At 46.7% G+C, this 71,490-nt stretch overlaps 1 protein-coding gene across 3 annotated transcripts; it reads right to left on the minus strand.

The window, feature by feature from the left end:
* Window positions 1–21,897: 21,897 nt before the first annotated feature.
* On the minus strand, window positions 21,898–31,644 carry BARHL2 (BarH like homeobox 2). 3 transcript variants are annotated; one of them, XM_083511208.1, is made up of 4 exons: window positions 31,470–31,644; window positions 27,835–28,379; window positions 25,673–25,898; window positions 21,898–23,143 (listed from the first exon to the last, which is right to left on the minus strand). In XM_083511208.1, the coding sequence occupies exons 2-4, from the start codon at window positions 28,361–28,363 to the stop codon at window positions 22,831–22,833; spliced, it is 1,068 nt and encodes a 355-aa protein (XP_083367334.1). In that variant the 5' UTR covers window positions 28,364–28,379; window positions 31,470–31,644; the 3' UTR covers window positions 21,898–22,830. The 3 variants fall into 3 exon arrangements, with proteins under 3 accessions (XP_083367334.1, XP_083367333.1, XP_083367332.1); XM_083511207.1 differs by lacking the exon at window positions 31,470–31,644 and adding an exon at window positions 28,937–29,337; XM_083511206.1 differs by lacking the exon at window positions 31,470–31,644 and having other exon boundaries at window positions 27,835–28,876.
* Between the last annotated feature and the right edge of the window lie 39,846 nt (window positions 31,645–71,490).

Raw genomic sequence — 71,490 nt, forward strand, 5'->3', positions numbered from 1 at the left:
CCAGGGATGGATTTTATTTATATCTATAAGATTTTGCAGACTTTGGCTGTGAACTGGGGCCCTACAAAAAAAAATTCAAGTTGCGCCCCACTGCTTCGAATTGGGCCCCACCTGAGTCTCATAGTTGCCCTGTCCTTGCATGAAGTCTTGGGTTTGCAATTTTGGGAGAGGGGAGACTGCAGCACTGGGGAGAGGGCAGGCTGGGGAGGCACCCTAGATTTAGAGGCCTGAGTTGCCCTGCCCTTAGGTTTCAACTTTGGGAATGGGGAGACTGCCAGCTGGGGAGCGGGAGGCTGGCGAGGCCCCCTAGATTTAGAGGCCCTAGGCTTCAGCCTACTTAGCCTATACAGTGGTACCTCGGGTTAAGTACTTAATTCATTCCGGAGGTCCGTACATAACCTGAAACTGTTCTTAACCTGAAGCACCACTTTAGCTAATGGGGCCTCCTGCTGCTGCCACGCCACCGGAGCACGATTTCTGTTCTCATCCTGAAGCAAAGTTATTAACCTGAAGCACTATTTCTGGGTTAGCGGAGTCTGTAACCTGAAACGTATGTAACCCGAGGTACCACTGTACATAAATCTGGCACTGTTGGGCAGAAAAGATGACTGCATTGCAAGGGGCTGGGCTGGGTGGCCCTGGCAGTCCCTTCCAACTCTATAATTCTATGCTTTAATATAAGAAAATTCACCTGTGATTTAGAATCTTTAAACTAGAAAGCTTGAAACCTTCCCTGATGTGGTTCTCGGGTTTGTGGCACTTCCTTTTATTGAATGGTTCGACATAAATATTGCACATATATCTGCTGCAGAAGATACATCAGTAATTAATAACAGTTAGTAGTATTATTAGTAATTAGCTTAAAAATTATTTAATGTAGGGTTGCCATATTTCAAAAAAGGGAAAACCTGGACACAACAGTTCTTGAGCTTTTATTAAATTGCGCCCATACAGTACACGATTTCCGACGGACAAATCCCAAATATGTCGGGACATATGCCAGCCTTAATTTATGGTTCGTTTCTGCATTGTTCTCTAGCCAAGAAAGCAACAAAATCTTCTATTGGTGAGAAACTATAAAGGGCACAATCCACTGGGAACTTCCGCATAAACTCCACTGTAACAAATGGGAGTAGTACACACCTCCTGTTCATTGCAGTGGGTGAAGCACAATATATTGTGCCCTATTTCTATTGCGCGGCTACCATTTGTTTCAGATCTGTTTCGCACTGGAGAACCAGCTGGTGCCCTGTGTCTCGTACCCTTGCCATGGGTGTGTGGTTGAACTATAAACCAGGGACAGCGTACAAATGAGTGGCTGGGTGCAAGGGAGCTTCGGACTGAGATCCTATGAATGCTTACCTGGGAGAGTAAGCCCCTCCAAACTCATGGGGCTTCACTTCTCAATAGGCATGTACATGATCGCACTGCAAGCAGGTGTATTCATGGAGCTGCCATTCTTTTCTGAATGAGGTCTACCCCCATGCCACATAAGCATAAATAAGATGTAAGGGGTCATTCAGTGGATCTTCTGTGAGATATTTGTGTATGTCATCCCTGAGCAGAAAGAGATTTCTTTAGCGCCTTTAAAGATTTTCTCCTGTAGCAGCTCTCCAATTAATTGGGTTTTAGAACAGAGACAGGATTTGTATTTATGTAGGAAGAAAGCATGTTCTCATTATACTTTTATTCTCATGTTAGATTTATTACATCTCTCCATTATAATTTATTGTACTGCCTCAGTCTTATCTAATTCTTCATATTTATGCGTCTCATCTAACAAGAATAATAATACATAAATAATACCAGACAACGGTGTGTTTTGGGGGGCGGGGGGGGTTGCAGATCTTTTCTATTTGTATGCTTTAATTCTCCAAACATCTCGGAGTGGAAGCTTAGTGAACTACAAAGGAAAATCTCCACGTGATCTCTGCAACATGAAAAATTATCATTTGAGTTTCTCTCCGCCATCCTCATTCCAGATTCGAAGCACAATAAAAGACAAGAAGGAACAGGCTCCACGCCAAAGATGATTCTCTAAGGTTGCTTGAAAAGCATTTTGTTCCGGGGCAATAGGATTGCAGCATTTCAAAATGGTGCAAATCTCAAAGCTGGGGCTCTGGCACTTTAGCAATGCCTCTGTAGAGGTTTGCCAGTAGACAGAGCTCATACAGCTGCTGCCACTGCCTCATGTTTTCATCAGCTGCTCTTGGGCGCCACCAGCACTGGTGGCCAGAAGGAGGTACTGCAGGCAGGCAGCAGTTGGCATGCTCAAGTGACTTTCCCAGCACCGGGAACTGGCTGGGGCCTGTAAAGTGACCTCCTATTTTTCGGATGATAGGGGCACCGACTGGTAGCAGAGGGAGAGGTGAAATGAGCCACCACAGAGAGTCTTCTGTAATGTGAGAGAGGTATCCTGAAGATGTTTTTGCCCAGTGGAGGGGGAAGAGAAGTTCCTCTTCCTCTTCTCCAGCACCATCATGAGAGCCAGTGTGGTGTAGTGGTTAAGAGCGGTGGACTCGTAATCTGGTGAACCGGGTTCGATTCCCCGCTCCTCCACATGCAGCTGCTGGGTGACCTTGGGCCAGTCACACTTCTCTGAAGTCTCTCAGCCCCACTCACCTCACAGAGTGTTTGTTGTGGGGGAGGAAGGGAAAGGAGAATGTTAGCCACTTTGAGACTCCCTAGGGTAGTGATAAAGTGGGATATCAAATCCAAACTCTTCTTCTTCCTCTCTTCTTCATCATAGGAAGGGGGAAATACTACTGCTCCTGGCCACCTAGACCAGCCTTCCTCTTGGGACCAACAGAGTTGTGCTGTTCTTCCCCTTTCCCCAGCCATGAAGGGCTAAGAGGAGAGCTTTCTCTTCTTCTGCCCCTGTGCTGCTTTGTGGGTGAGAGATGAAGAACCAGTTCTTTTTCTGGTAGGCAGAAGAATAGGTGGGGTCTGCCTTGGGGGGGCACTTCTGAAGTGTGTTCCTTGGCAGCCAGATGAACCAGCAATGTGGCACTCAGGCTGCAACAGTTTAAAGTCCTGCTTTAAAGAATGGAAGCACCATTTTTCATCTCTCTCTCATCCTGCCTAGGAGTATGTGCAGTGTGTCCTAAAGGCTGAAGCAATCTTCCCATCCTCTCTCCCAGGAATGATGCCCAACCACCCTGAATCCCCGGATTTTACCCTAACGTAACCTTCCCTCTTCTTAGCCCTACGACACAAATCTCGAGGTCATCAGCAATATTATGCCTAGGACGAGCCAATACGAGAGCAGAATAAGGTACCGTATTAGCAGGTGCGCGACCAGTCTTGGCTTTCACCCAAACATTCCTGCTGCTTTTTGTTTTTTTTAAAAAAATGATTTCATGTTATATATCAGAACTAATTATTCCTGTTGGGCCAACCTCGGGAAATGTCAACAGTACATTGTAAGTGCTAATTGGGGTGTCCATGCTCTTCGGCAGATTTGGGATCCGGCGCTGCTCTGGATTGGTGAGGTTAGGCATGTTTTAGAAGACTGCAAGATAATGAGCTTAGTCTCCATGGAAGAAGCATAGATTTGCTGCTCACACTTTGCATTGCATTCGCACCAGCGCATTTGCCAGATACAAAGGAAGCCTCCCAAGTAGGCCAACAGCCCAAGGCAAAAGGCAGGCAGGCAGGCAGGCTACAAGGAAATCCAAAGGCAGAACTCTAGGCTACTGTGAGTAGAGGCAAAACACAAAGATATTTGCATGGCGTCGGTTTGTTTGCATGTCTTGAGTCAGGATAGTTTATGCAAATATTATCTTCTGAATTTCTAAGCACCTGTTGGGGGAGGAAGCGTGCCATTTGTATCGGAAAGGCGACTTTAGGAGAAAACCTGCTCTCTTACTGATGATTATAATAATAATAATAAATAACAATTTATTATTTATATGACGCCCATCTGACTGGCTTGCCCCAGCCTCTCTGGGCAGCTTCCAACCAATTAAAACATTAAGCACAGTAAAACATCCCTAAACAGGGCTGCCTTCAGATTTCTTCTAAAAGTCAGATAGTTGTTTATTTCCTTGACATCTGATGGGAGGGCGTCCCACAGGGCGGGCGCCACTACCAAGAAGGCCCTCTGCCTGGTTCCCTGTAGCCTCACTTCTCGCAATGAGGGAACCGCCAGAAGGCTCTCAGAGCTGGATCTCAGTGTCCAGGTTGAACGATGGGAGTGGAGACCCTCCTCCAGGTATACAGGGCTGAAGACATTTAGGGCTTTAAAGATCAGCACTAACCAATTTTATTATTATTTTAGTTATATTTGAATTCACCCTACCCCCAAGGAACTCAGGATAATGTGCTTGAAATTGTCTCATTTCATCTTCACCACAACCCTGTGAGGTATGCGAGGCTGAGGGTGAGTTCTGGCCTAAGGTAATCCAGCAACAATTGTAATCTTGGGCTCTCCGAGTCCAGCTCATGGTTCGCTGTAAATATTTAATGGAACAGATTCCCCAGTAAAACAATAAATGCGAATCAAATGGGCAGACAGCTATCCTTCACCATGCAAAGATATGAGATTTGCACTCAGAGTTGTTTAAATGAATGAATTGACACAGTTGTCCACTGGAACCCCCAAGTCTGCATTATGGGTAAGATAATGCCTATGCCCTTTTCCTCCATTGCTGCTCATGAAGAAGGATTATCTTGACCACGTAGATCAGTTTATCATCAGTTACCAAATACAGTGCTTTCATATCGTGTTAATGCATCTATCCTGCGATGGAAAGGAGACTATCAGTAGATAAGCCGATAAAAAGTCACCTTGGCCAATTGTTTGAATTGACCTTGGTGTTGATGGGTTGCAATTGCATAATGTCCAAATATTCCCAGTGGAGGCTCTACAGATAAATAATGACAGACTTATGGGGCTCATGTGTAGGTATTTATTATACAGAATACAGGAAGGTCTTCTTGAGCCCTGATCAAAATTAGTGGCTTTAACTTTCTGGTGGTTAGACCTCTGCATTGAGACCTGAGTAAATTGCAGCTTCTCTGTGATCACATTGTTAGGCCAATAATAATGCAAAAGCAATTGGGAATCAAATGTGATTCATCTTCTAATAATACTGTGCTCCTCTGCAGTCAATGGGATAAGCTCCTTCCATCTGGGTAGGCACTAAAATGCTCAGAATTCCATCTCTGTCGAGTATCTCATCACCTTTCTTGTATATAGGGGGGGGGAGTATTTACATGTTAGTTTATCCCACCAAATGTATCACCATATTTTGTGATTATTAACACCAAAAAGAGCCAGTCTTTCACATGTTTTTCTGCTACCAACAAAGAAGAAAAAAGAAGTTGGGTTCTAAGAAGGAAGTGCTGAAGAAATACTCCAAAAATATACAATCAGGTCTAAGGTCTACCATGTAGACATTTCTCATTGTCCTGTGTAGAACAGCCAGCCTATATCTCCTGGGCAGGGATCCACACAAGCAAATAATGTTTTGGAGAAGAACAGAGAAGGTATTCGGCAAGGTTCAATGGATGTACTCTGGGATATATTCAACCTTGCAAAAGTGTGATGCACTTTTTTAAAAAGCAAAAGGATTTGTGCCTCTGGCATGCAAGTCTCATAGACAGGCCCATTTCCTTGTTTATAATTATGCTCCCACCCAGAGGGCACAATCCAGTCCGTGCCCTTTTGAGCCCTATTGAGTCAGTACAGAAAAAATGTACAGTTCAATTCTATACTTGACTACTGAGAAGTAAGCTGTAATAGGCGTAGGCCTCTCTTGCCCATGGAATTCAAACAGACTGGAAAGTGCTTCACTTTAAGCCAATTGGGCCCACAGTCCTTAAAATGACTATTAAGTTTGCAGCTGGGTGCTATATAATGCCATAATGAGCATAGGTGCTAACTTCCTGGGGCCCTAGGTGCCCAAGCACCCACAAAATTCCCCATGAATTTGCTGGGCACCCACAAATTTCAGTGCCAGGGCCATGCACGCTGCATGGCACCCATGGTCACAGGGCCAAGTTGACACTCCTGATAACTCGAACTATTGTTATATCGGATTCTCTCTTCGTTTATACACACAGTGTTATTCTTCATTGGATCTTCTCTTCCCAGAGTGTCTCCTCACCCTTCAGAGCAGATTTTGGGGTGGTACGAGACGGGTGTGAAGGGAAGGGGGGAATTAATCTACCTATGAGGATTGCCATAGGTAGAATCCCAGTCAAATAGATTTTGGATCCAAGCCTGTGTACCATCTCACTCAAATTGGTTCTTGGTTGTGATTTCATGAAATAATTGAGGTGTCATGTGGGTGCTGAGATTTCCCCCTCCCCACTCAAAAAAAAAATTAATTTGGATGTGTGTGGTTTCAATCACTTAGGCACAGCGTCATCTATAATTTATTAAGCATATTATATGATATAAATAAGGGACGTCCTCTCATGAAAGACTCTCTCAACTGCAGAGGCAGAAAATGAATTTGTCATGCAGTTCTGAGCGGTGGCATCCTGAGGCTGGTTGGCTGGGGACTCTCCTTGTCCATGATGGGATCCTGAGGGACTCATCCCGCTTCCTTTTTTGCCTTGCTGTGCATATTCATAAAAAATTAGGGTAGGTTATCTGATTGAATCGTAAACGGTGATAAGTAGTGCTTCAACATGCCCATGTGCAAAATAAGTGATAAATGCATGCTAAGCAGACAACCTGCCCCAGATTGCTCGCTCTCTTCCCCCCTCCCTCCCTCCTTCTCTCTGTGATGGATACAGAGATAGATATAAACACATAATGGCCTGGAGATATTCGGCAGATCAATGAACTCTTGCAGCTCTGTGGAATTCTATTACTATCCAAAATCTACATGCAAATAAATGCAATGAGTGAAAAGGTCCCCGATATTTAGCGAGACGTGTGCCATCGTTTTTGTGCAAATCGGCAGGTAGCGGAGCACATTCAATAACTTGTTCTTGGAGACACGGACAGAGCCTAAGTGCAATGAAGGATAGCCACAAGTGAGAGACTGGCAATTCCCAAATTGTAGCACTCAGGGTGCCATGAGAAAATGTTAAACTAAATAACCCAAGGCCTTTCGCAGAGAAGGGGCCCCTACTGCATTTCTGCGAGATTTAATGCTTTGGTTTTGCCGCCTTCCAGTTGCTTTCTGCTGGAGAACAAGCAGTTCTGACCCTCACAACCCCCAAAGTTTACCATTAGAAGTGTAAAGAAGAGCAGTGCCTCCATTTTTAATAGAGTGGAGGGAGTGTGTTGTCAGATATTTGTGTTGTCAGATATTATGCTTGGTTGGCGAGATAGATTGACAGACGTCTATATTCCGACTTGAGAAAGGGTGGTAAGTTGGTAATAAAAATTAAAGGCTAACTCAATATTTAATCTAGGGTTGCTTACCATTTAGTTTCAAAGCACTCCTACTATCAACTTACCTACCGCTCCTCTTCAACAGCAGCCAACTTCATTAAAGAACAAAAGTAAAGTAATAAGTCATTTCACACCCTGTCTGACCATTCTCCGGTAATAGCAAGATTTCATGGAAGGGTACAACATTACGCCCATCTGCAATCACAGTCTCTTTGCAAAAATCTTAATTCACACTTCACATGCCGCTAACCTTGTTACCATCCCTTCGTAAATCCATCAGTGTTGCAGCTGCGCGTCTTCACAGCCCAACATCTTAAAATTCATCACTTTGGCACCTTAGCATCACTACAGGTCAGACTAAGGAAGCCAACCACGAATAATTAAGGGTGCCCAGATGTTTAGGTTTACTCCTTTCAAACATTTCTTTGATTCGATGGGGGTGGGTGTCCCTTTCCCCTTCCTCACTTCACATTGGAAAGATATATGCAATTAGATTAAGAGGGGGGAGGCCAAAACCAAGTTTCAAACTCTTCCCCCCCACCACCACCCTCCAAATCGTCGTCTTCTCTTTTTCTCCCCCTTACAAGTATAGCTCTTTGTAGCTGGAATCTGAACAAGAAGCGCGATAATGAGTAGGTTGAGGGAAGGAAAGGTGTTATCTCATTAAGGTAATTACCAAGACATCCCTACCATTATATCGGTTTGAAAATGTGGCAATTAAAGAGCCCTACATGGGTTCCTGGAGACAAGGGAACAAGACAATTCTCTTGGAACTCCTGTGTTGCGGTTAATGTGTGTCATGTAAATGAAAAGGCAGGAGATTGCTTGCAAAATGACTCTCTCTCCCTCTCTCTCCCTCTCTCTCCAACTCTTCATATACATACACATATCAGAATTTCAGCCCTCCTTTCATTCATGCCATATACCTAAATAACAGGTGTCATCCACCTGCTTTCGTTGAAAGGCTCCCAAACACTCAGGCTGTGGCCACAGAAGGTTGTTTGAAGGGTCCAGGACCACAGCTCATTGTCATCAAGTTTCATGAACCAGACGTCGTTCCCAAAACTCAGAACTCAAATCCAGTCTTCTTCTTCTTCTCCATCCTCATCCCGCAGCTTCTGCCTACCCAGGAAACGTCAGAACAGCCAAGCCAATGGCAGCCCCAGGAGCCATGACTTCCAGATTTATGGAAGATCATTGTGATAATATCAGATCAGTCCTGTCCTGACTCCAGGTTTCGGGGAATCTGAAAAGGAGACCCAGCCACTGCACTGGCTCCTATGCAGCCACCTCTGCCACTCAACTGTATGGTGGGCTGGCTGTAGCACCAAACAGAGCTCCCAGCCTGTGCTCACATGCTGGTCAGCAACACTGCGCCAATACAGGTAGGCCAAGTAGGCCTGAAGCCTCACTATTCCAGATGCTGGTGCCAGACCAAGATTATATCCGCAGCAAACCCATAGGATTTGATTATGCTGATCCACAGGTGCCTGAGCATATGTCCCTCCAAACCATCAAGGGTGTCACAAAGCATTTTCTTTAGGCTACAGTAAAGAGGCTACCTGAATTCTCTGCTGGAGATTCAAATAAGCCCTGTGTGTGGAGGAGTGAGCAAGGCCATATGGTATTACTCCTTCCCCAATGCCCCATTCCATCACGGGCTCCACCCCCCCCCCCCGATCTTTACACACACACCCAAGTGGAGAAGCTATGCACCTTTTGCTGATCACCCAAGCTCAAAGGCAGCACTCCCAACCCCATGGAGGACATCTCCAAGACATCTTCCACAAGATGTGCATAGATTCTTAATTCAGACCTTCTGTCCGGTGGTCTGGAGGTGAAGCTGGCAGGAACAGGGATGGTTTTTTGGAATGAATGGAGGATAACTGCTGAATAGGGCTATAGTCATTTTCTTATGTCCTCATAGACGAGAACAGGACCAGTTTGCCACTTCAAAACCTCTTAGAAAGGAAAGCACATGATTACAGATGAAACTATAGAAGAGTTGAGAGAATTCTCAAGGGGGGGGGGGAATCTTAACTTCAATCGCTTGCCCAAGAAATTGAAATCTGTATTCTAACTTATTTCTTTTTTAATCTTTTGAACTATGGCTACTTTTGAATTTAGAAGAAGGTATAAATATATTGAAACCAGCAAGTTGATATTTCAGAATCTTGTTTACAAATCACAACATCTTGCTGTTCTAGCTTTTAACTGTGTATTTCAAAACTTAACTTCCAAAGCAAATGCTGAAGATTCAAATACTTAATTTTAATCTTGACGATTTGAAAAGTTTGAATAAATGTGATTTATCACAAAGAAATGGCTATGTGAACCAACCTGGCACTTCCAATGAATATGATTCACAGTTGTCACACAGAACTACAACCAGAAAAGTGCAACTCTGGTATAGAAACTTTCCACATGGTGTGGAGGAACTAACTGGTTAGTAGTTACATACTTTAGAGCAGTGTGTGAGAACATTTCAAATGAGTTTCATGTGATAAAAAATAACATTTAGACAGCTCTAATGATCTCATGACCTGAGACAAAGCAAACTCTAAATCAGGCATAGGCAAACTCAGCCCTCCGGAGGTTTTGGGACTACAACTCCCATCATCCCTAGCTAGCAGGACCAGTGGTCAGGGATGATGCGACTTGTAGTCCCAAAACATCTGGAGGGCTGAGTTTGCCTATGCCTGCTCTAAATCATGAATGCCACTATAACAGAATAAAGTGTTAAATAGCCTCTTGACCTCCGTTAGCCAGAAGTAATCTTGAGTAGAACGAAGAGCCAACGGCTCAATGTATTAAACTTGAGTGTATTGTATAGATGGGATGATTGTAAATTCTTCAACAAGAATCTGGAAACAATCAAACACTTACAGCCTCCAAACCATTCAGAGCAATGCTGTAGAGAACAGGGTGGCCTGAGGGTTTACGCCTTGTTGGCACTTTTTAGATGGTAAGCTGTTTCTTTTCTCTCTCTTAGGCAGGCATCCCTAGTCTTCTTACTAAGTAATCTTGATGCAATATCTTGAATGCATTTTTGATGCAATTCATACAATCCAAGCATGCCTTCTAGCCATGCACAACCTAGGCCAGTGATTTAACTTTGAATGCACCATGTTTCTCTGTTCTCAGCTTGAGTCCTTGAAAATGCTTCTTTGAATCTGTTCTCTATTCTCAGTCTTATTCAAGGTACCAGAGGTATGTACACCACTGCTTATTATATATGTCATGCATTCCGTATGATACATAAATAATAATTATGAAAAATGAAAGAAAGCCACCTGATATTCAGGAGTTAACAGATTTGTATTCCCCACCCCTCTTTGCTTATAAAGAACTATCCCATGGACATATTTTTAAAAATTTCCAAAATCTCAATGTCTCTTTTAGAGCCAGATCATTATATTTTAGAGATAGCTATCCCTTGAACCTTACTAAACAAAACAAAAACCTTGATCATGCTTATGAGAATGGATCTAGAATCTCTATTGAGGTGGTATTTTGAATTCATGTTAACAAATCAATTGTGATTTTTTTTAATCTGGAAAGCTGTGAACTAAGTCACCCTTTTCTAATATTTCCATTCTTCTTTTTCATAACATTCTCCTGAATCTTGAAAGATAATAACAGTTTCAGTTAAGTGTTGTATCAAAACCTATTCATCCATCTTTGGTGTGTCTTAGGAATTGCCAAACAAACAGTCGGAAGAGTCAATAACTTGTCAAAGGAACAAGGCCAAAGATTTGACTCCACTGCAATATTCACACATCTGGACACTTTTTTCAGGGAGATGATATCTTCTACTAATGCCCCTATACTAACATAATTTCTTATGCTAACATAATCCTTTTCTTATTGAGAGAGAGTACCCCCCGGTTAATATCCTGAGCTTTGTCTTAATTAGCTGTAGCCTACAATTCTGCCTTAAGATTTAATGTGCTTGTTTTAAAAATGTTTGGCAGTAAATGAAAGAATCGTGAAGGAGAAGCCAGGAGGGATTGCAGAATGATTGCTTTTTGAACTCTGCAAATGGCTGCAAGTGTCCTAGCAACACCCTTCCAGAAATAGTTTGCACTTTTTGCATGTCCTTCCTTTGATAATCAAGAAATCCAGGCCCATCGGCTCTGTAAGCAAAGCAAAAGAAGGCAGACCTTCACTTGGGATTGATTTTAGTTTAAACTCAGCAGCTGGTCACTAATAGGGTTGCTCATAATCATCACTGTAATGTTAGGGGATGCAATTAGTACCTAAGCCATTTCTGTGTGTCTCTTTGAAATCACTCCTAATTTGGGCAGGGGGAGGATGTGTTGGTAAGCTTCCATTAACAGGCGGGCTGGTGGGAAAATAGGGCATATTAATATGAAAATCAATGGCACTGGTATGCGATAAAAGTTGCCAGCTGGTAATTGGAGTCCTGTTAATGCCCCAGTCCAGACTTTAAAAAACCAATCAAACCTCAGGCTGTCTATCCAGTCAGAAAGTGTGGTGCCTGGAATAAAAGTTCAGCGGGCATGGATCTGAAAAGAAACACCCAAGAATTCCTCCTTAATATGTAATCTTGCCAGATCATAGACTGATCCCTACCTCTCTGCAAAGAGCCCCAGGTATGATGTGAATAAGACCTGAGGTTTAATCCCCTACATAAAAAGAGAGGAAAAACTTGGAGGACCCTTGAATGCTTCAGTCAGTACTTCTTCTCCCTTATCAGAAATGAAAAATATGAAATATTGCCTGCCTAATGGAATAACACAATGGTACGGTTTGAGTAGCGGGCGTGTTGCAAGGAGGAAGAAGGAGAAGCGTCGTATTTAATTCTGGTCAGCTTGTTTAAATACGAGTTGGAATCGGAAAACAAGAAAGATCTAGAAGCTCCCAGTACATTTCTGAGCACAATTCAAAGGATTGGTGTTAGAAGACATCTGAAGGCAGTCCCGTTCAGGGAAGTTTTTAATGGATGATGTTTTACTGTGTTTTTAATATTTTGTTGGGAGCTGTCCAGAGTGGCTGGAGCAAACCATTCAGATGGGGAGCATATAAATAATAATGATAATGATAATGATTATTAGGATGATTGAAAAGGCATCAGAACCTGCTAGATGAGACTAAAGGTAAAAGTAAAGGGACCCCTGACCATTAGGTCCAGTCGTGACCGACTCTGGGGTTGCGCGCTCATCTCGCTCTATAGGCCAAGGGAGCTGACGTTTGTCTGCAGACAGCTTCCAGGTCATGTGGCCAGCATGACTAAGCCGCTTCTGGCGAACCAGAACAGTGCACGGAAATGCCGTATACCTTCCCACCGGAGCGGTCCCTATTTATCTACTTGCACTTTGACATGCTTTCGAACTGCTAGGTTGGCAGGAGCAGGGACCGAGCAATGGTAGCTCATCCCGTCAAAGGGATTCGAACCGCCGACCTTCTGATCAGCAAGTCCTAGGCTCTGTGGTTTAACCCACAGCACCACCCTAGGTCCTAGATGACCTAGATGAGACTAGAGTCCATTTAATTCAGGGAAGCCAGCTAGACAGATGCCCCTGGAAACACATAAGCAGAGACTGGAGATGATGGCTTCTCCTTCTTCATTTCATTCCAGCATCTAGTGTCCTGAGGTAGAGTATCTCTTCATTAAACTATTATGATTAACAATCTTTGAGATACCATCTTCTGTAAATCTGTCTAATTTATTTCTAAGCCATCAAGCCAGAGGCAAGCACCATGAGGTTGTATTCAGCATAGTGCTAAGCAGAATGTTCCGTCAGCACAAGGATTTCTCCTGCACAACAGAATGTTCTCCACCTCTCCTCCCCACTGTGTGCCCCTAAATCTTTTTGGGGGGTTCCCTCAAACCTCTGCAGCAGATTTGGGGATGGTGCAGGGTATGTGCAAGGAAAGGAGAGGAAGGGAAAATCCTACTGTGCTGGCGCTATCCTTGCAGAAGCACAACTATTTACCGTATTTTTCACTCTATAAGATGCGCCAGACCACAAGACGCCCCTAGGTTTTGGAGGAGGAAAACAAGGGAAAAAATATTCTGAATCTCAGAAGCCAGAACAGCAAGAGGGATTGCTGCACAGCGAAAGCAGCAATCCCTCTTGCTGTTCTGGCTTCTGGGATAGCTGTGCAGCCTGCATTCGCTCCATAAGACGCACACACATTTCCCCTTACATTTTAGGAGGGGAAAAGTGACTCTTATAGAGCAAAAAATACGGTAATTGAATACTGCCCCATAGCTTGCAGTAGCGACTTCCAGGAATTCTTGATCTTTTGCTGGTGTAATAGCTTGACAGTAACTTTTTGAAAAGGCCTTTTCACATACGACGCTAAGAAGCTTGTTTAAGCAACTTTCATACAAATGCAGCTGATGGCTGCTTGTCAGTAGTGTGGGACACATCTGTTCTCAAATAACTAGACAGTCTAGTGTGGGTGTACATTACAGAATGTGAAAAAGAGGAAGAAGAAGAAAAAGCTCTATAGTATCAGGTGTGGAAATGCCTCAAGCCTTTTCAGTTAGGCTAAAAGTACCTTTTGACCACCGGGGACACTCTTTGTGTACATGTATGAATATTACTGATGTGGGTTGAAGAGGCAGGAAAGAGCCTTTTAAAAAATGAAATGTACATCCATCCATCACAAGCAAGTTTGGCGCTGTGTTTCAAGCATCGCTGAAAGTGCCTTTGAGCCACTGTCCTCCTCTTTTGTATGAACTGTTGTCCATTCTGCATAAAGCATATTCTAGCCAACATAGGTGTTATATTTCTTTAGCAGGCAAGGAAAATGAAAGAACCCCACTTTAACATGGGTGCCCTCTTTGATTTAATGGGAGCTTTGGCACCAAAGATGGGATCTGTTGCTTTCTAGGGCTGCACAATCATGAGGAATGGAGACTAGGATAGAAACAAAGTCTGGTCATTTTTTTAAAAAAACAGCTTATCTCAAGTTCTGCCTCTGCGGCAAAATAAACAAAACAAATGGCTCCTCACTTCTTAGTTCAGAACAGGGGTCAGCAACTAAACTTTCCTCAGATAAACTTGACCCCCTAGCAGATAAAACCCAATGGATATTTTTTTTCCAGTTGGAACTCAGTTCTGGCACCTCTCAGGTGGGCACCATTGCCATTCTAAGAGAACAAGGGAGACATTCATGGCGAGTTCTGGCAACCTCATTTTCTAGGAAAATAGCACTGCATACCCCCCAACTGTTGCACTAATGGAAGAGGACAGAATGACACAATACAGAAGGGTTGTTTGAGAGAGGTGCAGCTAAACACTTATTCCGTATTATGCATTCCCTTATACAACAGTCCACCTTTAAAAAAATGCACACAACTAACAAGGACCCAACTCTCACTGAGGTAGGAGACAGGTCTAGGCTGTACCACTTCAGGTGGTGAAGGAGGGTAGGTCACATGATTTAATGCAAAGCATCCCCTCTGCATAGAAAACTAGCTTGTCAGTGCAGAGGGAATCTAGCCTAGCTTCTGCCTTATATTCTAGCTTTATATGCGCAGACATAGCTTTGCCACATCAGTCAGGCTGAGAATCTAATCTACAACATGCACCACCCCAGTAATTTCAGCCACCGTGAGATTGTATCAGATTTATGACATTTCTCTACCACCACCTCATACCAGCTTTTTCATGGGTGTAATTTCAAAAAAAGTAGAATTTCCCCTATTAAACCTTTAACATTGTGCGGGAGAAGGGGGCATTGGCTGCTCCAATTATTGCAATGCTTTACAGTTTCTCCAGCCATTGTTTCTGAACGCCTACGACCTTTTCAATCTTATGTGTTTCCCTAAAGATGTAACTTTGAAAAGCACCTAGTCCGACTGCCTTTTCTGTTCAGAATCTGGATACTGCGGGGGGAAGGAGATGGGGAGACAAAGAGTTTGTCATTAAAAACAAAGACACAGAAATACACCAGAAATAAATATCTGTGTGAACCGCCATTTGTTAGCTAACATGAATCTGAGATCAAAGGAAGATGCCTTATACCAAACCCATCTAGTTCAGTGTTGACTACACTGGCAGTAGTTCTCCAGGGATTGAGACAGGAGTCATTCTCAGCCTTGCCTGGAGATGCCAGGCATTGATACTGTGACCTTCTGAATGCAAAGTGTGTCTTCTTCTTCCACCTCACTGTTTCCACCAACTGAACTGAATCTACCATTTCCTACTAATGCACAGCATATGTCCAGTGTCAACCCACAAAGTTCCTCAGGTACTCAGCAGGCCCTTTGGGGGCAAATATACCACAGTCCTTCTGACCGGACATCCCAGATTAATTTTCCCGAAGCAAAAACTAGACCAGTTTGAAGAACACAGGTCTCCACTGGTGGCAGCAGAAATGTTGATCCACTGCATTAACCCTTCACCGGCAATATCTTGCTTTGAAAGGAGCATTTGTTACAGGAAGGGGAATTATGTGGGGGAATTATGACCCCTTACAGAGGGCGTACCTACACATATGGAAAGAAAGAAGAAGAGAAGATATGGGGTGGGGTGCAACTGGTGTTTACCGCTTTGTGGTTTTCTACAATCAAGCAGTATGTATACACACACACACACACACACACCGCTTTTGAGATATATATATATATATATATATATATATATATATATATATATATATATATATATATGCTTTCGTAGATTTTCACGGGTACAGGAATGTAGGTTTTGGTGTCTTCGGGTGTCTTCCCGAGCTCTGTTCCAGTAACAAGAAGCCGAAAGCACCAGCCTGAAGATGACGAGTGAGACCTCGTCGAAACGTCGCCTAGACACCCCAACTCTTACACGGGAAGACACCCGAAGACACCAAAACCTACATATATATATATATATATATATCTCAAAAGCAGAGTGTTTACTTCTTCTTTTTCCAAGGCAAAAGGAGGAAGTTAAATGCAGGTGCATACCGAAGAAGCAGCAGGCGTGATCTGAAATTTTGCTCTGTTCAAGCAACACTTCACACCCGCTCTCTTTTCTCCCTTAGATTCACTGGTGTCAATCCGCATCCCGGAGTGACTCCATTTAGTGAGGCTGCGGATTGGTTTTGCGCTTTCCTAAAACAAAACAAAAAAAAAAAAACCAAAAAGGTGCTCCTGCGTTTTTAAATTAAATAAAGAAATCCCTACTACCTTTCTTACCTGTTGTCTAAATTGCAAGAGGAGCGTGCGTCTCCAGTTTGTGGCAATAAAACATGTAACTTACCCCTCCTTAGCCTGATTAGGTAAGGTAAGGGCGTTTCGGGTTTTTTTTCTGCTTTAAAGGCCAAAATCTCCCTTGGGCCAAAAGGATACTTTTCACCATCTGTATTTCTTCGGAATAACAGCCCGCGGAGAACGGCGCCTCTAACAGGTAGAGTCTCGTGTGTGTGTGGTTTAAATTTGGGTTGGATAACGCGTTAAGAAACCTCCCGTTTGATCATGAAGAGGAAGGCGAATTAAAGCACTCATCGGAAATCTTTTCCTCTCTCTTTCAAACTGAGCCTCTGCCCGCCTTATCCTCATATCTTCATAATCGTTCGCCACTAAAGTCGCCGGGAAATCGTCTTTCGCCTTAAGAGCATTAAACAGCGTCGGTTTAGCTTGATTTATGGTTGGGAACTCCTCGCTCTCAGGCTCTTGTCTCTTGGCTTTCCCTCCCCAGGACTATATTGATCCTGTTTGGGACTTAGCGACTAATCAGCAAGAGCTGTGAGAGAGCACTTTTGTAATGCACCTTCCGCGCCTACTTTCTTTCTCCCTTGCAGAGAGAAAGAGCCAAGCAGGAAGAGGCTAGGGAGACTTCGGAACTGTCCAGAAGTCGCTTAGCGCGGCAGCCCTTGGAGCTGTCCGTGGTTCTGCAGGGATTCTTGCGCCTTCGCACGCTCCCGTCTCCCGCAAAACTCTGGGGACGGTCGTATTCCGTGTTAACTGATCCGGGGGAAGTGCCATCTCATGACTAATGCGGAGTAGACGCAATAGACTAAGATGGCTCCTAAAAGTGGATGTGTGTGTTGGATCCACGTGGCGGAAGAGGCGTTAACCCACTCTTTGTCATAACCACACGCTGTTTGTGAACACGACAGGGTGCCGACGGGTGAGTAATGGCCACTCGTCGACCTTGGGTTACCTTTGAGTATGGGTCCCTTGGCAGACCGATTCCGGGCTTGACTGCTGGGAAGAAAGTAGTTTTGTTAAGTGGGACTTCCTTCCAAGTGTACCCAGCGACGTGTGCAGTTAAGCCCCGGTGGTCCCTCAAAATGGGGGTTCCTTAGCAAAGAGTCCAGTGGCAACAGACCTACATCAGTAGAAAGAATTCCAGGTGTAGGTGCAAAAGGAACAGCGAGCTACTTCTCCACCTTCCCCACCCCAACAGCTGCAGAGATCTTGGACACACATCCGAGCACCTTACTCCTCTCTCCCTCCCTCTTCGGTAGATTTCTTTGGGGTGCGGGAGAAGGGTCCTGCTTCTCCTCGTACACTTCTGCGACAGTTCCTCTGCCTTGCCCTACTAATCGGGCATCTATCTTCCGGGTTGACGTTAGCACAGATAATGGGGCAAGAGAGAGATGAAGATGTTTTTAAGAAGCAACGGGCTGGCACCGTCCGGAGGCCACAGGAAGTGCTGACCCCAGGCCTCCTCACCAGGACAAAAAGGAGTCTGGCGCAGGAGCTGAGCCTCAGCAGGCTACTCCATCGCTCTCTCCAGGCCGCCTTCCCTAGCTAGCGGTGGCCTCTTCCACGCACTGGGTGTCTCTGACCGAAGGGAGTCATCCTAATAGGTGAACTGATAATCCTAGTACGTACAGTAATAGTATTATTGAAAAGCAGACATGGAGCTGTCCAGCCGGAGGGAGACCTCCTTGACTTCCTCCACCCGGGGAGTGTTAATGTGCTAAGGAAGAAAGCCCATCCCATATTAGCAAGCGAGTCCCCTTGAATTTCCACCGATGGCCATGAAAGGCAGCGGTGTATCCCCGACGAACCCGGGGAGGAGCAGGGAATGGGAGGTTCTGAAATATCCAACTGCTGAGGCTGTGGAAAAGGCAGGAAGTTTTTAACTTGGGGGCTGAAGGGAAACGCTGTGATCAAGGGAAACCCGGCCGAGCAGCAAGGCTCGCTAGCAGAATCCAGCGCCTCGTGGCCCCAGTAGAAGTGCAGAGATGGCATCGAAGGGGAGGGGGAGAGTGATTTGAACGTCTGTCCTGGGAGAATGGAAGGGGAAATCTCTCTCTCTTCTCTGAACTAGAGGAAGGGCGTGTTTGGGGAAGTCTGTTTAACGGCAAAGCAGCCTCGATTCCTTTCCTGGCTCTTTTGATAATGTTCACTTGCGAGGGAGAAATTGTTACCCAGGAAGAAAGAAAACAACTTGCAGGATCTGCGCGCGCGTGTTTGTTCCTTGAGTGCGTTTAAATGAGCGCGCATCTGTAGCTTTTTAAACTTCAAGCCCACCCCTTTCTTCCAAGGAAAGCCTCTTTTAATTAGCTTTCGAAACCAGCAAACGCGTCTAATGAAGTAGGTTTATTTAATCTTGCTCATGATTTAAGTGAGAAGCAATCAAAATTGTTTATCAGCAAAAGTGAAGAGCTCAAATTGCACCGCAGGCAGGGAAAGAGCTAAAGACAGAGAGGATAGGAAAGCCCTGTTTGGTTTTCCCAGAAAAATTCCTGCACTGTTAAAAGAGGACGCTTTGAAAAGGAAAGAAGTGGGAAGGGGAGGTTGAAAAATAAATATTTGGGGAAAATTGATCGTTATTCTCAAGCTGCCGCCCCCTCCCCCCCCTCCCAGCACCACTAAAAAAAAAAGTTTGAGAAAAATCCTTTTGGTATAAAAATATATCTTACCACCACCTAATTCTTCTTCATGGTGTTAGGGGAAATGTTCTGGAGGAAAATACTAAAATTCTTCTTTTTAAAAAAGGAGGGTTAAATGCTGTGCGATTTCCAACACTATCTGAAGAAGCATAAAGGAAGAGATTGCAGCGTTATTCAGTGATTTTGACCAAAATATCAGCCGTTCTAAGATACCTCCCCCTTCTGTTCTATTTATTATTATTGGGGGGGGGGGAAATATAGTCATAGATCCTGCTTCGGTGCCTCAAGGTGTTGATGAGGACGACGGTTTTAGAAAAGAGGATCCTTATTTTAGCAACTTTCCTCCTTCCTAATAATAATTGTAATAATAATAACCAGAACTCATCTAAGATCCAGATTTATAATAGGCTTTCAAAACAAAGCCAGCCGAATTATTCCCGGCCCATGTGGCTCATCTCAAAAACGTAACCCGAATAACTTGGCAACCATTTGAAAGCACTCTGAGGCCTCCTCCCGCTATCCACCATTCATTTTATGACATTTAATACCAGGGAGTATTAAAAAAAATAATAATTCTAAAAAAACTTTAATTTAAAAAATCGCTATGCGCGCTACTCAGTCAGCTTAGTTAGATCTCTGACACGGAGATTTAAAAGTTGGGGCCTTTCTCTGGGACTGGCTGGCTAGTCAATGTCTCTCCCTCGCTGGCTTGTCGATTTCCTTGGCCACAGGCGCATCTTAGCGCATACCCGCAGAAGGGCTTCTTTTTGGCTGGCTGTTGGGGGGCGGGACACGACTCCGCAGACCCAGAGCCATGTGGGTCATTAACAGTTTGATCCAGTGGGGGGGCGTGGGTAGGTGGGTGGGTCCCCCGACTCATTGTTATTATTTATTCCCAAGCCCTAATTAACACGGGAACCGGGGAATCGCGGGGCTGGGCAAAGGGTTGGGTAGGTTTGGCTGCGCTCTGTGTATAATTTCGTCGCCCGCAGCTCGGTGGCCGCGTAATTGTCCGCTGTGACATGAGCCGAAAATGAGGTGGGCGTTTCCGGGCCCTTTTGTGAGGACGCGGCCAAGGTCAAGATGGTTTTGAACGCGAATTTATTAGCAGGAGAGGTGAGGGAGAGAGGGAGGGAGGGAGGGAGAGAATCAGCAAACCATTCTCTAATTAGCAAAGCCCAAATAAAATGTGCCCGCAGGCTTTTCTAGCTGCTTCTCTCTTTCTCCTCCTCTCCCCGCTCCCCATCACCTCACACTCGCTTTCTCCCCCCCCCGCACCCTCCCCTCCTTTAGAAAATCAAAAAGAAAAGCCACACAAGCAAAGAGAATCAACCACAAACCTCAGAGGAGGTGATAATATTGGACGGGCGTTATGAATGTTTTATAGGTAATTGCTGTATATCTTTCTAATTTTAAAGAGGAGGAGGGGAGGGAGAGATGCGCGCTCGTTCTTCCAAGGTTGGGGCTTTCTGATGGCTTGAAGGGCTGATCCGGATTGGCAGAACGGACGGGGGGGGAGGTAGGCAGCCCCCCCCCAACTCAGGCCAAAGAGGCCAGAGGGAGGGAAGGAGCCGCTCCGCTCGCCTCTCCTTTTGCATCACTTTCAGGCGGTTATCCCCCCCCTCCAGTTCCGTCGCAAAGCCAGCCACAGTTTCTCCTTTTCACACACACACACCCCGTTTTATTTTTTATTTTTTGTTCCCCATTTCCCCCGCCTTCCCTCTTGCTCCTTCTCAACCCAGACCCCGCAAAGTCTTCCAGTCCGCACACGCACACACACACACACACAACCGCACCACCGAATTTGCCTGCCCCTTTTAAGAAGGGGAGGTTTAAGAAGAATTAAAAATAAAAAGCTGAACAAAAAAGATTTGTAGAGGGAGAAAAGGAGAAGCGGGGTCTTTGGAGGGAAAGGGAGAAAAAAGACCCCTGGGGCTGGGGAGAGATCAAAGATCTCCAGGTCTCTCGCCCGCCCCCCTTCCCGCCGCCCCCTCCACGCAAACATCCCCTTCGGCTGTGAACCCGGGGTGGGTTTTCTCTTGCCTGGGGTCCACGCTCCTAATTGCCCCCCTCGAGCGTCTCCCGCTTCCTGTCTGTCCTCCGCGTTTCTCCCCAACGCTTCTGCGGCCTCGGAACAGCTGCCAGGCCGGGAGACCACATTTTGGTTTCCCAGACATCCGGCCACCTTTAGCAAACCATTCAAGTCCTCTCTCTCTCTTTCTCTCCCCGCCCCCCACTTTTAAATATTCAACAACGGGAGCCAAAAAACAAGAGAGAGAATTGTACACAGCAGCGAAGGAGGAAAAGCAGCCCCAACATTTCCAGGTTATAACGGCCTATTTAGAACCAAATCCACCCTCCTCAATTTTTTTTTTAAAAAGCAAAACAATATTGCTTATCATGGATCTTTCACCGCACAAGCTTGAAGTAGCAAGCCCCCCCTTCCCTTCCCCTCTCCCCTCGCCCAAAGAAAACACTTGATTCTCCCTTCCAATCTGTTGCTTCGAAAAGTCACAAACTCCTATCAACTTTTCAAAAACGGAACGCCAGCAGCACACGTTTTGGTGGGGTGAATTTGAGCATTGCACACAGACGCAGGCACGCTCTGCGCATTTCTTCGCAGAGTTCCCCCCCCCCCCCCGCGGCCAAGCGCGTTTGGCTTAAGAAAATTAGCTAGTTTGGACCTACGCATTTGTTTAAAAAAAGATAAAAGTTTATTTCCTTTTTCCCCCCTTCGTTTTGTCATTTTTCAGTCATCAAAAATCTATATAATTTTTGTCGTCGTCATCTAAGCATTTATTTTTTATTTTTTACTGAATCAAAAAAAAGCATGGAAAAGGAGAGAGTAGAGGGGGAAGATTTGTTTTGTTTTGTTTTGCTTCGTTGCCGTTCCCCCACCACCACCACCACTAATGTATATGTGACTTTTCTTTTTTTCTTTTTCTTTTCTTTCTTTTTTTCTTTTCTTTTTTGGAACAACATATAATAAATATGATATATCACTTCGCACACCAGCCTGTTCAAAATGTACATTTTACATATCTCGTATATATCTATATATGGATATAGATACAGATATAGATATATATATAGCATACGGAGCATGCTACTTTTCGGTAAGAAAAAAAGGTCATGAGAAATTCAGTGCAAACTTCTCCGTCTCCCCAAGACCGCCGCCGTCTCCTCATCTTCTGGGATCAGTGTTGGGGGGGAGGGGCGTCCTCTCTCTCTCTCTTTCTCTCTGTGTGTCACTCAAAAGTCTTTGCTGCGACTGGCTGGATCTCAGTCTCTTTCTTGCACCCCCTCCCCAACTCTCTCCTAGAGACGATCGCAAGCAAACCCCCCCTCCCCCCGCAGTTCTCTTCCCCCCTCCTCCTCCGGCCAAGGGACGGACTGACGCGGGTCTGGCTGGATGTGAAGATTCACTTACGGGTTCCAGAGTCCCCGCTCTCGCTCGGAGCCGGTCGCCTCTCTCGCTGCTTGGAGAACCTCTCGCATCCACCGCCCCCCTTCCTCCTCCTCCTCCTCACTCGGCTGGGCTCCATCCTTGGCTGATTAGCAGTTGTCTTAAGTGAGGGGGAGTGAAGCGGGGGAGTCTGTTAGCGGAATGCGCGGGGGCGGGGAGCTGGGGGAGGGCGAAGCTCCCCTCCCCCCCAGGGGGAGCGCTTTCACCGCGGGTGGGGGGTCCCCGGGAGAGGGTTGGACAAAGGGTTGAGGGCCGGCTGCCCTCCGGGTCCAAGGCCGTGGATCAGCACCCGGGGGACCAGAGGCCTCTGCAGCTGGGGGTGAGGCGCCGGAGGAGTCCGGTACATGCTACTGTACATAGCTGCGGCCGCCGCGGCCGCCGTGGTGCTGTCCATGCTGCCTAGCAGGCTCGGGTGGTAGAAGTAGGGCGACGGGAACATCCGCTGCAGAGCCGAGTAATTCCCCGCTTCAGCTAGGAGCTCCAAGCCCACGGCCGTCTGCCGCTTCCACTTGGTCCTGCGGGAGAAGGGGAGAAAGAGACGCCGCTAGGCCGGGGCCACAAATTGCGGGGGGGGGGGAGAGTCGGTGGGAGCAGGAGGATCAGATCGGAAGGACAACTCCTCACCCTCTTTTTAAAAAGCAAAATAAGAGGGGAGCCCTTCTTGTAGGAGCAGAATCAAGGGCGCCACTTGGGTAGATCTCTGATTTATTTCCCTCCTTTGAATGATTGCGATGATCCTTTCTTCCTTAAAGGTAATAGCGACTCTAAAATTATTGCATCCACCGTCTGGATTGCATTGGCGGAAAGGGCAATGGTTAATGAGGAATAACCGCTTCAAAATAATAGAACGTACGAAGCAGTGAGTTACGCACAGATAGAGCCATCCATCCTCCATTTCTTCCTTCCTCTGGTTCTAACTCGTCCTGTCTCTGAAGCTGGAGGCTGGTGACTTGAAAACTACCCACCTGAAAGTCTGCTAAAAGGCAGATTTCCAAGCATACAACAAAACTTGAAACCTCTTTTTTTTTTTTTTCATTATCAGCTCCTCAAACCAAACAGTCACTCTCTTTCTCCCGCCAGCCTCCCCTCTGTTCATTTTCTGCGCTTTAAAACCGGGAAGCCACAGCTCAGTCCGACTTACTAAAACACCCATTTAAAAGGGACACCTAAAATACCTCTAACATTTCCATTCCTGAGGCAATTACTTCGGGGGGGGGCAGGGGGTAAGCGCCTCCTCCCTTATATATATAAAAAGAGAACCGACACAGAAGCTCCAACTTTTACCGACAATTCAGATCAAGAGAATTTGATTCTGCAAATAATCTCACCCAATACCAAAAAGACGACAAAAACGCTTTGCGTCTTTATTTTGACCGTTTTAGAAGACTTATTGGGATGGGAAGTGTCAGCCTGGGTCATTGGGTCCTCCTGCCACTGAAGTTGATTTTAGACTAAATGGGTTTTAGACTAAATTCTGAGAGGATAATTTAGAACGAAGAACTGAGAATTCTGTTCTTCCAAAATCCTAGCCTGGTGTGTGTGTGTGTCTGTAATTCATAGCAAGCATCACCCAACCGAAAGCAAATTAAGTCGTTTGTTCGAATATTTCAACATACACACACCCAACTCCTGCCAGCCGACTTAAAGGAACGCTGATAAATAATCAGAGTATATAGCGAGTCAATTATTCCAGAACCTTAGTGCAGTTTCCGTGTGTGTGTGTGTGTGTGTGTGTGTGTGTGTGTGTGTGCTACACACACATACACACATACACAGGTTCCCATTCTGAGTCTCCATGCATCTCTCTCAGCCCCAGTAAGCTGCCGGAGCTGGTGCATCCTGCACACATTCGCTCTCTCGCTCTCCTCCTCTCTCTCTCTCACACACACACAAAATCACGACCCAGCAATTGCAGCCAAATTAATAAACATGGCGCTGCTGTTTAGATTGGCGATAAATGACACTAATGTTTTCCGACAGAATTAGGGTGGCTGCGACCGTATGTAATGAGACAGAAAATTATGGCAAAGACGACAACTGGACGCGCTTTTCCAACGCAGCCGTCATCGACGAGAAGCTAGAAATCTCCGCTTTCTGCTCTTGCAGCGCCTTTGTTGTTGTTGATTTCTTGAGGGGAGGGGTGGGGAGACATACTCATTTAAGACTTGGTTTCTTCATCCAGCCCCCCACCCCAGTTTCTTATCCACAGGCGCCAAGAGCGAGGAAACGCTTGGAAAAAGGGCAGCGCTTTCCAAGTGGGTTGGAGAGGCGCGCCAAGAACCGAATTTTTAAAGGGGGGAAAGAAACATGGGGCGAAGGAAGATGGGGGGGGAGCTAGGAGAGCGACCAAGAGGAGGCTGGGGCCTTAGGGAAAGGGGCCAGACCCTAGACTGGAACTCTAAGGTCACCCGTCCAGGCAGGATCCCTCCACGTCGAGATTCCTGCCATGTTAATTAGCTTTCTCAAGAAGCCACGCCACTGATTGACACGTTAACTCTCCACCACTTTCCATCCTTTGTTTTGCTGTGGGGGAGAGGGGGTTGGTTCCTGTCTTTTACTTACTACCACGGTACACGTGTAGGAAAGGAGTGGGGCAAACTGGCGGGGGTTTGCGGGGCCCACAGGAAGAGAAGGCAACCGTCCCCAGCTCGATTTGGCGTCCTGGTTGGAGAAACCCAAACACAGAGCACGCGTTCCTTATCTGCGCTCTCTTGGATTGGGGCGATGGAGTGAAGCGGTTTGGAAACCGCAGACTTTATTTGGCTTCCCTGCTCCCCAAAAAGCAGACTTACGCTCAGGAAAGTCGTTTTTAGAGTTGCAGCCAAATCTGCAGACTTTCCTGGGAGTAAAACCAAGGGAATTGGAAGCGGGACAGCAACTCCCCAGGCTGCGGGTTGCTTTCCTGTTGAGTTCCCCCTTCCTTCCTAAATTACGGTTTAATTCAAACATAAGAGAGTCGGTGCGTTGGGAAAACTGGGGAGGGAATGCCAAGGAGAACCAGGGGAAAGGCCTTCGCCCCCTCCACGTGCTTCTGCCTGCCCTACCTTCGGTTTTGATACCAGGTTTTGACCTGCGTGTCGGTCAGGTTGAGGGCCGCCGCCAAATCCATGCGGTCTTGGACGCTGAGATACTTTTGCCTCTCGAAGCTCCTCTCCAGCTGGTTGAGCTGATGATCCGAGAAGGCCGTCCGCGCCTTGCGGGGCTTCTTGGCTCGCACCGGAGGGCTGTCTCGGCTGCTGGAGATCTCACGGTCGCCTTCTTCCTTTGTCCCTACGAAAGAACAAGACGCAGAGGTCGGGTTTTAGTGCCGGAGGAAAGCGCGGAGACAGTGCACTGGGGCAGCGCAAACCCAAACACAATATCTCCCCAGCCTGGTCTGGAGACCTTCCTTGTTTTGGATCTTGGTTGGATTCAACCGATTTGCTCAGTAGAACTAATTATGGTTTATTTATTTATTTTGCTGGGGAGCGGTTGTATTTTTTCCCCGCAGTCCACAACACCTCAATTTAGTTGGCCGCAGTAGGGTCCCATGGATTAAGAACTGAATCTCAGGGAGGAGGCTGTGACTCAAAGAAGGATTTCCCAGGAGTGGTGATTCCTCCCGTCGCGCACAAATAACACCCGTCTTTCTGGAGGGGCTTGATTTCCCTCTCCGTCCGGCAAATCCCTATTTCTTTTCCCCGCTTTCGAAGTGCACTTGGGGAAACGGTTATTATAAAACCAAGCCGTGGACTGCTACGTCACGGGGGAAAGAAGCAAAGTTGGACTTCGCCTGCCCAGGTGACGACGGCGCAAGGGTTGCCGGGTTCTCTTTGGCAACTAGGAGTTCTGTTCTGGGTTGGGTTTTCTGGTGCTGAAATGTTAGGAAATCGATATGTCAATCCATCTGTGTTCGTACTGGGGTGTTTCTCTCCCTCCCCCCTTCTCTCTCCCTCTCTCTCTCTCTTTCTCGGCGCTCCTTGATCTTCCCTGCAGGAAGAACAATAATCTCTCTAATTGACCCACTGGGGAGGTTGGTGCACCAACTAACCAACAAAAAAAAATTGCTAGACGAGGCTGTACATCTGTTTTTGGACACTCTTATGCTAATGCTAAAATGGCAAAATGAATAGCATACTGGAGCGCCCATCTATTAGCCACTGCAAAATATCTGAAGGCTGTAAAATTAGCAAAATGTGTCTGCTCTTACCTCCGCGTTTCAAATTCTCCTGCCCTGATAAGTGGGATTCCCTTGGCAGCAGCTTTTTATTATTATTATTTTCCCCAGCGATTGGCAGAATGTTACAGGGTTGCACACGCGCGCCCTTATATATTTGGATTTTAGAAAATGCACATTTCTTGCACACTCCTTAAGATAACCCACGGAACCAGCAATACAGTATAAAATCAGCTGGCGAGGCTGCTTCACGAGGGTTATGAAATAAAAATGAAAAGGGGGTTCCAATCTGATCAACCATCTTTAAAAAACTTTTTTTAAAAGATCACTTTCTTTGAACGCTCTTGGAAATGAGTCTTATTAATTAATAGTTCCTAAACTTCTGCGAGCTGTGTTTTTAAAATAGTGTAAACAGGAGTAATAATAATAATAATAATAATAATAATAATAATAATAATAATAATACATATATGCATTTTAAAATATCTAATCACACCCAGCTATTTATTATATTAGTGTTGTTGAAGAGCACACTTTCAGAACACAAATTTCTTGCACCACTACCAACTTTTTAATGGGAGGTAAAGGAAAAGATGCACAACCTTACGGACAGAGAATAAATATTCCCAGCTATATAAATATTCTTTAAATATTTAATTCTTTAAAATGCAAAAAGAAAAGTTTGAGAACTCTATTTCTTTGCAAAATAAATAAATAAACTGAAAGTGCTTTTCAATTTCCTGACCGGGCTTGGGTTTATTTTCCCGGTGCTTTTTTTTTCTAAAACGTCTCAGTTCTTCGCTTATGGCCAAATCATCTCAATGTTCCAAGTCGACGTCCAAAGTTCCGAGAGGAATTTCGTGCAACAGAAACATTCGAGGACGGCTTGATTGGACGCGAAACTCGGGGGAGCGCCGCGAGAATGTACCGAACGTTCGAAACATAAACAATGGAACGCCGGGAACGTTCGAAGCCTCCTCGCGCGTAAAAAAAAAAAAAAGGAAGGCGAAGGAAGAAGGACGGAAAAGGCGCACGCTGCCTTTTACTCACCGTGACATTTGAGCTCGTTCTGGGAGTCGTCGCGTTTGTCCAGTTTGGTTTTGCTGTCGTCCTGCTCCAGCTTTGGCCGGAAGCTTTCGCTGGCCGCGTTGCTCTCTTGTTTGGGGGTGTGATGCGGGGACGAGACGCTGGTGCTGTAAGGTGCACAAGCCGCCAGCGGTTTGCTGTCTCCCAAAATGTCTTTGATGAGAAACGAAGAAGTAGAAGTCCTGGGGGCACAGCTGCCCGAACCCAGTTGCTGCTGCTGCTGTTGCTGCTGCTGGGGAGATGGCTGCAAACTTTGTTGTTGCTGCTGCTGCTGCTGCGGGTGATGGAGGTGAAGATGCTGCGCAGGGAGCCCGTCTTGCGCCAAATGCTGCGGCTGCTGCTGCTGCTCCGGATGCTCCGCCGTGACCGAGATGGGCGACGAGGGAGCCGTCCCCACAGTGTCTATTTCCGAGCAGGGGGAAGGGGTGGCTTGGCTGCGAAAATCCGCCGCGCGGGCCTCGCCGTGGGCCGCTCGGAAGTCCCCGTTCATCATGCCCGGGCTGCCGGACCTGGGATTAGACAAAATCGTGTCTATTCCAAAACTGGAGCCGCTAGACCCTTCCATGGTCGCCGTTCCAAGAAGCGCCTTCGATCATCCCCCAGACCTCCCCCAACGCGGCTCCTTTTCTCTCTCTCTCTCTCGCACGAACAGGTTTTTTTTTCTTTTTGTTTTTTTGCACCGAGTGGAATCTGGAAGATCGACCGACCCACGGATTTCAAAACAAAACAATCGACGCCGATCAATCCTGGACGACTCGGGAGCTCGCCAAGCACGGCTGTCTAAGGCCGAAATTCACACGGGGGAAGGAGAGGGCTTGGGGAGGCAGAGCACGGAGGGGGGGCGACGAGATGCGGACATGAACAACACACAAAAGACGGAGAGAGACTCTGGAGAGGAGGGGGGTAACGATGGAGCAAGGGGAGCGTGAAGGAATAGAGGGAAATTGGGGGAGAAATCGGAGGGAAGGCGCGAGATCGGCACCCTCTGGAAGAGCTGGCCCCCCACACTCGCCCCCCACCACACACACACACACACACGCCCCCCACCACCCCCAGCCTGACACACGTGTTTGGCGTCTTGTTCAGGCAGCGCTAAGAGAGAGCAGCCGCGCTCGCCCCGGTGGAATGGACGGCATCGCCTGGGCGCTGTGGAAGGGGGACGCGCGATGCAGCCGGAGGAAGAAGGTGGCTTGAGGAAGAAGAGGAGGAGGAAGAAGAAGAAGAAGAGGCGCGATGATGCTGATGGCGAAGGCAGAGGCGCAGCGGGGCGGGCGAGCCGGCGGGGCTGCCTGGTGCGGCACCTCGGTCTCCCAGCGCCAGCCTCTCGGCTCTCCAGCTCGCGCGCTCTCTCTCTCGCCTGCGCCCAGGAGTTATTGAACTTTCTTGGAAAGTTGAGGCGTGGTGCAAAAGCAGGAGGAGGAGGAGGAGGAGGAGGCGACGCCGAGCCTCGGCCACTGCCTGCCTCTTCCTCGCGCCAGCCGCCTTCTCTCCTGCCACTCCGCCCGTGACGTCACAGCCATTGCCATCCGCCTGCGCGCACTTTATTCTAAACCATCCAAGAGGGTTTAGGTTTGTTTGGGGTGGCTTTCCTCTCCTCCCCCCCCCACCACTTTGTGTGTGAGTGGGGGGGTTTCTTTTCGGTTTTGGTCCGCCGTAGAATAGGAGCCCCCCCATTGGCAGCCAGGATGGTCGAACCTGACGCTCAGCAGTTGGCAGCCAATAAGAGTGAAGGGAAGCTGGAGAAGGGACGGGGGCGGGGGGAGATGGGGGAGGACAAGGGACCTTGTCAGTTTCAGAACTGGGACTGTTCTTTTTTAGAATCTGCAGGCTTCCACCCTCCCTCCTTCCCTCCCCAATTTTATATCTGGATGTAAATGGTTAGCTATTATCCACACTAGACGCCAATAAAAATCATTAAGAAATGCAGGATTTGTTTTAAAGGACAGAGTGAGAGAGAAATATATTTAAGGGGTGAGACAGAACAGTTACAGTTCTCATATATATATATATATATATATATATATATATATATATATATATATATATATATATATATATATATATATATATATAATGTTTGCCAGCTGTTGGGAGGTGTGAGATCTCACGTGCCCTAGATATTTAAATCAAGGCGATGCATTACAAAAGCGAAACAAGCATCCGCACGGGGGATCCATCCATTCCAAAGAGGAGGCGGAGAGGGGGGGTCAGTTCAGCTTTCTAGGGATTCCTTACTGCTCTCCCCTATTCCCATATTTTCTTTGTCTGGGAGACAGGTGAGTATGGTGTCTTTTTTTGTTTTGCTTTTGTAATAATAATAATAATAATAATAATAATAATGCAACATTCCTGGATGGTGGAAGCTAGGAATGAGGAGGCGGAACAGGGAAACAGGGATGAGAGATGGACCAGATGAGATCTCGGTCGGGAGCCAAGTGAGGAAACGGCTGGCTTCGGTTTCTCCAAGAGGAGAGCGAAGAGAAGGGAGCAGCCGTGCCTGGTGAAAAGATGGGAATCGGGCAAAGAGATGCCCATTCGCCGCCTGCACGCCTGGTCTTTTGGAGAGGCAGCTCACCGGCGCTGCGAGGCCCAGGGCCAGATGCAAAGTGTAGGGCTCGGGTGCCGCCCGCCAATTCCACTCTGCCAGATTCTAGGGGCCTCTGGTGCTCCCCCCCTTTCTTTTCCTTCCTTCCTTCCTTCCTTCCTTCCTTCCTTCTCACACTTCACTCCGGTTTCTCCCCTTGTACTAAGCTCCCATGGCTTAAAACCGGAATAGTTCCTACTTATCCGCATGAGACTCCGGAAGAGAGAGGGAGGGAGAGTGCGTGCATATACTTGTGTGTGTGTGTGACATTTTCCGCCGATTCTTTGGAGATCCTCAACTTGCGTCACTTTCTCCAGGACGCCACGACTCCGACCTGTCTCTTGTTGAATGTCAGTGTAATGCGAACTGCCAGTGACAAGGCGACGTATTACTCCCGATTAAGTGCCGTGTCAGCCTAATTAGCAGAGTAATTATAAGGTGCTAATGAATGATTCAAAGTTCGGCGAGATACAGTTCACTCCGCATTGCGCCCTCCTGAAGGACTCGGGGAATCGAAGGTAAACGGGCCAGGAGTCTCCCCCTCCCTCTCCCCCCCCCCTCTGCGACACACACACACACACACGACAAAATGCAAACCTGGGGGGGGGAGGGCTTCTCTCAGCCATTATTTGTAGTGAAAGCGAAAGGACATTAAAGTAGAAACATAGAAAAGGAGGGAGGGATGTGGATGGGTTGACACACACCTCCTTTTTTAAAAAGAGAGAGATGGATGTAATTTACAGTGGAGTGAGGAGCTGGGGAGACGCAGCGGTGCACCGTAGACTTTTCCCTGCGTGCGCCCCTGCTGCAGCGATGGTTCGCTTTTCAGAAAGGAAGAAGCAGATTTAGCTCCTGGCTAAAATCTTGGAGAGGGAAGGGGCCGATTACGGTAGCTTGCAAGGGACGCGGGCCGGTTTAAAACACCCCCTTGTCCAAAAGAAGAAGAAAAAACTATAGAGAACCTCACCATAAGAGGGTGGGGAATGCAAGGGAATCGGAGAAGGAAACCAAATACCTGAGTTAGGTCTCGTCCCCTGCGTCTGGGCAGGTGTCGGCGAAGAACCCAGCGCCAAGCGGCTTGGGACTACATTGAACAGCTAGATCCGAGAGAGGGGAGATGCTTCCGTCTTGTTTGGGCGCCCCCATTGCTTAATCTCTCTCTCCCACCACCCCCACCACCCGCTCACATACACTGCTCTCCCCTTTCCCTGCCCTCCCCCACCGACGATCTCCCATCGCAGGTCTAGCTGGGAATAGCTTGTAGTTATTGGTGGGTTGCTAGCTGGGGGAGGCAGAAAGCAGCTTGGAAAGTCGCCATTGTGCTCCGTTCTGTGACCTTTGGTGTGTTTTTTTAAAGATACCCCGGAGAAGTGCGTGCGTAAAAGTAAGGAGATCGGCCTTAAAAAGGTGGAGGGGAAAGGGAGAGAGAGTTTTAATTCTGCAGTAACATTGCAAATCTAGTGTCACTTTAACCGCAGGAACGAATGCCCCTAAAATGACACTCATTGCCTTGGCGTTGTGCACCTTACATACCCGTTTGTTTGTATGTTTGCATACGTTGCAATCTTCCCAAAACACCCACCGAGGAGCGTGCTTCCTCGGAAGTCTCCTTTATTTCCACTCGAACCCCAAATATATAAAAAAATAGATTTAGGACCGCTGCATTCTTGAGAACTCAAGTTCAAATCAGTGGCGCACGCTTTCCAAGAATTGGTTTGCTCGGGCGTCAAAGTTGATGGCCAAATGGTTTTGTTTTGTTTTTTTTCTCTGTAAAGGGACACTCTCTAAAATATCAGGCAGCCTTTCTCTTCCCCCAAACTCCTCTCTGAAAACAATTCAGTTCCGATGATCTGGCTTTATTTGAGAAGGAATGGAGAGGGTAGCTGCGCGGTTAGGAATATATTGGACCAAACGACCTTCCTTTCCTTTGGCAAAGATGGAAGAAATTTCTCCCGCAAGACGAGATAATGTAACAGGCAGGAGAGCGCTCTTGCCAAGAGACAGGTGCGTGGCCCACGCGCCAGAGCGGCCCACTTTCAGGCCACGTCTGGAGGGCGTCATAATTAGCCGCTTAATCTTTATTAATGATATTTGATTTGGGCGGAATCAGAAACGGTTCCCAGGCGGAGCAGGACCTCCGAAGAGCACGACGAGGCGCTCAGACCGATGAAGTGAGAACAAGGAAGAGAAGCCGGAAAGATAGAAGGAGAGAGAAAATGAGGGTCCGATCGAGGTTCTCTAACATTCGCGTAACCTACAAATGGGATTCGCCGGCTTCTGCCTAATTTACGCGCTGCCGTGAACAAAACCCACGTCGTTGTTTTTCCTTGATGGGCTACATTTTAAAGTCAGGAGTTTGGGAGGGTTGTTGTTGTTGTTGTTTAATTGGGCTTGCTATTCCCGCCCCCCAGTTCTGAACTTAAACTGCAGAATGATCTGGGAGGGGGCCCTGGGTGAGTGAGGATTATTTGGGAATGTTTATTCTGTGAGGGGGGGTTGGGACTTTCAGAATTGCCATCCAAACCGACTTTTTCCTCAAAAGCTTCAGTTAATAGTGTCTGAATGTGTGTCTGTCACATAAGTTTCACACACATGCACACAATTTTCGTACAGTTAAAGGCTTGAGGGGAGGGCAGAAATCAAGGAAGTGAGGGGTGGAAGCGGGGGGGAAAGCCTATTTAATGCGAATCAATTTGCAGATACGGGTGTGTTGTTCTTGTTCATTTGGTTCAAAGCTGGGCTTTCTGTTGGGTTGTATTTCTGTATCTCTATATTAGTCCAGTTCTCCCTGTCTCTCTTTCGTCTCTCCTTCATTCTTTCTCTTTAGGGGAAATTCTGGACAAAATGGACAGCACCCTGGTACGCGCAGAAAAAGTTTCACAACTACAGGGTAAACTCGAGCTTCCAACTCCACCAATATGTGCGGCTAGAAGTCCATTCCTCTTTCTCCGCTCTTCTCCCAAAATCGAGGTTTACATTAACTTAAAGCAATTTATAAAATGTGAAGAAGGCGAGACCGCTATAGTTCCTTCCTTTCACATGTGTGTTTTTAAAGGAGATTTTGAATGGATAATTCTTCTCAGACTATATGAGCGTGCGCGTGTTGTTTAAACCTTGAGGTGTGGTAGGTTGAAACCCGTTTTTTATAAAGCCCACGTTCTCTGCTTCCACAGTGGCTTTCGGATTGGCTTAGTGCCATGGAATTACTAGAAAGGGTCAGGTGATCAACAGTCCAAGCCCCTCATCCCTTTGCCTACGCTCTCTTAAATTTAAATCTCTCCCACTCCACCGCCACCAAAACACCCACTCTGTGATTTCCGCATAGCTCGTTTGCATTTCTTGTTAGCAAGAGAAATCGCTTAAAACGCGGAAGAGGGAGATATTTTGACGTCGGCTATGAAATTTCCAGAACCTAGGGTTGAGTGACTGTTTTAGGGTTGGGTTACCCCGGTTTTAAAACAAAGTTTCAGCAGCCGCTGTTAAAATTGCTTCCTATAAAACTGCACAGGCCTATTTGCCCACTAGGCGGCGACAATAGAGGCTTCTATTGTCTCCACAAATCTCTTGGTCTGATTCTATTACATTTAAGGAGAAGAGCTATAGAAAAGAGAGGTGCTTTTGATGCTCTTTTGCTAATAGTTGGCGATGGGATTGCAAGGAGGCAGCGACTTGATATTGTTTTAATCAGAGTTTCACAATCCCTGCGGCTTTAAATAGGAAACTTTCACAAGGCAGCAGGGAAAACGGACCGGGAACAACGCCTAGTAAATAACCCCAAAAGGCAGTCCAAAATCCTCCGGAGCAAGGCAAAAGTATGCTCTAGTGCCGCCCGCTTGTTCTGCTCCCATTCGTTTCAGTGGAGCTTGCGGAGGAGAACTTCCAGGTGGCTTCTGGAAGTTGTGACGGATCCCAGTGCAATTCTTATCCGCATTGCAACTATCCCGGTCCTAATTAGTTTTGGTTTCAAAGACGGAGCACCGAGCTCAGTGGAACTTGCTGCTTCCTCTAGTCAAGGTGAGGAGGTTGCAGTTGAAATATATAAACTCTATTGGACGTCCATCCAGCGGCAGGACCTGGAGTTTGAAGTCTTTTTGATCATTATGATGGCCGTATTTTTACACCAGGGAGGAATTTGTTTCCGAAATAGACAGGGAGAGGCGGGTGGGTGGCCGGCCGTCTTTTGTCGAGATGGGTTAGCTGGGCTCACTTTTTGAGGAGCTGTGTGCTCTTTGTGACACACGGTGTCCTGGAATGGGTAGGCTTAGGTGGGAAGCGGAAGGAGATTGGGTGGGAAGCAGAGAACGACTAGATGGCCTTTGGAGTTCCTCCTCCATTTACTGATCCTACAGTCACCGGTTCCCTACTCCATGGGCAACTAACTGCATAGAGAAGAAACAAAAGGAATCCCCCGTCCTTTCGTTTCAGAGTTGTTCAACTCTCTGGAGTTTCCTAGTTACCCTCCTCTCTCTCTCTATGATTGTTGATAATGAAAAATAATAAATAAATAATAAAAAGCGGGTTGTTGTTTTTTGGGAGGTCTGCTTTGAAATAGCAAGCCAGCTTAAACTGAAACCTCTTCTCTATTGCTTCGCGGGGAAATAACCAGATTCTAGATCCAGATTCTGGATTTCCAATGCAGGGCATGAATTTGGGGTGCTAATCGCCAGGATATGGTGTACAAACTTCTCTAACCGTTTCTCTTTGTTCCTCTGTGGCAGATTTAGCAATAAAAGGAAACTCCCCTGCTCTCTTTTCTCCCCCCCCCCTCCTCCACACTGCTCTCTTCCCGTCGCTTTTAACGCTCCCTGCTCAGTTCCTCGCCGACTTTAGGCGAATTACGGTAGGTATCCTACTGCCGACTGCGCATAGGATTCCCCTGGGCGCCTGATATTAACAGTGTTTGATTTGTGTTTAGCTCCCCCTCCCTTTCTTTTTCTTCTTCTTCTTTCTTTTCAAGAGCCAAGCTCCACCTCCGGGGCCCCAAAGGAGCGGCCTCCTACCAGCTTCCCTGCCTCATTTTTTTTTTGGTGTCTCCACCCAGAAGAAGCCGAGGCTGGGTTTTATTTTATTTTTAGTTTGTTTGTTCCAACTTCTCTCTTGGAAATAAAGGGGTCTCCTGCGGGGGTGAAAGACCTAAGCGCGCGACTGCTTACAGGCGAACAGCGAACGCGCCCAAATGAAGGTTCCCTTCCATGAAGGCAGATCTGTCAATTTCATTGCGCCTCCAGCGCGCACGAAGTTTCAGCGGACCCCGGCTAAGGCAGAGTGAAATCGACATGGTCGCCTCTTTCTGCATCTGGCAAGCAAATGACTTAGACTGTGCTGGGGAAGGTTAACCAGGGGCGACGTGGCCCCTCGCTCTGCCATTATGGATGTCCACCTTGGGCAGAAGTTCTCATTGGGTCTCGAACTCCCGTCCGACGGGAACGATGTGAATGAAGAGTGTGGGTGAATTCTCCTTGCAGCCCGGATACTCCACAATATGTTTCTGGCTCTCAGTACATCCCTGTTAAATGCCTTGTTTTATAGGATAGGTTATTGGCTTGTGAGGGCGGGGAGGAAGAGAGAAGATGGGAATCAAAACCATCTGTAGAGGTGCCACCCTCCCTCTCTCTTACACACACACACAAAAGGGAGAGAGAAAAGAGGAGGGGGAACCCTTTCTCCAATGTTAATTAACAAGCAGCTAATTAAAACGGCACTTTGAGCGCTAATCAATCGCTTTATTAAGCCGGGAGTAGTAACTGGAACAAATTGAATGCTACCAGTTAGAGTATCATGCTATTGAGCTGCTAAGGGTCGATGAAGGAGCGAGGGATTGGAGGGTTGAGCAAATCGATCCTCACCCGATTGGTGTTGACCGAGGTCACGCAGAGACATAGAGGCGGGCAGGATCTCTCCCCACTCACCCCGCCCATCGCGTCCCGTCTTCTTGAGCCCGCCATCCTGTGTAACCAAAGGAAGAGGTCTGCGCAAGCAAGGAGCCGGTTTCCCTAGCCAAATTCTCCCGAGTCCTCCTCTCCCCAGTGCGAAGGACCAAACTCGTGGGCTGATGAGGAGTGAGAAAAAGCTCGATGGCCCTTGATTTCGACGCGATCAGAAGGACAGACAAACCCCACCGTAAACAAGAGAGGATCTTGCGGAGCGGCCGACCTCCATTGGAGCTTTTGACATTGGTTTTAAATAGGGTCGCGACGAAGAACCATCCCGATCCTTGGTTGGCTCAATAAGCAGGAAGCCCAACAGTTGCAGAAATTCTCTTTTTAAATGCACAGAATGTGTGTGTGTGGGGGGGGTTCCTTTTACTGTAACCTGAAGGCGCCGTCATGCGCGCGCGCCCTCCCCAAAGGCCAGGCCATTGCGCAGGAGGAGATCACCAGGAAAGTTTGTAGGTGTAGAAGGGGTGTTGAGATTGAGGCAATGATACAGTTATAAATAGAGTAATAAAAATACTAGGGATAGATCAGTGTGAGGAGGAAAGCACCAAACGTGGGAGCTATAAATGAGGGCTACAAATGAGGGTCACACAATTAGTAAGCCGATTCAGGTACCATTCAAGGAGTGTTCCAGTTCTAGAGGAATCACATTCTCAGATGCTGAAGAATGGGCTCCCTTTTCACACCTCCTGGAGGAGCACCAGGAACCAGCCAAGATAAGACAAGCCATAAGAGATTGGTCTGCAAGTGCTAGGCCTGTCCATGCAGAGCGAAAGAAACTGTCCTAAAGCAGCGCCACGGAAGCGCCCCACGCGCCCCTGCCCTTTTACTAGGCTCCGCCGTACCTGCCCTCGATGCTAAGCCACCTTCCACGTTGACCTCGCTTTCCAAGGTGCCCGATTTCCACCACCACAACCTTTCGAAGAACCGACGACCTGAAAGGCAGGCGCTTTCTGGTAAACGAGGTCCGGACGTTTCCAGAGAGAAGACGCCGTCGGTTTCTGTTTTGCAGCAGAGAAACAAACCCTCGCCAGTTGTGAACGCATAGATGTCTGCTATGGCAGGCAGATCCCAGAATGGTGGGGTGAAGCAAGGTGGGGTGTGATGGACATGAGGAGGGATAGGGAACCCGGTAGATTTTAATTGTAACTGTGTTTAGAAGGTTTTATAACGTGTGGGGGGGGCGTTGAGATGGTGGGTATCATTGATGCTCTGGGCTACTTAGAATCATAGAGTTGGAGGGGACCCCGAGGGTCATCTAGTCCAGGGGTCAGCAAACTTTTTCAGCAGGGGGCCGGTCCACTGTCCCTCAGACCTTGTGGGGGGCAGGACTATATTTTGAAGGGGGGGAATGAACGAATTCCTATGTCCCACAAATAACCCAGAGATGCATTTTAAATAAAAGCACACATTCTACTCATGTAAAAAGACGCTGATTCCTGGACCGTCGGCGGGCCGGATTTAGAAGGCGATTGGGCCACATCTGGCCCCCGGCCTTAGTTTGCCTACCCATGATCTAGTCCAATCCTCTGGCCATGCAACCTATGCTTACAAACCTCCAAAGAAGGAGAGTCATTGGAGTTAAGGAGGAAGGGTGGATATAAAATGATGGTGGTGTTGATGATGATGGACTCCAACTCCAACGATCCCTGACCATTTGGCCATGTGTGCTGGTGCTGAAGGGAGTTGAGGCCGCAGCTTCCTCATCCCTGGACTAGAGGTCGCTGGAACAGCTAAGCGGGCAGAGCGATCCAGTGAGTTTGGATCAGTATATGCAGTGTATAGGCACCCGAAGCTGAAATCACTCTGAGGAAAAGGCTTACCTTTGCAACCACATTCAGCCTATTAGTATGGAAAATTTAAAAAAGCTAAATTCATTATAGGAAATATCTGTCGGGTAGTAATGAGTTCCTGCTTCTAAACTGGAGATGCAAAGGAGCCGTGCTTATTCTTTCATGTCAGCAGGAGAGAGAGACAAAGACAGACAGATGTCTCCTCTGCCAAGGTGGGACTGGGAAGAGGAAGTTAGGTCAGCAACCTTAGCATCAGTCTAGGCCAGGCATAGGCAAACTCGGCCATCCAGATGTTTTGCGACCACAACTCCCATCACCCCGACCGCTGGTCCTGTTAGCTAGGGATGATGGGAGTTGTAGTCCCAGAACATCTGGAGGGCCGAGTTTGCCTGTGCCTGGTCTAGGAGTTGAGGAAAGGTCCTCACTGGTTTGGTCAGGCAGACAGTCTAGGAAGCTTGGGGGCTTCCTACCTCTGTCTACTACCGCCTTCGTAGCTCAATCTGGAGAGCCTGAGACTCTTAATCTAAGGGTCGTGGGTTCAAACCCCATTGTGGGCAAAAGATTCCTGCATTGGACTAGATGATCCTTGTGGTTTCCTTCCAAGTCTATGATTCCCCATGCAAGCCTAACCAGCACAGAAAAGCTACATCTTCCGGATTCCTACTGCAGGCGAATTTCTCTTCTGATCGTGGTGGGATCAGTATGAGCATTAATTAGGCCTTTTCCTATCTCCTCCCGGATCCTTTTCATTGGGGGAGTATAACTAACTCAACGAGGTACACCTGACCTGGGCGAATCCCCAGGTTCACCCGTTCCGCTGTGGTTGTGGCGCGCGTGTAGGAACCAACCGTCTCAAACACGCAGCGTCAGGTGCGTCCGTTCAGCCAGTGTTTCTGAATGGAGTCAGACGCCATCACTCTTTGCACACCGCCTTTGGTTTGGGCAGGCGGAAAGGCGGTCGGCAGAAAAGTCCACAAAAGCACACAAACAGAAAGACACGGTGCCCTCAAGATATGAGTAAACCGTCGTTTCTTGAAAGGACGCCTAACAAACTGCGATTTTTTTAGGACTGGCCCTCAGGACAGTATGTCAAAGGGTCCCATATGTTCCTCAAATGCACCATGTGGCGTTTGTGAGGTCATGAGGATACCCAAGACCACAAACGTTTTTGGCCTGTATCTCCCATCACCCCTAACCACTGGTCATGCTAGCTGGGGCTGATAGGAGTCTGAGCCCCACAACACGTGAAGGGGCTACGGGATCCCCACACTTGCTCTGTGCAGACAACTCCCCTCTCAACACGATTCTCTTACTCCTTTGTAGACACTCTCAAGAAAAGTGAGGGATTTCCCCCCAGTTGTTTTTAAGCACGTTTATCCTAATCTGGATTAGCACTCGCAAAAACAAACTAAAATCAGGAAGTGCTAATTATTTCACAGCCCTTAATCCGGATCAAACGCTTCTTTATTGCACTGAGGGCTTTACAGCCCGGGTCTCCAGCGCTAAACGCAGGAGGGGGCGCGTTTCTTCCGGGTTCAGTATATCCCAGTGCGCGGAAACTGACGTTAAATCGGATTCACCAACTTCAGGACAGTTTCATTCCTGCTATAAAGCCCTCTGCCCGGGGCGCCTCGATGGCACTCCGGAGTGACTGGAGGGCCTCGCAGGTGGCGATCTCGACCTGGACAGACGTCGCTCCTTTTTCCCCTCTCCTCCTTCTACTGCTGCTGTCGCGGTCACGTTCTTCCAAGGAGTTGTGGCCATTGGTGTGTGTGTGTGTGTGTGTGTGACCTGGGGGAAAGGAGGCGAGGCGGGAGGGAGGGAGGGAGGGAGGGAGGAGGGTCGGGCGGTTGGGGCGGGTGGGGATGGGTGGGGGAAACAGCACTTTGGCGTGCCGTGAAATGTAACAGTCTGAATGAACATCCGCTTTATTAAAAGCTGCTGCTTGACATTTACACTGTGCCAACAGCCTCTTTCTGGTAATCCGGCCGAAAATAGACGGTACCTCCGAGTAATTGCTGCATTTCCAAGGGAAGATACAGAAATGTTTCTATGAGCTGAAACAAACGACGAAGAAGAGAGCAGCGGGCGGGCAATGGGTAGGGGGCGGCAGAAGCTGGAAGGGGGCGCTCGGGAGAAAGGGGCTGGAGGGGTGGGGGACGGGGATTTGAAAACCAGGCAGATCCAGAATCTAGCGATTATGCCCTTGCTTGATTATTTATTATTTATTTACTTTTATATACTTATTACTTCTTGACTTACTGATTGATTGACGGATTTAAAAAATATGTATTCTGTCTCTCTGCTCTCCCCCCCCCAAAAAAAAAGTTACAGCAGGATCCAGGCGAAGTTAACAGCGGAATCCTGCGCAAACTTTAGCTTGGCGGGTGAGGAGCCCAGTAGGACTAGAGTAGGTGCAGAGTGCAGCCTTCAGTATTTTTAAAGGGAGGGCTTAGATCTTGGTCTCGCCCAATAAAAGCGGAGGTAACCCCAAAGCCTTTCCCTCCGGATTCCCTAAAACCTTTAAACTCCCTCTGTGTGAAAGAATTTAAATGCACCACCGACGGTAGCTTTGCATTACCTTATCCTCTTTCCTCTGCCTCCCCCCGCCCCCTCCAGAACGTTAACTCGGGTTTAATTGAGCAGAGAAAGGTAGGAGGAAAAGTTAGTGGCTCCTCTTTTCTTTTATTTTTTTAAGCATCATATATATATATATATATATATATATATCATGGGGGTAGCCAGGGGGGTGCAGCTGCCCCCCTAAATCAAGAAAATAAATAAAAATATTTAACAAACTGAAAAAGGTGGTCGCAGATAATTCGGTTCTGCACCCCCCCATATAAAACCTGCCCCCCAACAAAAATAAATCCTGGCTATGCCCATGAAAAATATCCTCCTTTTTTGCCTGCCCGTTATTGTTGTTTAAATCGTGTAGTTATTATTAGTTTATTATTATTATTTATTATTATTAACAGCAGTAACAGCAACAATCACAATCTCTATCTATCTCCCTTCTCTGTTGCTCAATGTAAGTCCGGAATACATGATCAGAAATGCTCAGGGAGCAGAAAGCACATTGATTCCAGCTTGTTCCGTCCGCAGACAGGCCCTGACAAGGTTGTTAGAACAGTTGGAGAGGTCTATACAATCACTTAATTACCAAAACTGTCAGTCAGGCGGGCCGCTGCTGGCCGCCTCCATGGCTGCGAGGAACATTCCACTACTGCCTTCTCCTCCTTGATTGATCTGTGCTGATGGCATTGCAAAATAATTAGAGTGAATTTTCTGATGTGTGATTTTATCCCAAGTTCATGCTTCAGAAAGGTAATCGGGAGGATGAGAGGGGTCAGTGCCATTTCAGATTACCTGGAGACCAAGCGAAAGGGTAAAAAAAAGGGGGGGGAGAAAGAGAAAGTATATACATTTTTATATATAAGGAAGGATAAGTGTAGAAAGGAGGGAGAGAAAGGGTGGAGAAGTTGAAGGAGGAGGAGGGAGGGAGCAAATGGGCCGAGGAAGACGGGAGATGCGATTAAGGATCGCTGAAGGGTACTGCGAGCCCTTCGTCAAACTCCGCAAGTGATTTCCTTCCGAGCCAACAAATGGCAGATTGATTTTGTCCAACGCGGCTTTAGCCACATTTCAAATGATCCAGCGGTTATTACAGCGATTGGCTTCGGAGCTGACAGGCGAAAGGAGAAGGAGATCCGGTTTTACAGCGGAAAGGAAGCCGCGTTCTTAAGCGCTGTCAGCTACAGTTAAGTAAATATCATTAGCAGGAGGAGGAAAAGACCGGCGGTCGAGACGCGCAGAGGCGCACACGCTCTCGGTCCAAAGAAGACCCCCTCCGTCTCTCTCTTTCTCTCTCTCTCTCTCTCTCCAGGGGCTCCCAATCCTGCCTCTCTCCAGACTCTCCTGTCTCCTGTTTTTTGGGGCGGGAGATGGAGCGTTCGAACACTTTCACTCGTCTTGGAAGGACTTTCCCTTCCTCCCTTCCTTCCTTCCTTCCTTCCTTCCTTCCATCCATCCATCCTTCCTGGGATGTTGATTGAAGCGTGGAGCTGTTCGGGGAAGTGCGGGGTTTTGATTTCCCACCTGCTGCTTTCCAGGGACTCTCAGCATTCGCCCTAAGCGCGTTCCTAAGTCAGGAATCAGAAGTCGTCTCCCCCCGCCCCATGAGGACAGCCTCACCAGGACAGCCTCGCTTTGAAGCGGGATAACCCTTTGTCACCCACACCCACCCGATAATCCTTCCCCAGCCCAAGAACTTCGCTGAGAGGCAGTCAATGGGTATTTAAACAATTAATAATCATAATAACGATCAATCCTGCGGCAGTCAGTTCCAAAGATCGCTTTAGGATTGCGGTGTAAACTTCATGATCCAGATCCCTGGAGACGTCCTGAAGGGCTCTTTTGGGGCTGAAGTCCCCAAATTAGCTGGAAGCCAAGTCTTTTGACCCCACGTCCCTCCTTGCCTGTTATCCTGGCTCTCTGCTCATCCCCTCACCTTCCCTGAACACGGGTGTATTTAGCCAGGAAGAGCCCTCTCTGGTTCCAAAGGTCATCTTTCCACGCGCTTCCCCCTGATGGTTGAAATCGGGTTAAATCAGCCCAGATCCCCCTTTCACTTCTCAACTGTACTGCACAAGCAAGCAGTGAAAGCGTGATAGACGCGGCGTTAGGTGTCACCACCACGAGGCTTCTCAGCGTATGTTTTCAGGCAGAGGGGACTCTAGCCTGAGGTTAGTGACCATGATTCGAAGCAGATTCCTTATTATGGAGCAGAGGAAAGACGGCAGGGCCTATGCGACCTTTGGGGAAGGAAGAACCTTTTCCTCTTCTCCGGTGCGAGGAGGTCAGGAGGAAGAGGAGCAAGGTCGGTTTCACAACTCTTGGGGTTGTTTTTTGCTGTTGTTGACCAAGACGCACAAAAACTCATTGGGGTCGCGCAAGGCCAATTCCCATTATCTCCCTCCGAGATTTCTAGCTTGAAAGCGTGGACAGCCTCTTCCAGTCATTGAAGCCAATACTGAGCTAGATGCATTCCATGGTCTGACTCGGGATAAGGAAGCTCCCTCTGTTCCTGCGCTTAAGTCTACTGCCGCTTGGTAGTCTGAGTTGACGCTCCCGTGCTTTGAAACAAGTATCCCCGCGCTGCGTGGGGCTTGCTCCCCTGTTACGAATGTTAGTAGTATTTCTAGCGCCTTCAAAGCACTCTGCAGCACTCATTGTAGCAACCCTGTATGAGAGATAACAGCTGCTGTGGCCTACTTGAATAATCCGGGCCTTGAACTTGTTTATTTGAGAGCAAGCGCAACCGAGCTCCCTAGAATCCAATCCCCAATAAAGGGTCGCCTTAAACGGAGATTCTCCTGATTCCATTTTTCCTGGATTTAGTGGTGCTGGGAGGGGAGGTGTAGAAGGCGCAGGAGAAGCGGGGCCACCGGTGTGCTTGTCCTGAGGATCAGATTTAAGGCCAAGCGGCCACCGCTCGTGGCAATCTGGGCTTCAGGGGGATCAGCAGGTCGGTGGCTTTTCATTCGAAAAGAGATCGTCTTGGTTTCAGTGTAACGTCGAGGTTAGGCCGGGGTCAACCGGTTTCTGTTTCGGTTTCGCTTCTGGTGTGCTAGGGTTGTCGGTTGAGTTGCAGACGCGTAAGGTATCTCTCTATGTTTAGGATTCGGGATCCGAGCGCCTAGGAATCGGGAGCCAAGAAAAACGCGTCCAATCCACCCTGCGTTATTTCTCTTCCTGTCGCTCTTCAATCTAGCAAAGCCAAGGCCGTCTCGTAGGCTGGACGGCACAACCGAACCGCCTCTTCGTTTCTCTCTGACGCAGCGAGGACCCCAGTTTTTGTGCGGGTCTCGAGAAAGGGGTTTTCGGTTGGGGAAAGACGATTCAAATTGTTTTGCTGTGGGACACACGCTGGGAATCAGGCGCCTGTGGTGTTGCGATCTCAGCCCCTTCCCACACACCATCTGTTTTTAGAGGACGGTGGGGGATGAGGCTGGAGTCGAGGGAAAGAGGAGGGGGTCCCAATAACTTTAGACTAGATGGTCCAGGAGTTGGTCAGAACAGGGATGGAATCGTAGATTTGGAAGTGACACCTAAGTCAGTGTCATCTAGTCCAAACCCCTGCAATGCAGGAATCTCAGCTAAAGCACCCGTGACAGATTACCACCCAACCTCTCCAAAGAAGGAAGGTCCACCACCTTCAGAGGGAGTTTGCTCCACTATCGAACAGGTCTTACCGTCACAAAGTTCTTCTGCTGTTTAGTTGGAACCTCCTTTCATGTAATTTGAAGCCAATGGTTTGAGTCCTAGCCTCCGAAGAAGAAAGCAAACTTGTTCCCTCTTCCATGTGACAGCCCTTTATATACTTGAAGATGGCTATCATATCTCCTCTGTCTCCTCTTTTCCAGGCTAAACATACCCAGCTCCTTCAACCATTCCTCATAAGGCTTGGTTTCCAGACCCTTGATCATCTTGTCTGGTCCCCAGCACATGTTCCACCTTGTCAATATCCTTCTTCAGTTGTGGTGCCCAGAACTGAACACAGTATACCTGGTGTGGTCTGGCCAAGACACCATAGAGCAGGATCATTACTCCCCTTGATTGGGACACTGTAATTCTGTTGAGGCACCCTATGACCCTCCTGGCCTTCAAGGTGTTGCTGAACTACCACTCCCATCATCCCTGACCACTGGCCATTCTAGCTGGGGCAGATTTGATCTGGACTCTAACAGCATATGGAGGACCTCATGTTCCCCATCTCTGCAACAAAGGATTTCTCCAATTAGACCTGGAGGCTCTGAGATTCTGAGGCAGCAACAGACCTATAATATCTGTTGTGGAGACACCAGCTCGTCTCCCCACAAAATAGCACATCTGAAAAAGGAAGATTGGCTGTAGTCAATCCTCCACCTTATAATATAATATAATATAATATAATATAATATAATATAATATAATATAATATAATATAATATAATATAATATAATATAATATAATATAATATAATATAATATAATATAATATAATATAATATAATATAATATAATATAATATAAATACCCCGTCCCTCTGACTGGGTTGTCCCAGCCACTCTAGGCAGCTTCCAATAAATATAAAAGCATAATAAAACATCAGTAGGCAGAATATAGCCACTGTGGCTAATAATAGCCATTAATAGTCTTCCATAGAACTGTCACTTCCTAATTAGACTAGATTGAATTAGATTTCATTCAACTACGGGGGTCCTCTTGGTTTCGGGTTAAATGTCTTCACCTGGACCCACCTGCAGCTCTCCAGCTCCGATTTTTAATCCGGTGTAATCTCCTTCAAATCAAAGGGCCTGTTTCGGCCTTCTGACAGAGTATTTCGATCCCTCTTGATCAAATCCCGCTCGTGGATCGGATTGTCGATTGGTTCAAATCCGACTCCTTCCCTCTCACTGGTCTGCGAAGTCGGGGTGTCTGTTTGTGGGAGGAGTCCTTTCTTCAATGGGAGTGGGGCGCCTGTCAACAAGGGCTGCCCATTGGGGCCTTACTCCAAAAAGTCCGATAAAGCAAACCGATCCATTTCTACCGCATGATTACCTCTAGATCCGGGAAAATCTGCTTTCAAACGGCTTTCATCCGTCTTGGGAGTAAGGGGGCACAAATAGAGGGGGTCTGAAGTGCGGCATTTAATTTATTTTGTCAACGCCCCCCCCCCCCCGATATTAGAGAGCCGAAATCCTACTGATTTCATCGGGTTCCTCTTACCAGGACTCAGCTTGGAATCCTGTGCTGCGTAAAGCAGAAAAACGAGGGCTTCAGAGCATATGCAAAGTGCACTCTCGCCACTACAAGAGGGTGATCCTATCACACACATTTAGGATTAATGGGAGAATTTCTAGGTAGACCCAGATATTGTCTCTCAGTAACCCCCCCTTTTTTTTTTACACCAACAACCAAAAGAGCCACGGTCAACCTTCTTTGGCCATAGATATAGGGAAGCTGTTGAAGTAGTGGCCATGGGAAGCTGATTCGATTTGGTTTCCTGTGGCTCCCATCTGCCAAGGAAATCCAGCACACGCAGAGAGAGTGTGTTCCCCACACCAGCCACCGGCGTGCTTCTGGAGCATAGGATGAAAATCTACAAGGTCTTGCATTTATTTTATTTTATTTTATTGCTTTTGGAATGCAAAAAAAAAGAGAGAGGAAAATGGGGGGAGACCCCCTCGTTGCTTTTCAAAGCGCGGCTGCATTTTTAAAGTCAAATAAGTACAATGTATGTGGCGAATCAAGTAGGTAAACAACTTACATCTGGTTGCTGCACTTGAAGGAACCATCCCTTCCCGTGCACAGCAAATTGAAGAAACAATGCCACTAATGAGCCTTGCAAAATGCAACTGTGAATCATGAAAGACAACACTGCATTTTGCAAGCGCCGGAATAAAAGGTGAAATAATCAGCTAGCAAAGAGGAAAAGAAAGCGAGCAATGATTAAATGATCAAAAGCTGGCAGAGTGAATTCAATGTCACTGCCAGACGCAGCCATCTCCCCCACAAGTGAAAGTTAGGTTTCAAGCACAGTGTAATTATAGCCGAGGTTGTCAGTTTGACATTAATGCAGCCAGCAGAAATTTCCTAATTGGCCTCAGAGGAGAAAGTGAACCAGAAAATATATTAACATTTTAAAAAAGCATATTTTGCCTAATCCTTTCACTTTCCAACAATATTTGAAGACCAAAATGCCCCAGGCAGGAGAATTTAAATGAGCAATTTTGTTTTTGAAGGAAACGGCCAATGAGACAGAAAATAGACTAAAGGGAAATCATTAGTGGATGAGAGATACTGACAGCCCTGCCTTGCTGACTGGCTGGCCTGTCACTTACAGTCTGTGTTCTTTAGTTCCACGCTATGAGCTAAGTTGATAACATGAAAAGACCCATAAACGTGCAGCCAGAAGTCAAAGCCTATTATCTGGAAATTCAAATGCAAAGAGGGAGAAGGAAAGGCGATGTGGGGTTGGGGTTTGGGGGGGGGGCGGAGAGAGAGAGAGAGGAGGATTTGGTAGGTGGGGGCGGAGGAGGAGGAGGCGACAGAAAGAGCTTCCTTCCTTCCTTCTAAAACTAGCCATATCAAGGAGAACAATAATAGGCCATTATCTGACATCAATGTGCGAGGGCCTGCCAAAATGTATATATATACATCCCCTCTCTCTCTCCAAGCCCCCCCCCCCTTCTCCACCGCAAATCCCCCCCACCCCCGCTCATCGCCAATCGGCAATGTGGCTTCCCAAGCTCTGCAGATAGCAACAAAATGCTTAAAGTTACGGCTGTAATGTCACATGCGGCCCGCTTGATGTGATATGACCATCTCAGGGAAACAAAGCTAAGTGCAGTCAGGAGCCGTTAGCCCAGTGGCTTTGATGAAGCAGCTGAGGCCAGCATCGCCCGTGGCAGCAACTGCGGGGCAAAACGCTCACGACCAAGACTTTTGCCCTTTTGAAATGAAAGAGGAAAGGGGGGAAAGGGCCGCGGAGAGAGAGAAGGAAGGAAGGAAGGAGGGGTCAGCTACAGTACAGGGTCCATCAGGAGGATGAACCTTAGCAAGGTGATCTGGGAAAAAGGCAAGCCAGGTCGCTCGCGTCTGCACCTCCTGTGATGCCACTGAGTGGGGAAATACTTCCTCCTCCTCCTCCTCCTCCTCCTCTTCTTCTTCGATAATGATGATGATGATGATGATGATGATGATGATAATTTATCCTAAGCACGGGTATGGGCATAGTCAGAATTTATGTCGGGAGGGGGGCAGGATCAATGGGCTATCTGCGATGCGGTTGGTCAGTTAGTTAAGTATTTTTATTTATTTACTTGATTTAGGGGGAGCAGCTGCCCCCCTGCCCACCCTTTGGCTACGCTCATGAACAGGGGATGAGCTGATAGACAGATAAATAGATAGAAGGATTTGAGTTATATATGCCACCCTTCATCGTAGGAACTCAGGGAGGTTCACAGAGTAAAATACAGGATAAAAAAACGTGTTGCTCTTATTAGGTAGCTCTTTACTATTGCCATGAACTAAGATACCCCATTTTTTAATTTTTAAAATCACCTTTCTTTTTAATTGATATAATAATCAGCTATGCATTTAGTTAACAGAATGAAGACTGTATATAACTCCTTCTCGGAGAAGAACCAGTTAATGGAACACTTGTGGAAATACACAAGTCAGGGTCAGATGGAGGTGGGAACACCATCCATAATCCTTCTCTCCTTGCGAAGATCTCACGGTTGCTCTTCCCTTCTTACTCATTCACAACACCCCTGTGAGGTAGGTTGGGGGTGACCCTCTTTGGGGAACACGGTAGGATTTCTAAGCTTTAATGGGGCGGCGGTGGGGGCTGATCTCCCGGGTCTCAGCCCTGCAGCCGCCCTGACAGTGGCTGGCTCTTCATTCCATTCTGGGGTTTCCACTCTGGGTGGCAACGAGGCGATTTTTGGGAGGACGTATCCGAGGTTGTCACGACCGGCGAGGTGGAGCTCTGCTTGCAGGAGCGAGGTGAGGCTCCCGCTCCAGCAGAAGCTCTTGCAAATAGAGAATTTCCACTTGGCCACATTTTTGAGCTTCGCGAAATTGACCAGGGTTTTTAAACGCCGCAATTCTGGCCATGTCTACTCAGAAGTAATTCGATTGGGGGTGAGAAACAGGGGCGCCGACTTATAAAAATTATTGGGGGGGCCCATACCGGGGTCCTGCCGCTGGTTCGCTCGGGTAGCCGGGAGAACGCAGTTCGAGGTGGCGGTGTTGGGGAGAGACCCTCGCTCAGGGCGCCACTAGACTTGGCGGCCGGCGGCCTATCTGGGGGGTTTTGGAGCGTATTTCGGCGGAGCGATTGGGGAGGAGGGGGCTTGTTGCCGGATTCTTCAGCTGAGCCGGAGATCCGCTGCTGGGGGTCCCTGGGCCGAGTTGTGAGCACGGCCTGCTGAAGGGAGATCCAGCCGATTGCGCGACGGGGACGGCCGGGGCTCTCCGGCTAGGGCGCGCGGCTGGCTGGCTGGCGAGGGAGCAGGTGGGGAGGAGGCGGGGGTCCTCACTCTCTTAGGAAACGCACCCGCGCGCCCAATTGCCACGAAGTCCGAAGGGTGCGTGTGTGGAATTAAAAAGCAAAAACGAGATACGGGCAGGGCAGGCAAAGAGTTTTCTGCAAGAGGATGGAGGGCAGGTTGAAGAGAAAATCACTCAAGATGAGACAGTCAAATCAGCCATGATAAAATGGGCTCAGGATATTGGGTATAACATCATGTTTGAGGATTGGGAAAGGTTATGGACCACTGGAATGAAATTCACGGCATGTAATGCCTTGAAGGAAAATATTATGAAAATGATTTATAGGTGGTACATGACCCCAGTCAAGCTTGCAAAAATATATCACCTGTCTGATAATAAATGTTGGAAATGTAAGGAGGCTGAAGGGACATTCTTTCACCTCTGGTGGACTTGTCCAAAAGTGAAGGCCTTCTGGGAAATGATCTATAATGAGTTAAAAAAGGTATTTAAGTATACCTTTCCCAAGAAACCAGAGGCCTTCCTCTTGGGCATTGTTGGCCAGAAAGTGTTAAAGAAGGATAGAACTTTCTTTATGTATGCAACTACAGCAGCAAGAATACTTATCGCAAAATATTGGAAGACACAAGATTTGCCCACACTGGAAGAGTGGCAGACGCAATTGATGGACTACATGGAACTTGCTGAAATGACGGGCAGAATCCGAGATTTGGGAGAAGAAACAACGGAAGAGGACTGGAAAAAATTTAAGGACTATTTACAAAAACAATATAAGTTGTATGAATGTTAAAAATTTACACGATTCGGAAACTATAGCTTCAGCAATTAGATTTGGGAAACAGGAAATTATATTTTAAGTAAGAAAAGGTCAAAATCTAAGGTAATACTATGTTTAATTTAAGATATAAGTAACTGATGAAAAGTATGTTAAATTTAGAGGTATAGTATTTGAAAAGTACAAAATAAGGTACGAAACAAGGTAATAATTTGCTGATATCTTTATTATAAAGAATGCAGGGTAAGGGAGATGCGAGGAAGTCCAGTTAGTTATATAAAAAATGTGTTGAATGGTTGGTTTTCTTTTCTTCTTTTTCTTTTTTTCTTTTTCTTGTTCTTTTACTTTTTTCTTCAGTGTATGTTTCTAACTTTGTATTTGAAAACTTAATAAAATATTTATAAAAAAAGAAGAAGAGAAAATCCTTTCGCTTTTCTGGGGCTCAGGGAAGTCTCAGAGCCGGAGGTTGGGGAAGGGACCCCCTTTGCTCTGCCCTCTTCTCCCGTCTTAGATTCGCATGGGGGTCCCCGCCCGAGCTTGCCTGGCCACCGGGCCACACAAGGGCCGCGCTCTACGCGGCGCACCTTGCTAGCCGCGCAACTGTCCTCCGCGGCTGCGGAGCGGCCCTGTGCCGGTGCCCAGCCCCTCTGGGCGCCCGCTGCGCTGCCAATGACAAGCGGGCGACGTCGCGGGCAGGGAAGGCGTCGCTTTCTTTCCCGATCCTTCATCCTCCCAGTCTTCCAGCCCTTTTTTGGGTTGGAAGCTCGTCTCGTTCGCCCTTCTCCTTTCTTCACCCTGCGCGCAATTTTCCTCCCTCGTCTCCCTCCCCATTTCTCCTTCCTTCCTGACTGACTGACTGACTGACTGACGGGCTTGGGCTCGGGCTCAGGCTCGGGCTCGGGCTCGGGCTTCGGGTAGGGCTCGGGCTCGGGCTCGGGCTCGGGCTTCGGGTAGGGCTCAGGCTCGGGCTCGGGCTCGGGCTCCGGGTCGGGCTCGGGCTCAGGCTCGGGCTCGGGCAGCCACAGCGTCGGCGGTGTTGGCGATCGGGCGCCCTATAAAAGCCGCGGACGCGCCCACCGCCGCCCGAGATTATTGGGGGGGCTGAGCCCCCCCAAACGAATTTTTGAGGGGGCTCGGGCCCCCTCAAGCCCCATGGAGTCGGCGCCTATGGTGAGAAATGAGGTACCCGCAGCCTTCAGAAGTTCAGTTCCACGATCTTGACGCTTAAGAGACCCAACTCATTGGAAGCCCGAAGCCTTGTCTCAGAACTAGGGTTGAAAGCAAAGACCCCCTAGAAAAAGGACTTTTTGATAACTTATAGGGCAGCTGGGTCACCCTTCTCCAGCCATTTAACCCAGAAGGGTCTCAGTTGCGCTCCCATGAAAACCAAACGGGCTAAATCAGAAAAGCTAAGCTTTTAACATGGTGATTCGAAAATCGGATCTGAAGCTTAAGTTCCGATGCCTTTTCAGCAAAAGATCAATTCCTTTTTTTTTTGAAGCGGCTACGATCCTTAAAATCCTTGCACCGGAAAAGCTGCATTAAAATCAATTAGATTACTAACTGTGCGATCCTACACACTTCTGTGGGACATATCATTACTAGAGCAGTCAAGTACAACATCTTCCTGTTGCCTAGAATGGACACACAGGGGGATGTGGCTCCAGACAGGGGGACTTCCTGTCATACCTGCTCTGGAGCTTCCTCCCCCTGTGTGTGACCAGGTAGATGGGCGTGACCCTAGCTGACCAGATAAAAAGGTCTGCCACGCAACCATCTCTCTCTTAGACTCTTCCTCTTGGACTCTCCTGGCTGTTAGCCAGCACATGGTTCAACCTTCACATAGGATGGAGCCCACAAGCAGAAAGTCTGAGATGTAGCTGGGACTTCTTTCCACCGCACCCACAAGATAAAGCCTGCCTTCAGATTACTGCTGTGAACTGAATGTGAGTAAAGGTTTAGTCTTACATTTAAAGAAGAATGTGTTGTGTTATTATTATTTTGAGAGGGAAAGAAAGGGGAAACTTGCCAGGAACAATCCAGACTGAACAAGCCAGACTGGACTCCTTAATTAAAGGATTCCAACGAATCATCAGCTTGCTTCCAATAAGTTGCAAAGGGAAGGTGCTCTGCTGCTTATTCACTAGTGTGAGTGAGGAGGGATAATATCAAACCAATATACCCTCCCCTACCTTCTTTAACATTCCCACAACTTCTACCCAGTTCAATCAATGGCGCCTATATCCAGAAAATGGGTATCAACCCCAAAGGACCAAATGGGTTTCAGGAGAATTGCGGCCTAATTCATCTTGAACCAGTTACCTACTTCTAAGGAATCCTCCCTCAAATCAGAATTGCCTCTCTGAAGACTTTGGAACTATTTTGAAGTCAAGACGATTTAGCAAGGGGAGGCCAGACAGTGAAGAAACTCAGATCACTTCCTTGCAGAAGTTTCACGGAGCTTTCAAGGGCACCAACACCCCTCTGGACGAAGTGGAGTGATGCGGATTGCAGGCTTGAACAGCAACTCAAAGTAGCTTGGGTCGAAATGATGCACCCCTTGCCTCACTTAGGGCACCGCTGCCCTTCTCTAAGTCAGGTCAAATGCTCCCCGCTTTCAGTAAGCAGATGTTCTTCTGAAATCCTCTGTGATCACCATGGGGTGTATTTATTTTATTTTTTAAAAATCTGTTACTCTGGATTAATTACTCCAGAGTTAATGCAGGGTAACGTAGTGTAGACCAGGGCAGGCAGAGTTCTCCAGGGGAAATAATAGCTTTGTCTGTTTCCCTTGCCAGCCTCCACTAATAAGTTTTAATGGCTTCCTCCTCCACCTCTAATCTCTCTCTCTCTTTTGGTCAGATCCAGCGCAACTCCTGATCAAGAAAGAAGAGAAAAACTGCCTTGTTTTGATTCCTATGGCAGGTTGGGGAAGGGAGGGAGGGCTTGGCTGCTCCTCCTGCTGCAATAAGACTCGGCTCGCAGATAATATTGATGAGAACCATGCCTGAGTCTGACATCAAATTAGTGGCCTTCATGTACAAAATCTGAGAAGAAGTGTCTAACACGCTTAAAGCTGGTGGGAAGCGAGGGGGTGGCAGAGGGAGAGAGTTGGGAGGGGAGAGAGAGGGAGAGACTTAAGGCAGCGATTTAAGACTGGAAGAAGAAGGAGAAGGGGAAGGGGAAGAGAAAGAAGAAGGCAAGAGGAAGAGAGAGAGAGAGAGAGAGAGAGAGAGAGAGAGAGAGAGAGAATCAGGCGAAATCCAGGCATCGAGCTCTCTCATTACGACTTCTCTCCTACCTAACGGGGACACGGAAATCCTCCTGTACTTCTTCTCATCAATACAGCGCAGCTCTTTGTCAGTAATTTGCAATAAGTGTCTGTAGCTGTTTCTGTGGGGGACCCAGGAATCATTATGGGCTGCAGATCTGCTCGCCCTCTAATTGGAAGCGTTGGGCCTTATCAGCGGAGGATTTTCTAGGACCTTTGACAGATACCAATACGAAAATCATTGTTCACTTGTCAATTTAAAAGACCATTAAAGCGGCCCTCTGGTTTTTTTTGGGGGGGGTTGTTGTTGTTTGTTTGTTTCTGGGGCGGAGGGGTGTATGGGGGGGAGGGTTAATTGGAACCACCCCCCTGATTGAACACACTTAGAGGGAGCGAAGCGTTTGGGAGGGGACCAAAGAATGAAACATTCAAGAATAAATATTATATACGGTAGGTCAAAGTGAGAAGGGCTGGAACCTTTTTTTAAAAAAACCCATTGGAAAAATGGCAACAGGGGAAAAGTGTAAATTGAAGGAAGAGTTTAGTTCGTGCACACTTGTAAGCATGTAAAGGTAGGCACCATCCAGATAGGACTTTATTATTATTATTATTATTATTATTATTATTATTATTATTAATAATAATAATACAGTGGTACCTCGGGTTAAGTACTTAATTCATTCCGGAGGTCCGTACTTAACCTGAAACTGTTCTTAACCTGAAGCACTACTTTAGTTAATGAGGCCTCCTGCTGCCGCCGTGCCACCGGAGCACGATTTCTGTTCTCATCCTGAAGCAAAGTTCTTAACCTGAAGCACTATTTCTGGGTTAGCGGAGTCTGTATCCTGAAGCGTATGTAACCCGAGGTACCACTGCAATAGTATACCACCCTAGGAGAAAAAGTCTAGGGCCCCAACTCAGCAAGAATGAACAGCCCCCCCCCCCAATGCAGCTTTGGCTTACAACATTTTGAAATAAATACACCAGCACCCAAGGGTGCCAACTTGAATAAAACATTGGGGCACCCCAGGTATAATCAATCATAAGACGTGGCGTGCGCACAACATTTGAATGGCAATGCCTATCCACTTTGGGGTGGGGGCTTCAAATATTTTATGGGGGGAACTTGGCCCCTCGGATTTGGCTCCTATGCCAGCATCTGAAGAAAGGAGGCTCTCAAAACCATAAAGTCCATAGAGTCTTAACATTGGGGGTTGGACTAGATGATCCCTGGGTCCCTTTCCCACTCTACAACTCCATGATTCGATGATCTAAAATGGAAGCTCCACTAAATTCAATGGTGTGCTGCCATATGATCTACCTGGAAGTAAGCGCCATTAGTTGACTTTGCAAGAAAGTAGACTTTCTTGGAAAGGGGGAGAGTGTGAATAGAAGGAAAGCAATCTCCTATTTACGCTATCTTTCCAACTATGGCTGAAAATAATTTCTGGCCAGTAAAGGCTGGTTTTGTCACTTTGCTGTGCCCGTTTGTCACTTTGCTGTGTCCGTGCCCCTCCTTGACAATTGAGCTCAAATGCAGCTTCCTCAAACTATATAGTGATGTGTTGCACACATAAGGTTTTTAAACTCCAATGCAGGGAGAAAATTGTCCCATCTGTGCCTTGACTGGGTTGCAAAGCAAATAGCACCTCTACATTGGGCAAGCAAAGCAAATGGGACCCTTGTAATTATGGGTGTAGCCATAGGCGCCGACTCCATGGGGCCTGAGGGGGCCCGAGCCCCCTCAAAAATTCGTTTGGGGGGCTCTGTCCCCCCAATAATCTCGGGCGCCCCTCCAGCAGAGCGCCACCGCCGCCCCTCCCCCAGCCCAAAATGCACAGGGTCGGGCTGCATGCCTCCTGCCCTCCCTCCCGAGCAAAAGCTCCACCCAATTTCCTTCGGAGCTGATTAATAGGCGCAGCACGCTCTCCCCTATTCGCTCACGAGGAGGAGGCGCCACTTTATCTGCATATTCATGAGCTTATTTATTATTCATGAGCTTTCCCGGGCCCCCCCAATATTTTTTATAAGTCCGCGCCCCTGGGTGTAGCCAGGATTTTTTAGGGGGGCAGGCTTTTGTTAGGGGGGCAGAACCTCAGATATGTATTGATTTTGATTGATCGGGGGGCAGCTGCCCCCTTGCGCCCCCTCTTGGCTACGTCCATGCTTGTATGACTTAGTAGTTTGGGCAAGGTGTGGAAGCATTTTCTTCCCTGGAATGGAGTTAAAATCAGGCACGTACCATGCAGTTGCTTCTTCCCAGGTGGGAGGGCAAAGGACAGTGTGGAGATGACAGCCTGATAGATGGAGGAAGCAGCTGCCAAGAACACAAGACAAGGGAGTTCAAAGGAGCTCAAAACAGAAGATTGATCCTTGCCAAGAGGAAGATGAAAAATGGTGCTTCCATAACCACACTTGGCCAACCAGTCAGCGATATGCTGCAAGGTCAACAATGAAAACCACCGCCATTCAACTTCCAAAGCATATATCACTTGTTGAGGTCCTTCCTTACTGCCATTAAACTCTGTCTGGGTCACTTTCTCACCTGCTGCTTTAACTATAACGCAATGAGGACCCTGCCCATTCCCAAGTTTGGTTACTTTACATAGGGGGATGTGGGTGGCGCTGTGGTCTAAACCACAGAGCCTCTTGGGCTTGCCAATCAGAAGGTCGGCAGTTCGAATCCACGTGACGGGGTGAGCTCCTGTTGTTCTATCCCAGCTCCTGCCAACCTAGCAGTTTGAAAGCACACCAGTGCAAGTAGATAAATAGGTACCACTGCGGAAGGAAGGTAAACAGCATTTTTGTGTGCTCTGGTTTCTGTCACGGTGTCCTGTTGCGCCAGAAGCGGTTTAGTCATGCTGGCCCATGACCCGGAAAGCTGTGGACAAACTCTGGCTTCCTTGGCCCAAAAGTGAGATGAGCTCCACAATCCCATAGTCACCTTTGACTGGACTTTACTGTCCAGGGGTCCTTAACCTTTTTAACCCTTTTTTTTACTTTAGATAGGCACAATCGGTGTTTGAAGTCACATATATACAAAAGAGACCATGGGTTCCACCTCCTTTTAAATCCCGCCACTTTCATTGAGAGAGATTTAAAGTTAGTGCTCTCATTGAATTCAGTGGTTCAGGATCCATTTATTTGAAGGACTGCATACACATACAAAACCTACCAAGACCCCCTGATCTTCAACCCACCACTAAATTTGGTTATGTCGGTAGGTAATAGAGACAGGGCCTTTTGGGCGAGGGCCCCCACACTTACGGAATTCTCTCCTACAGTAACTTTGTTTTGTCCCCTCCCTTGCTGCCATTCCTCAGTCTTTTATTGCTTTTTTATCTGATGCCATAAAAAAATATGATTTCACTATTTACCGCATTGGATTGTTTAAATTACTTTATTCCCAAGTGCTTAATGGAAGCTTGTCCTAAACACAAGGTAGAAGAAGGAAAGCTTCTCAAACAAATAAAGAAATGAACATACCAAAACACTTAGCTTAAGCTGGATGTTGCTTTGTACCATAGTTATGGATGACTCTGGATCTGGGCTAGAAAACATACCTCTGCCATTGACAAGTCACTGTTGGTTTCAGTGCTTTAGAAGTGGGGTGTAAGAGTCTGAAATCAATCCTCGACAGTAAACAAAGTTGTACTGCTGAAATCTTCTAAAGGCTTGTCATCCCTGAAGTGCACTTGAAAATAAAAGGTCATTGAGGTTTGAAGCACAAGTTGGAAAGGTGTCTGAGTTTTGTGACTGGGCAAAGGAAGGGGATACAAGCATGATGATGGTTGTCAGTTTCACCTGAGATCTGCAGAGCAACCCTATGTGTGCTTTATTCTGAATTTATTTTATGTTCAGTGGGACTTACTCCCTAGGAAGTATGTTTAGGATTGGAGTCCTAGGAGACAATGTACACAGAAACCCCACACACCTTCTCCATTCCCCAACTTCATTAAAAAGAAAGGAACTGAAAAGCATTTTTTAAAGCACCATCATTATCATTATCATTATTTGCAGCCTAATATATCTCCAGTAGCTCCTTCCTATCTTGCTAATGTTGGCACAAGCAGTAGCTAAACTAATATGTGTAAACGCTTTCAAACACTAATCTGCTTCCAGCGACACTTTCCTCTTACAGTAGCATGGGTGGCGCTTGGGGGAAGAATGGGAATGTAGAAATTTTAAGGGTGACATTTGGAAGCCTAGGAAAACAGAATTGATTTGACGCTGTCGTTGATAAACAAATGAAGCTGCTAATGTGTTAGGAAGATAATTATGTGGACACGCGGACACACACATCTTGCCAAAAGCTAAAGAGTGAGATAAATAATGATGATGTTACCCCTAAACATAAAACTATAGTGTGGTCCTTTACATGTCTACTCAGAAGTAAAAGCCATTGAGTTCAATGGGACTTGCTTCCAGTTGGTGCAGCCCCAAAGTCAGAGCCCCCTGGACATAGCTGCCAACTCCCTGGGACCCTGGGTGCCCAAGCACCCACAAAATTCCCCAGCAAGGAGCCTGACACCCACAAATTTTGGTGCACCCATTTGGTGCACCCACCCGGGCACCCACAGTCGCGGGACCAAGCTGGCACCCCTGCTCCTAGATTTTCTCCCAAACTGAGATTGAAGTGATTGGATTTTATGCAGGGCTTTCCCCCCCCAGCCAGAACTCACCAGAACTCAGTTCCGGCACCTCACAGATGGGCACCATTGCCATTATAAGAGAACAAGGGAGGCGGTCACGGTGAGTTCCAGCACTTCTTTTTCTAGAAAAATAGCACTGATTTTAAGCCTTCTCCTAAATGGAGAGGGACACACCCTCTGCTTTCAAGGACCAGCAGCTGAATGCGTGGACTGGATCTACTAAATGTTATTGTGCTCGAGGTAATATGAAAGCCCTTTATCTATGGTGTTAAGAGCGGTGGTAGCTCTTTTACACATGCAGAAGCCACCACCTAATACTGCAGTTTGCAGTTATCCAGTGATGGGCATGAACAAGGGATCCAGGCCTTAGGGTGGTGAACACCTATAGCAGTCCACCGTAGGACTTGTTGCAGAGCCAGGAATATCTGGCAGAGAAGGGGACCTGGGCTCACTTATTGTGTTGACTTGTGAGCGGCACTCAGCCTTTCTGTGCTCCATGAGGATCGCACACTAATTGCTCATATTTCAAATGAAAATGGCCATGCAAAGCTATTTGCTTAGCCGCTCTCCCAGTCAGAATACATGTGGGTTTTCATTTCCTCCTCTCTTAACAAAAATCACACTGTTTTGATTTTTTTTAAAAAAAAAAAATTAAATAAAAAACACACCATTCTGGCCAATTTTAAGTAGCTGATGTTTTGTTTGGCTGCTGTTTTATTTGCTGTCAAAAAGGATTTGATGCAGAAACCATTTAAGCATGTATACAACCCATGGAGGGATTCATTTGACCTCATTAGACTGCAATAAAGAAGAAATCCAGTTTGTTAAATATCACCAAACTGCATGCATTTCACATCAGATCATAGGAGCGATGCTTCAAAAGACTCTTCCAGGTTTTTTGTGTTGTGGGTATTCTTTGTAAAAAAAAAAATATAAAAAAAAATTAAAAAGGGAATTTTTAAAGGAAGATGGAATGGGTTAACTCAGCTTGCCAGAAGGTGTTCTGACAAACACAGGAAAAAGCGAGGGAGATGCAGCCTCCTTTAAGAGCAGAGCCACTGAAGAAAAAAGAGATTTATGCTTTTAATTAATGGCAATTAAACCATGCCTGTTGGCTTGGCCTATGGCAATTGTTCCCTGCAAAAAGGAGGCCGAGCCGGTGACAAGCATTTGAATCCGCTAAGTTCTGTCAAGGGAGCTGACTCTGCAGGCATCAAAACCAAACTAAATCAATAAAAGAATTAAACTTTTATAAATTGCATTTTGACAAGTATCAGATACCGTTAAGCTTTGATATTATGAATTCCTTGGAGGTGATGCAAACAAGATGGGCCGCAGTTAGAGATCCAAACAATCAAAGAGGCTTGTTAACATGCGCTGTCAAATGCATCAGTGCTATTAATTACTACAAATTAATGTGACTCTCTCTCTTCCTCTGGTGATTGGAATAATAATCAGCTGGATTCATGGAATGAGCACAGGGAACATATGCAGCCCTGCCAAAAATAATAAGGCAAGAAACCAGCAGACATTTTGCAATCTTTCAGCTCACGAGCTTGGTAATTTGTCGGGTAAGAGTGTGGCCCACTTTAGCCAGTCACACTGATTACTGGGGAGGCTGCTACCCCAATGGACAGGAGAAGAAATCCACCTCTCCAGTATACACTGGTAGACCTGTATCATGATGTATGTTGAGAGGCTGTATCTCTCTGAATAGCAGATACGGAGGAACGTCAACATTGAGAGAGCTGTAGTCTTTGTGCCTTTGGGCCTCCCAGAGGTATTTGACTGACCACTGTCGGATGCAGGATTAAATGAACCGTGGGTCGGATTCAGCGGGGCATGTTCTTGGGGGGAATCACTTCCCCAGGCTACCAGAACAGAGGAGAAATTCCTCTTCTTCCCCGGCAAAGGGCAGTTGGAGCCATAGGCTTGAGCCACACAAGGAACAATATGGCCGCTCAGCTTGCTGAGGAAATTAACCAAAGTCCCACATTTGGAGTGCAGCAGAGCTGTGTCTGAACACAATTCTTGAGAATTAAGGCTGGTCCCATCATTAGGTATGGGATGGCAACCACCTCAAGCAACTGGTTTTGGGTGTCACAAAGGGCAGCAAATGGTTGGCTATTTAATTTGTTGTTAATGTATTCTTGAATTCCAGGGAGGTAGAGGAGTGTTTACTGGATTTTGTATTCACAGAGATGGGGAAACATGGCGTTGATTTTCACTGCATCATATATACAGTGTGTGCATGAGCGCATGTGTGTCACGTTCCCCTTAGGCTAGCTTCTAAGCAAAGCCCTCTTCAGCTGCTCAGGAAACCATCTAACTTAACATGTGAACAGCGTATGGCGTTCTCCCATCTCCATTACCCTCCAATGTAGGTTCCTCATGTGAGATGGAGCCTGATTTTCCAAGATTCTAAATCATGTAGGGGGCCTAATTGAGGAGAAGCAGCTTCCCTGCTTCAGTCTGTCCCCTTCTATCTCACAGAAGGCTATAGGAATGGCAGGTCAAAGTAGTGTGCTTGACTATGCACACACACACACACACAGAGAGAGAGAGAGAGAGAGAGAGAGAGAGAGAGAGAGAGAGAGAGAGGCTTGTTAGACCAGGTTAGACCAGGTGTGGGAAGCTTTGGCCCTCCAGATGTTGTAGAACTTCAAAATCCATCAGTCCCAGCCAGCATGGCCAGTGGTCAGGGATTATGGGAACTGTAGTTCAACAATATCTGGAGGGCCAAAGTTCTCCCACACTCAGGATAGGTAGCATAAACCCAAAAACAATGGCATAATGTCACATTTCAAAGACCTGGGGAAAGAATTTGTTCAGTTTGTTTAATTAATAGCTCATTAGCCCAAATTTATACAGGTTTCTGTATATCGGCGCACTACAATATTAATATTCTAAAATTTTGAAATAGCAACAAACCACAAGGAACTACATAAAATATAACAGCAGGTAGAGCCAGTTAACTGAACACAGCAATCATAAATTCACCCAAATGCATACTGAAACAACAACAACAGGCTTTAAGGCCTTCTTAAAGGCCAACAAAGTGGCAATCAATTTTATTTCCTTGGGAAGAATATTCTAGAGATATGGAGCAGGCAAACTTGGCCCTCCAGCTGTTTTGGGACTACAACTCCCATCATCCCTGACCACTGGTCCTGTTACCTAGGGATGATGGGAGTTGTAGTCCCAAAACATCTGGAGGACTGAGTTTGCCTATGCCTGATATGGAGCCTTACCAGAAACAGCTCTGTCCATGGAACTTACTAATCTAACGCTTTCACCAATGGAATCTTTAGGATCTTGATCCAAAACTTCAGGCGGACCTTCAGATAACCTGGTCCCAAATTGTTTAAGACTCATATCAGCATCTTCTATAGGTCCTGTAAGCAAATGGACAGCCAATGTAACTGGTGCCAAAGAGGAGTAACATGGTCTGATTGCCTAGCTTCTGCAAATATACCTGCTTTTGTGTTATGAACCAATTGAAGCTCCCTGGCCATCTTTAAGAGCAGCCCCATGGAATCAGTTCAATTCTTCTTCGGAACCAAGCTTGTGAGTGCATTGGATTTGTGCTACTGGCTAAGACGGTGCAGATTACCTTGGCAGTTCCTTAAGAATGTAACACACATCAGACAATGATATTTTGTTGGACCACAGCCCTGGTCCAACAGCTCCAGGATGCGCATTGCACTCGTGGTCTTTGTTGCAGGAGTCTATGTGAGTAGCAAACTTGCTCTCTTTAGCACCAAGACTTTGGACAACACTCCATGCTCACAGAGAATTCTGCACCATTAAAGAGAACATGGTAATTGATGACTGATTGATTGACTGGATAAAAGGAGCAGCTGCTACATACGTGAACCATCATGTGCTCATTAGAGTTTCTACAGAATTCTAGGCATCACCTTTTCAAGGTATCCCCAACCGCCCCCTCGTTTCCCAAGGAAATGAGCACTTAAGTGACTGGTCCAAGACATTTACACTCATTACCCAATGAATACATGAAGTTCTCCTGCTTCTGTAGGAACAAAGCAAACTGATTCATGCAGAGTCAGGCAATCTGGTCCACCAAGCTCAGCACTGTCCTCACGGATTAGCAGTGTGATCTCCCAGATTTTCGTAGACTCATAGAATTGTAGAGTTGGAAGAGATCTCAAGTCATCTAGTCCAACCACCTGCAATGCAGGAATCTCGACTCAAGCATCCATGACACATGGCCATCCAATCACTACTGAAAAACCTCCGAGGAAGGAGGGTCCATAGACCATTCTGCTGTCAAACAGCTCTTACTGTCAGAAAGTTCTTCCTGGTGTTTAGTCGGAATCTCCTTTCTTATAACTTGAAGCTATTGGTTTGAGTCCCACCCTCCAGACAGGAGAAAACAAGCATGCTCCCTCTTCCATGCGACAGCCCTTGAGATATTTGAAGATGGCTATCATATCTCCTCTCAGTCTTCTCCTTTGCAGGCTAAACATACCCAGCTCCTTCAACCGTTCCTCATCAGGCTTGGTTTCCAGACCCTTGATCATCTTGGTTGGCCTGCTCTGTGCCAACTTGAATAAAATATTGGGGGGCCCGGGCAAGTCCCATCCTGCATAATCAATCACACGATACAGTGCATGCACACCATTTGAATGGCAATGCCCATCGACTTTGGGCTCAAATATTTTAGGGGTGGGCAAAGACCCCTCGGCCCCTAGAAGTTGGCTCCTGTGTCTGTCAACATCCTTGTTAAATTTTAGGCAGGGGTGTCTCCCAGCTCTGCCTGGAGATGCCATTGACTGAAGCAGGGACCTTGTGCATGATGATGAAAAAGAAGAGTTTGGATTTGATATCCCACTTCGTTGTAGTTTAGTCGTTTAGTCATGTCCGACTCTTCGTGACCCCATGGACCAGAGCACGCCAGGCCCTCCTGTCTTCCACTGCCTCCCGCAGTTTGGTCAGACTCATGCTGGTAGCTTCGAGAACACTGTCCAACCATCTTGTCCTCTGTCGTCCCCTTCTCCTTGTGCCCTCCATCTTTCCCAACATCAGGGTCTTTTCCAGGGAGTCTTCTCTTCTCATGAGGTGGCCAAAGTATTGGAGCTTCAGCTTCAGGATCTGTCCTTCCAGTGAGCACTCAGGGCTGATTTCCTTAAGAATGGATACGTTTGATCTTCTTGCAGTCCATGGGACTCTCAAGAGTCTCCTCCAGCACCATAATTCAAAAGCGTCAATTCTTCGGCGATCAGCCTTCTTGATGGTCCAGCTCTCACTTCCATACATCACTACTGGGAAAACCATGGCTTTAACTATATGGACCTTTGTTGGTAAGGTGATGTCTCTGCTTTTTAAGATGATCCCACTTTATCACTACCCTAAGGAGTGGCGCTGTGGGTTAAACCATAGAGCCTAGGACTTGCCAATCAGAAGGTTGGCGGTTTGAATCCCCGCGACGGGATGAGCTCCTGTTGCTCGGTCCCTGCTCCTGCCATCTAGCAGTTCAAAAGCACATCAAAGTGCAAATAGATAAATAGGTACCGCTCCGGCAGGAAGGTAAACAGCGTTTCCGTGCGCTGCTCTCGTTCGCCAGAAGTGGCTTAGTCATGCTGGCCACATGACCTGGAAGCTGTACGCCGGCTCCCTTGGCCAATAAAGCGAGATGAGCGCCATAAGCCCAGAGTCGGGCACGACTGGACCTAATGGTCAGGGGTCCCTTTACCTTTAAGGAGTCTCAAAGCAGCTAACAACCTCCTTTTTCCTTCTTCCCCCACAACAAACACTCTGTGAGGTGAGTGGGGCTGAGAGACTTCAGAGAAGTGTGACTGGCCCAAGGTCACCCAACAGCTGCATGTGGAGGGGTGGAGACGCGAACCCGGTTCACCAGATTACAAGTCCACCGCTCTTAACCACTACACCACACTATCTCAACGACCCTTGTTAATTATTGTTGAAGGAAATACCCTGCTTAAACGTATACATGTTCCACCCGAGCTGTGCTTGAGCATGAGCTTGAAGACGCAAAAGAGGTAAGAAAGGCAGCTTGTCACCTTTCTTTATGTCCTTATGGGAAATGCAAGAGAGATTCATTGTTTTTAAAAGCCATGCTGTCCTCCCTCCCGTTCAATTACTTGGTGATGCCGAAAAGGCACTATATCCTCCTGTCTTGCCGTTTTATTGCAGGCGGGCTCCCATCCCTTCTCATGCCTTTATGGATGTAGAAAGACGGCTTAGGATTTGTCACTTATTTTTAACAATATAATTTTCTTTGGAAGGCACGAGCTTGCTAAACTTGACATGTGATATTTAATCACATATTGACCACTCAGGATTGTTTTAATGCTTCCTGTCAGCTCGAGTGCAGCTGGCAGAGTTCAAACAACACTTTCGCCCGGAGTTCAGTATCCATTTAAATCAAATTTGTCAGCTTTCAATTTATTTGTTGTTGTTTTTTTTAAAAAAAAACACGCACACATACCAAAAAAAAAAAAAAACACCACACACGTTGTTTTCATTTTTTAATAAAATGCAAGTTAATAATGCCTTGTCAGGCCAAGGGCATCTTTTAATGTGAACAACTTAGATGTTAAATGAAACTGGAGTCTGAATGCCTCTCTGAATATACTCACAGACTTGACTGGGTGCCAGAATCTTAATATAAACAATCACTTAGTGCTACATTATTGTTATTTTTTACTGGAGAAACCTATCAGCTATGCAAGGCAGAAATTTCAAGGAAACATGCATTGCCTTGTGTATGCCTGTAATCCGTAGAATATTTTCTCCAGATATTTGGCCACCAGATATATTTATAAATGATTATACGTTTGCAAGCCATACAGTCGTTTTTGCAGATACAGTGGTACCTTGGGTTAAAAACTTAATTCATTCTGGAGGTCCGTTCTTAACCTGAAACTGTTCTTAACCTGAGGTACCACTTTAGCTAATGGGGCCTCCTGCTGCCGCCGCACTGCCAGCGTGCGATTTCTGTTCTCATCCTGAAGCAAAGTTCTTAACTCGAGGTACTATTTCTGGGTTAGCAGAAATAGTTTGTAACCCGAGGTGTCCGTAACCTGAAGTGTCTGTAACCCGAGGTACCACTGTACTGGTCCACCCCAGTGATTTGTGGGTCCAGGATTCAGGCTGTAATCCAAACCCAGCTTCCTTTGAATAAGTCTCATTATCCTCACTGGGCCTTACTTCTGAGTAGACGAGCACATGGGAGCCAACACACAGTTATGGACTGGTTGGATGCAGAGGAATGGTTCAAGGAACCAGCTGGGGAACCCCCAAGGAAAGAGGGCTCAGAGCCTTGGGATTGGTACTGGGGCAGGTGAGGTAAAGGGTACAGGATCCCTGGACAGTTAAGTCCAGGCGAAATTGACTATGAGGTGTGGTGCTCTTCTCCACTTTCAGGCTGAGGGAGCTGGCGTTTATCTGCAGGAAGCTTTTCTGGGTCATGTGGGCAGCATGACTAAACAGCTTCTGGTGCATGGAAATGCTGTTTACCTTCCTGCCGCAGTGGTACCTATTCATCTACTCCTGCTGGTATGCTTTCGAACTGCTAGGTTGGCAGGAGCTGGGACAAAGCAATGGGACCCCCATTCAGTTTTTACAGAATTTTACAGCCATTTCTGTATAAGGATACAAACTAGGTAGAGCGAGATAACTAATTAGGGGAAAAATAACAATTACAATGGAAAACGTGCTGAAAAAGGCTGCAGACTTGGCCTAAATACTGTTTGTCATGAATATGTCAAACATCTTCTGCATCCACCCACAAGTGTCTAGTATTCAAAATGAATTTCCAACAGTGTTCCTGATATAAAGCACCCTTTGTACATGCTTTCTGTAGCAGCACGATGAAGTGTGTTTGACTCTGCCTGTATATGTATGTATGCATGCATGCACACACATACATAAGTACACAGCTGTCCATGCATTCATACACCTGGGCATATACCTCTGGGCACATGAAGTCCCCATATATTTTGTAACAGTTATCTTAACACTGAGTGTAAAATATTACCTTGTGCCTGCAGGTTTTTATGAAGATAAATGGCAGAGAAGTGATCGGCCATTGTGCTTTCTTGAAAAGACAGATAGGTACCAGCTACAGTCACATTTTTACAGCGCTGTTTTACAAGCTAACGCCACTAACTGTGATGAAGCCCTGAATCTTTTTACAGAGGCAGTAACTAACACAAAATTCTCAAATCCAAGTTGGACCGACGGAATACATATTGCTATGAAGGTGGCAGCCTGTGGAGCAAGTTGTCTCTTGCTTCTTAAATTAGCACCTCATAATAAGGAAGGGTCAGTAGTGACAAGAACCAGTTCCTTCAAGAATTAGGAAATGACCGAAGGCTAGTTGGTGGAGTTTTGGAAGACCTGGGTTGAAACACTTAGTCAGACATGAAACTGATGAGTGAGCTGTGACGATTTGGTTCTCTCTCATCAGATACACATCTAATCTTCTTCAAAAGCCCCTTGCTCGTGGGGCTGTTAGAGTAGTCTTATAAACTATATAATTCATTTATAAATAGTAACTGGTCACCTATGATGAAAAAATATTGTCTCCAGGTTACCAGGCATGGAAGCTTTTACAAAGGTGTATTCCTTCTTTCTTTCTTTCTTTCTTTCTTTCTTTCTTTCTTTCTTTCTTTCTTTCTTTCTTTCTTTCTTTCTTTCTTCCTTCCTTCCTTCCTTCCTTCCTTCCTTCCTTCCTTCCTTCCTTCCTTTCTCTTTCTCCCTCCTGCCCTTCCTTCCTTCCTTCCTTCCTTCCTTCCTTCCTTCCTTCCTTCCTTCCTTCCTTCCTTCCTTCCTTCCTTCCTTCTTTTAGAGCCACAAATGACTGATGTGAATATGTATGTGTGAACAGATGGGATGATATAACACTATTATTATTATTATTATTATTATTATTATTATTATTATTATTATTACTGCTACTGCTACTTTTCGGAACCCATTTCCAGGAAAGTTCTAAAAAACTTGTTTGGTAGGGAAGGTTAGGAGAAACTTGCCTGAAAAATGTGAATGAAACATTATTTCGAAACCCAGATGAGGAAATGGGGCAAACTGATCTTAAGACTGCAAAAAGAAACAGAGAGAAAGCGAAACTGACAGACGATTCCATTCCTACCCCCCCCCCCACACACACAGCCATATGGAGCAAATGCTTGGACGGCTCTTAGTAGGCTTATGAATGGAGCTAGTCGGAGGCAGGAGGGAACCAGAGTCTTCTGTTCCCCGGGTTGCATTCTGTGGTGTACAGACTCCCGCTTGCCAGATGTCAGGCTGCAGCAAGAGCTCTCTCACCCATAAGCAAAGGTGTGACCAAATTACAGCCTTGCGCCAAGCTCTGTTCAGCTTTCTCGGATATGTCAAGAGCCAGTTGGAACTTGCCTCCCTTAGACTTGGTTTGCACAGAATATTGCAAGGAGCAGCGGAGCGGGTCGTCATTTTCATAGCATTCAGTTTTGTTTTCAGACACCTGTTTGCAGTGCATGTGCAGCATAGCTGAGAAGAACCAGCTTCAGATTTTAGCTCAGTCGTTAAAGCTGCAAGCCTAACCAGAGTCAGCCCTGTTGAATTCAAGGGGACTTTACTTTTGAGCAGACGCAGTTAGGATCGCGCTGTAACTCACCAGGTGGCCATAGGCAAGCCATGACTGCTTAAGACCCTTATCTGAAACCTGGGGGTAACAGTAATATTGATTTAACTCGTAGGATTGTGTAAGGCTGGCAATCCTGGGCACGCCTAATCAGAGCTGGGATTCCAATGACGTTATTAGTGTCTGGGAGGAATTTCTGAAAATTGTCAAAATGTCTGGATTTTTTGAAATTCCCCCCCAAAAAGCTCAGCAGCTTCCCCCAAAAGTTCAACAACTTTCTTTGGGTGATTCCCCCCCCCAAGCTAAACAACTCATCCTTCAAAAGCTCACTTTTTATGTCTGTGCTTCTTGAAATATGGCAACCCTAGTTATATCCAGATTAAGTGCGTATACTGTGCTGTACAGGGACGCAGGTGGCGCTGTGTATTAAACCACAGAGCCTTGGACTTGTTGATCAGAAGGTCAGCAGTTCGAATCCCCATGACGGGGTGAGCTCCCGTTGCTCAGTCCCTGCTCCTGCCAACCTAGCAATTTGAAAGCATGTCAAAGTGCAAGTAGATAAATAGGTGTCGCTCCGGCGGGAAGGTAAACGGCGTTTCCATGCACTGCTCTGGTTTGCCAGAAGCAGCTTAGTCATGATGGCCACATGACTCGGAAGCTGTACGCCGGCTCCCTTGGCCAATAAAGCGAGATGAGCGCCACAACCCCAGAGTCGGTCACGACTGAACCTAATGGTCAGGGGTCCCTTTACCTTTACCTTACTATGCTGTACAGGTTTGCAAGCTGAGATAATGTATGGACAGTGGCATAGCATGGGTTGCCAGTGTCCGGGGCCACGCGGAGGGAGGAAAACTGATGGAGTACCCATGCACATTCCACATCACCCAGGAGATCACAACTACAGAGATAAGAAAAGAAGAGTTGTTCCATTGTCTGGAGAGGTCACTTCCTGGTTCACATGGAAAAGCCATTTTCAGCGGAGCCCACCAACAGCAACCACCAACAGTATTGAGGCAGCATCAGGTGCTGAAATTTTTAGCCCCTGACAATTTTGTGCCTGGGGAAACCGCCCCTGTGGAGCCCTCCCCCCATGCTACACCACTGTGTATGGGAAGGTCTTTGAACACTTGAAAAACCCTAGACTTTCTGTGGCTGCACCTAAACTCTGGAATTCTCCATCCGGAGACATCTGCCTCCTTTCTTCTCTGATGGCCTCCTGTCACAGCATAATGATTTTCCTGTTTATGAAAAACGTTTGATTGTTTTGCCCCCGTGAGCAACTTGGCTGCTGAATTCTGCACCAGCTGAAGTTTCCAAACTGTCTTCAGAGGCAGCCCTCCCTATAACACATCACGGTAATTGCAGAATTAAGTTTGGCTTTTAAATGCAAAGTGAATGGAATTTCTAGCCCACCCCTAATTGACCCTGAGCAGATTTTGACCCAACCATTTCTCTGGATAGGAGACCCAAGTCAGACACTTGGGAGAAAGAAGGAACCTAACAACAACAACAACAACAACAACCTCTCGTCCTTTCTCTTTCTCTTTCTCTTTCTCTCTCTCTCTTTCTCTCCTCAGGTGAGACTGGAGAAGATCCATAATGGAATTTCCCTTCATTTATGTTTAATTCAGCCATCACCACACCCACCCACCCTTGGATTGGGACCATGGCAATGGGGAATGGGGTTAATCTCTCTTCCTGCACCATATTCCCAGTGTAAAACTTTCTCTCCCCCCCCCTCCCCACCACCGCCAATCCCTCAAAGCTGCTCTTCTTCTCATCAGGGGAAACTCACAGGTACCAAAGTGATTCCAATGAAAGACTACATTAATTATACTAGTGTAAAGACTGCTAAAAGAAATGAGGTTAGGGAGCCAGAGGTTTGCATCAAGCCACTGCTATGTTCTCTGCAGCTGTCCAGGTAGAATTGGAATCCTGCCTCTGTTTATAAAAAAGCTTAAAAGCAGACAACGAAAGCGATGCATATGAATTATAATTGTGCAGTTCAAATACCGACTAGTTTACATAAGGGTAATTAGAATCACAATTGACCTTTATATAAACGTAGGGTTACACTTAATTTTAGCCAGGAGCTTTCAAAACATGGATTTAAATATTACTCATACTTTCTGGCTTCTAATGATTTCTCTCTCTCTCTCTCTCTCTCTCTCTCTCTCTCTCTCTCCCTCCCCCTCTCTCTCTCCCTCTCTCTTAGAAATATTTTTTACAGTGAGCTGAAAAGAATATGTATTCTACCGCAACCATCACCATGAGTGAATCATAGCATGAAGGACGGGAAGAAGAAGAAGGAAAAAACAGAGGGGTGTGTGTGGGATAGTGTGCAGCCTGAGTAGAAGAACAGGAAGCAAGGCAGAGATGAGGAAGATAAAGCCCTCTAGATGTTGCTGGACTTAAACTCCCATCAGCCCCTGACATCATAGCCAGTGTTCAGAGACGACGGGAGCTGTATACCAACAAGATCTGGAGACTGACAGGTTCCCCGTTCGTGAAGTAAGGACACATTTAGCAGCTCAGTCAGTAGAGCACGAGACTCTTAATCTCAGGATTGTGGGTTCAAGCCCCATGTTGGGCAAAAGATTCCTGCATTGCAAAGAAGAGGAAGAGTTTGGATTTGATATCCCGCCTTTCACTCCCTTTAAGGAGTCTCAAAGCGGCTAACAATCTCCTTTCCCTTCCTCCCCACAACAAACACTCTGTGAGGTGAGTGGGGCTGAGAGACTTCAGAGAAGTGTGACTGGCCAAGGTCACCCAGCAGCTGCATGTGGAGGAGCGGAGACGCGAACCCGGTTCTCCAGATTACGTGACTACAGCTCTTAACCACTACACCACACTGGCTCTCAAAGGGTTGGACTAGATAACTCTTGTGGTTCCTTCCAACTCCACAGTTCTATAATTCTATGGCACAGATCTGATGGTACAGCTGGGACATTTTCAGAGGCATGGAAGCATTTGTGCCCTACTATTAGGTATAGTATATCACAGCATAAGCGCTTATCTGTTTTTCCGATTTTTCTAGTGGCTCAGGAGTTACTGAAGATAAAGATATTAGGCAAATTCATGGAGGAGCAGGCTTTCGATGCCTACTAGCTATGATGGCTAGGCTCTGAACTCCACAGTTTGAGGCAGCAATGCCAGTTGCTGGAAACCACAAGAGGGGAGAGGGCTTGTGTTCAAATCCTGCTTGCTGGTTTCCCAAATACATCTGACTGGCCATTATGAGAACAGAACACTGGACTAGATGGGCCATTGACCTCATCCAGTTCTTATCTTGGAACTGGGCTTTTCCTATTATTATTATTATTATTATTATTATTATTATTATTATTATTATTATTTCTTTTAAAAGCTGTGATACAAATCCGAGACAACTTCAAACAGCATCTTTTGTTGTTGTTGTTTAGTCGTATAATGAGAAGAACATTCTTCTTTGGTGTCACTTCTATAAGGTGTTGTAAGTCTTCATAGAATTGGTCAATTTCAGTTTCTTCAGCACCAGTGGTTGGTGCATAAACTTGGATTACTGTGATGTTAAAAGGTCTGCCTTGGATTCGTATCAAGATCATTCTAGCATTTTTGAGATTGCATCCCATTACAGCTTTTGCCACTCTTTTGTTGACTATGAGGGCCACTCCATTTCTTTTACGGGATTCTTGCCCACAGTAGTAGATATGATGGTCATCCGAACTGAATTCGCCCATTCCCGTCCATTTTAGTTCACTGATGCCCAGGATGTCAATATTTATTCTTGCCATCTCATTTTTGACCACATCCAACTTACCCAGGTTCATGGTGCTTACATTCCAGGTTCCTATGCAATATTTTTCTTTACAGCATTGGACTTTCCTTTCGCTTCCAGGCATATCCGCAACTGAGCGTCCTTTCGGCTTTGGCCCAGCTGCTTCATCAGCTCTGAATCT

This window comes from Podarcis liolepis (genome assembly GCF_965112155.1).
Source record: "Podarcis liolepis genome assembly, chromosome: 6".
NCBI lineage: Eukaryota > Metazoa > Chordata > Lepidosauria > Squamata > Lacertidae > Podarcis > Podarcis liolepis.

Excerpts from the sequence above, each read along its gene's own strand:
- BARHL2 (XM_083511206.1), bottom strand. The coding sequence starts at position 28,435 with ATGGAAGGGTCTAGCGGCTCCAGTTTTGGAATAGACACGATTTTGTCT. Across the intron at positions 25,899-27,834 it reads GAACGAGCTCAAATGTCACG|GGACAAAGGAAGAAGGCGAC; the intron begins GTGAGTAAAAGG and ends GTTCTTTCGTAG. Across the intron at positions 23,144-25,672 it reads ACCTGGTATCAAAACCGAAG|GACCAAGTGGAAGCGGCAGA; the intron begins GTAGGGCAGGCA and ends CTTCTCCCGCAG.